The 71,584-nt window shown below is 49.3% G+C and overlaps 2 protein-coding genes and 1 long non-coding RNA gene across 3 annotated transcripts; all 3 read right to left on the reverse strand.

The window, feature by feature from the left end:
• Nucleotides 1–239: 239 nt before the first annotated feature.
• CD9 (CD9 molecule) lies at nt 240–36,034 on the reverse strand. The gene is given in 8 exon segments (NM_001114764.1): nt 240–606; nt 1,824–1,907; nt 2,736–2,825; nt 2,936–3,034; nt 4,533–4,607; nt 5,391–5,488; nt 13,371–13,473; nt 35,828–36,034. Coding segments are annotated over 8 exon segments (681 nt in total). The 5' UTR covers nt 35,894–36,034; the 3' UTR covers nt 240–540.
• On the reverse strand, nt 20,552–35,430 carry LOC132659636 (uncharacterized). Its single transcript, XR_009600296.1, has 2 exons — nt 32,264–35,430; nt 20,552–30,386 (listed from the first exon to the last, which is right to left on the reverse strand). It is a non-coding gene; the product is annotated as an uncharacterized LOC132659636 (long non-coding RNA).
• A 15,431-nt stretch (nt 36,035–51,465) lies between the features above and the next one.
• LOC114113683 (coiled-coil-helix-coiled-coil-helix domain-containing protein 2-like) lies at nt 51,466–52,201 on the reverse strand. The gene has a single exon (XM_042247624.2). The coding sequence runs from the start codon at nt 52,170–52,172 to the stop codon at nt 51,768–51,770; it is 405 nt and encodes a 134-aa protein (XP_042103558.1). The 5' UTR covers nt 52,173–52,201; the 3' UTR covers nt 51,466–51,767.
• Between the last annotated feature and the right edge of the window lie 19,383 nt (nt 52,202–71,584).

Consider the following 71,584-nt stretch of genomic DNA (forward strand, 5'->3'; position numbering starts at 1 on the left):
ACAAAACACAGAGCAAAGAGCAGGTGAAAGACGCCTGAAAAAATAAGCAGCTCTAAAAAATTAAGAGGCAAAACTCCAAAACCAGTTTGGAATGTTGTCATCATCTTTTATTATGTATCAAATTGTCTTTAACATTAAGTTACAACCTGATTAAACTTGATAGACATTTTTATCTATTTAAAGACACACACACACAAATCTCGCTATGTACAATATCTTTTGTCTAGAGTCTAGCAAACATAGTACCTTTCATTGCAGGATTTCTGCTTAATATAATAAGCAAAAACAAATGACCAAAAAATATATATATTTATATAAAACCAAAGCAAACCCAAATCCCCAAGTCCCTTAACTACAAACATCAATGTTGAAGAAAGCATTAAAAACACAAACATAGAATAACTTTCTTTGTTTAGAAATGCAGAATGAATACTAGAGTTAGTGGCAAAGGAAAAAAAAAACCCATAAAAACAGAACCCCGCGAAAATAACCAGCGGTCTTCATGGGTGAACGTTCCTGCTCAGGGCACAAAGCTCGACTCTAGACCATGTCTCGGTTTCTGCGGATGGCACAACACAGGATCATGCTGAAAACCATGCCGAATATCTGGAAGACAGGAAGAGGTGTGAGGGCCCGCCCGACTTTCTGCTGGAAGGTGGAGGGAGAGGGGGAGACGGGAGCCATTATGACGAGGTAGGACAGTGGAGGGGTTCTGGTGGCCCAGTGGTTAAGACGCCACACTTCCACTGCACAAGCCAGCTCCTGTGAACTCTCAGTGTGAGACACGCCCAGAGCTAAATTTAATGGTCAAATTCCAACTATTCCAATACCCTCATGAGACTTTCACTTTCCTCTTTTTGCCTGTCTGTGTTTCATATTCTAGTTTTATTAAAAAAAAAAAATTCTTAAAAAAAAAAAATTTTTACCCACACGTGACCTGCGGGATCTTAGTTCCCCAACCAGGGAATGAATCTGTGACCCCTGCAGTGGAAGTGTGGAGGAGTCTTAACCACTAGACCACCAGGAAGTCCTTATATTTTTGTGCTTTTTATTGAAAGTGGCTTCAAGGCTTTCCTAGATTCAGATGAGGGGTGCCAATTACCACTAAGAGAGGAAGTGGTTCTCTCTCTTGGAGAGCCTTTCCAATGGGCAGAGGGGAGGGCTGTGTTCCCTACTGAATCTCATCACTCCCTCGTGGGGGCTCCCCTGGGGAACCTGATGGCCCCTGACGACTTCTGGGGATTGACTGGCAAGAGAGAGATGGTTGGAAACTTTCGGTCCCATTCTCGTTGTTCACCTTTGGGTGTCTTTCTGGCCATAGCAGGAGATGAGACAGTTCATATCCATGTTGCTTTTACTGAAACTGCTTTCAGAGGACAAAGAAAAGCAGCTGCTTTTTGTGAAAACATGTCCTGAAGATTATCTGGGTATCACTAGCAGGATGTCTGGGTGACCTACATCCTTGCTGCTCCAAGTGTGGCCCGTGGACCAAACACAGTGGAATTACCTTGCACTTATTCCTGAAACCTTTCAGGTAGTGGGAATGGATTCTGGAGAAGCACTGAGTTCAAGTCTCAGATGCTTCACTCCTGACCTCAGAGACTCTGATCAATGTACTTAACCTCTCTCTTTCTCTCTGGAATCTGTAAAATGGGAATATGAATAGTTTCCACCTCATGGGTATGGCAAGAGTTAGATATGTTGATAAATTCATGGATTAGTGAAAACAGTGCCTGGTCAGAGTAACAGCTTCATAATGGTCAGAGTAAGAGCTTCATAAATTGTAATTACCAAGGTTTTTTCCCAAAGCCCCTGACACTCACCATCACCACGGCAATCCCAATACCCACAGCGCCGATGATGTGGAATTTGCTTCGGAAGATCTCGTCGATGGCTTCAGGGCAGGACTTAGTGGGGAAACCAAGACCCAGATCAACACAGCCCTACTCCAGGCTCACCCCCTCCCTCCATGGCACTCATCCGACCCCTGGGGTGCTGTGGTTCCAAAGCGAGGGCTGGGGACTGGCTGATGGATGGAAAGGAGAACCAGGAAAGGGTCCCCCAAGTTTGGGCAAGAAACCACGGAAGGAAGAGGGGTGAGCCCCTGCTTCGGGATCTGTGTCTTATCTGGCCATAGCGTTTTTATTATTGTTGGTCGCAAAGTTGTGTCCGACTCTTTTGTGACCGCAGGGACTGTAGCCCGCCAGGCTCCTCTGTCCATGAAATTTTCCAGACAATACTGGAATGGGTTGCCATTTCCTTCTCCAGGGGATGTTCCCGACCCAGGGATTGAACCTGTGTCTCCTGGATTGGCAGGCAGATTCTTTACCATTGAGCCATCAGGGAAGCCTGGCCATAGAGTTACTTCCTATTACTATTATGGAAGTTTGTACATGTGCTCCAGCTCACACGCACAAGCTGCTCACAAGTCTAGAAGGCAAGAGTTCAGACCTGGGAGCACCCGCTATGCAAGACGGCTGGATGGAGGCCCAGTGGCTGTAGGCAGCTAGAATGCTTTGCTACTTCTCCGGTCTCTGATTGCTGCCCTGGAGGAATCAGAGACCCAGGGCAGGGGAGAAAGGAGACAGCCACCCTGGGTGCTTCCCATGGGGAAGAGGTGTTTAGGAAGCACCACAGTGGTGTCCTCACAGATCAAGGGAGCTGAAGGCATCTCCGCTTTGGTGGGATTTACCCAGAGCAGCTGGGCAAGGCACAAGGTCTTGTGTTAAGCTTACCTTCGATTTCAAGCCCTCAACTAAAGTCTTTTCGGGGCAGGTGTCGGTGAAAAATTGTTCTACCACCCCGGTCATACCACAGCAGTCCAGCTGCAGAGAGAAGGACAGGGTTGGGGGTTAGAGAGACAGGATAACCAGGACTGAAGCAGAGATGCACCCGAGTTCAGGAAAAAGTCAGTGGGGAGGGGACGCTGATGTACCGCGGTGTGGATGGCCTTCAGTGTCTCCCGCTGGGGCTCGTCCTTGTTCTTCAGCTTGTTGTAGGTGTCCTCGTAAAACTTCTGGACTTCCTTGATCACCTGGGAAACACAGACAAGAGATGAGCAGGGATGGATTCTTTATGAACAAATGTCACCTGTTCCATTTGCTCACATGCAGCCACAAATTCCCCTGCTCTGAAATGTCACAGGGCAGACGCACCACTGGGCTAGGACAGCCCCCTCAGGGTCTCTGGGGTCCCCCATCTCCTCCCACATCCTCTAGGAACCCCTCCGGCCATCTCCACTTCTGCTTGTACCTTTGGTTGGCCCCTGTAGCCCCACCTGGCTCTTTCCCTTCTACCGAGAAAAAGAAAATTAAATTGCCTCAATATAAGGAATGAAAAGCAAAAATCCTACTCCTGATCCAGCTAGTTCTTTTTCCTTCTAGCTTCCATCTTTTCCCTTCACTATGAGACTGTGTGACTTTTGGTAAATTACCAAACCTCTCTGCACATGAGTTTCTGCATATGTAGAATGGAGATCGTAATGGTCCTGACCTCAGAGGTTATCTTGAAGAGTTACTGGCGATATTGCATTAAGCCTGTAGCACAGTGTCTGGTGCAGAGTACATATGGGATAAGAACTGGCTATTATATTATAACATGAAGGAGACACTCTTATCCTCCTGCACCTGGGCACATCTCCATGTAACAAATGCTTGTCCCCTGCTCCCCACCCCCCAAACCAGAACTGATCAACAACCAGCATTTCCCATAGCAGCTTTCATAATTAGCCTTTCCTACTTCCATGGCTGCGGCCTTTATCATCTGGATAATTAAATCTTTTTCTCCCCCACTTCCCCACTTCCCATCCCCACATCCACTGTCTCTCTTCTTTCGCCCCTCCTGCTAAATATGACACGACATCCCTCCCTAAAACACTGCTATGATGGAGCCCCACCCTGGCCCCCCACCCAGCCCACACCCAGCTGTGCTTAGACCCTTTCTTTGCCAGGAATCCCCTGCCTCCACCAACTTTCCTCCTGATATCCCCTCTCTCCATCAAGGTTTTGGTCAATGTCTCCCTCTCCATGAAGCCAGAGGAGACACCCCTCGCCTACCTACGCCAGCTTTTCAAATCCCATGGGGTTTCTGGATATAAATGACTTTTGTAACACCAGTCAGTCCTTATCCCACATGGAGCGGCAAAGTTCCTTGAAACGCGGAGCACAGCTCATCTATCTCTGGACCCCGCAGAGAGTGTGGCATAGCCCTTGGCTGCTGGTGGCATGTGTTTATAAACTAGGGGAGGGGAACTAGGCCACACAAAGCATTATTTTCCTAAGCTGTGTACCAGAGAAGTTGGGGGAGTGCGGTAGAGGTGTGAGAGGCAGACACCAACTCTACCATACTGCCTGACCTTTTCTCTATGACAGCGCCTGGGAGGCTGGTGCTCACTCCCATCCCCTGCCCTGGGGAGCTCCTGTTAGAGGCACGTTTGATGGCTGAAGGGTGACCCAAGTGACCAGCCAGGATACCTTTCTGCCGCCATCACCCCTACGCCCCCGACTCCTAAGAGGTCTTATGGGAAAACCTACCTCCTCCTTGTGCGAATATCCCCAGATGGCTGCAGCTACCTCAATGGCAAATATCACCAAGAGGAAGCTGAAGAACTGTAAGAGAAAAAGGGCTGGGGTTAGACGCAGGCCCAGCCAGCTGGCCGAAACAGGCAGAGGGCATTTTGGAGACCAGGCTTCTGGGGACCTGGCATCGGGGGCTAGAAGGGATGCCTGGAAGGGGCAGGAGGAGGTTCAGAGCTTCCAGCGCTTGGCCAAGGCCAGAAGTGGGGAAAAGCCTCAGGGAGAAGACATCAGAGACTCCAGACTAGTATTTGTTTGTTTGCTTGTTTTTCTCACAAAGCAAGAGACTTGATTGGGAAGGGGCGCCGTTGGGGAGAGCAGGAGAATAAGGGAATGCAGGACTGCTCTGCCACGTGGCTTGAAGTCTTTGCTTTTAAGGTGACGGGATTAGTTTCCGGGTCAGAACTGGTATTTCTAAAGGTGTTAATGAAGAGGTGGTGATTAAAAAAAAAAAACCTCACACGCTCACAAAACCCAGAGATGTGAGGAAAGAAAGAAGTGAATACACTCTGGAGTTGGAGGAGAACTGTCACACAAACTTTGAAACAAGAAGAGGAGGTGAAGGCACCTGTGGATTCAGGGGAAAAAGGCAAACGTGGGCCTAGAAAAAGGGATAAACAAAGTCCTGGCATTTAGTTGCCCAAGGGAAGTGACAAGACAGTGGCTTCAGGAAGGAAGAGGTGCTAGCGTGTTACCACAGAGGGGAGGAGACACGTGGGGATAGGGCCCTGGGGACCCGTCCCACCCCCTGGTCTACAGGATCCTGGGACGGGGACCTGAGAGGCCAGGGGCGGTGGGCACACAGGGGACACTCACCAATCCCAGCATGCACTGGGACTCCTGCACGGCTCCGCAGCAGCCCAGGAAGCCCACCAGCATCATGAGTGCACCGGCTCCGATCAGAATATAGACTCCTGGGGGGACGGGGCAGGGTTGGGGGGGGCCCAATTGCTTCTTGATGCTCCCGCTTCCTCTCCCACATCCTCACTGGCCTGCATCCAAGCCCCATCTCCCAGTCAGCCTCCTCCACCTCTGTGGGCAAGTCTTCTGCCTTTGTGACCTGCCCATCAAACCCCCACTCCCACTTGACCCTCAGCCCTCCAGCAAGGTGCCCACTGCTCCCCCGACCCAGGGCAGGGAACATCCACGGGACCCCCATGTTTTACTCAGGACAGACTGGTCCAGTTGATCAGCTGTTTCCAGTTGGGATGGATCCACTCCTGCTAAATTAGACCCTCCAAACTAGGGGGACTAACTTCCCAGGGACTCTGACAAGCATCCTGCTGACCTCTCTACCTGACAGAGAGGCAAACAACCATGCTCTGGGCGGGCAGCTCGACCAGGTTCCCAGAGGGGATGCCTGATGGCTGGTGGGAGCCAGGCACGTGCAGTTAACAACATCCAAGGGCAAGAGAACCCTGCTTCAGTCCCAGCTCTGCTTCTAACTGCTGTGTGATCTTGGGTAAGACACTTTCCCTCCCTGAGTCTCAATTTCCTTACAAGTAAAATGAGAAGTTGGTTGCTGCTGCTGCTGCTGCTAAGTCGCTTCAGTTGTGTCCGACTCTGCGACCCCATAGATGGCAGCCTACCAGGCTCCCCCGTCCCTGGGATTCTCCAGGCAAGAACATTGGAGAGGGTTGCCATTTCCTTCTCCAATGCATGAAAGTGAAAGGTGAAAGTGAAGTTGCTCAGTCATGGCCGACTCTTAGCGACCCCATGAACTGCAGCCTACCAGGCTCCTCCATCCATGGGATTTTCCAGGCAAGAGTACTGGAGTGGGGTGCCATCGCCTTTTCCGGTTGGTTGCTAGGAAATTTCAAAAGATGCCTTCTAGCACACCAATGGGATCCTACAGCTGCAATTCAGTCACCCCAGTTTAAGGATCCAAAGGATCCTCCTTGGTAAAGGGAGGTTGAATGACATGGTTTGTAAACACTCAGTTGGGTGTCTGATGGAGAAAGGTGGTTGAGAGGCTGTGAGTTCTACAACTCTGGCCTGGAACAGGGAACATAGGCTTGGCCCTAGTCATTCCACACTCCCCCCAGGGAATGCCCAGAGAGGCCCAGCATGCAGTTATCTTCTTGCACAGCTGTCTTGCAATGACTATCCTCTTAACCCAGCTCGCTCCTCCATCCCCCATGGCAAAAATGTCCCAGGCCTCCCCGGCTTGCAGGCATGTTCTGTCCACTCCTGGGAGGGGCGACTGTCACATGTGAGAAGACCAGCTCTGAAGACCAAATGCCTGGGTTTTAAAACCAGCTCTATGACCCAGGGAAACCCACTTCACTGTCAGTGCAACAGCTTTCCATCTGCAATCCAGGGGTGAGAAAAATGCCCGCCTCCAGGACTGCCTTGAGGATCAGGGGATGTGTTCCAAGTGCACACGAGTGCTAGCTCCTGTTGATTTTTCTAACTCAAACTTTAAAAATCAGTATCTTTTTATTAAGGTATGGATGATGTACAATCAGGGCTTCCCTGGTGGCTCAGACAGTAAAGAATCTGCCTGCAATGCAAGAGACCTGGGTTCAATCCCTGGGTCAGGAGGATCCCCTGGAGAAGGGAATGGCAACCCACTCCAGTATTCTTGCCTGGAGAATCCCCATGGACAGAGGAGCCTGGCGGGCTACAGTCCACGCGGTTGCAAAAGGGTCAGACACAACCCAGTGACTAAACAACAGCAACGCAAGAGGTACAATCAACAACTGTCAATCTTAACAATAGGAAGGACGGACGACAATTGTGAATAATCATGACTGTGAGGGTGATTTTCACAAGCGTCCCTGCTGTCCTCTCCCTGGGACCAGGGAGACTGCCCCGAAGCAGGGATGCACCCCACAATACACAACAGGATGCGGGGATGAAAACCCTCTCCCGCCGGCAGGTGTCACAGTGATTTCACTGCCCCCATCTGTGCCCTCCGCTCAGCCGGAACCGTGCAGCCAGCAAACCACGCGGCAGGCCCGCAGCTGAGGCTCACCGGCAGCACAGCGCGGAGTGCACACAAGGGAGCGTTTGTCCTCGGCTCGTCCCCCCACATCTGTTGTGATGTCAGGTCACGTGGGCTGGCTGGCAAACCCTGATGAATATGGGTATTGTTCCCATGCACGTCCAGCCAGACTGGGCAAGGGGACAAATGCAGCTTGTCCTCGAGTCAAGTCCACCCTTCTAGTCCTCCACTCCGTGGGCCCACAGGACGGACCGCCCCGCCCACACACAGGGGCCGCGGGAGAAATGGCAGTGCTTTTGGGCCTGGACTCCAAGGTGTGGACCCCAGCAAGCGGGGGCAGTAAACTGGGCCCCTGTTTCTCCCCATCAGGGTATGACAATGAAGGATGAGGTCACCCCTTTGAGTCCCACTGCAGGAGCTGAATAAATAGGGCATATTGAGAGTTCAAACCAGTCCATCCTAAAGGAAATCAACCCTGAATATTCATTGGAAGGACTGATGCTGAAGTTGAAGCTCCAGTACTTTGGCCACCTGATGAAAAGAGTAGATTCGTTGGAAAAGATCCTGATCCTGGGAAAGATTGAAGGCCCGAGGAGAAGGATGAGATGGTTGGATGGCATCATCGACTCATTGGACATGAATTTGAGCAAACTCTTGGAGAACAGAGGAGCCTGGCATGCTGGAGTTCACTGAGTTGCAAAAAGTGACTTAGCGACTGAACAACAAAAATTAAGAGATCAAAAGGATTTACAAGCCCATAAAATAGGAGTCGAGTGGGGATGATCAGACAATTTTCTTTCTGTCCAGCTCCCAGTCCACAAGCCCGGGTGACCCTGGCAGAAGATGGGGTGCTGGATCGGTGGCCTCAGTGAGCCACTAAAGGCAAAATCATTTTCCATGCAGAGAGAACATTTCCCTAATGGGCCTGACAGTTAATATTAAATATTCATTCCTGGGCTCAGCAAAGATTTTAGGACCAAGAGTCTCGGTTTTCAATCTCGCTCAGACAGTTTGCAGAACTCAGGTGTCTCAGCTTTACCCTCTCCGGGTGGGGATGAAGAGGAGCAATTCCCTGGTAGCTATCTATGGGGGTTTTGGCAACGGCCATCAGGCCACAGAGGCTCAGTGGAGGCTCACATCTTTTGGTTCTTCTGCATTGGCAGGAGGATTCTTTACCACTAGCACCACCTGGGAGGGCTTCCCCAGTGGCTCAGTGGTAAGGAATCCACCTGCAATGCTGGAGACCCAGGTTCGATCCCTGGGTCAGGAAGATGCCCTGGAGGAGGACATGGCAACCCACTCCAGTATTCTTGCCTGGAAAATCCGATGAAGAGAGGAGCCTGGCAGGTTACAGTCCATGGGGTCGCAAAGGGCACAACTGAGCACACACAACATCAAGCCACAGGGCGGCTCGGCTGTGAGCAGCAAGCTCTGAAGCCCTTGATCCACTTCAGGCCGAGGATGCTGCTCCAAAAGGCCATCTGGGGCTTCCCCTTTGGACAGGCTCCTTCTAGTCTGCACCCAGAGCTTGTTAGCAGAGGCTGCTGGTGATGAATGACAAAGCATTCCCCTTTATAAAGCAAGTGGATGTTAGCCTTCGGTCTGACTCATGGAAAAAGTTATTCGTCACGGAGCCTTCTCTAGGATTACTGTGTTCATTTGCTTAAGGGCTGTTTATTCTGCTTGTTTCAGGCTGACATAGACCTAGTACAAAAAAAAAAAATTAAAAAATAAAAATAAAGCTTCTCATGAAGCAGTAGCATCTGCCAGGGTGTCCTTTAGACAAGAACCTTCTCTTTTCACCTGTTTACTGGGGCTCTCGGCCTAGGGAAGGGAGGGGACAATCAGCCTCCTGTCATCACTCCAACCCCATCATGAAAACAGCGCTCAGCACACCTGTTTGTGTGCAGGACAACACTGGGCAGAGCCTCTGGCCTCCACCTGCTGAGAACACTTTGTGTGTGTGTGTGTGTGAGCATGCTCGAGTGTGCATGTGTTTGTTCAGTCGTATGTGACTCTTTGTGACCCCATGGACTGTAGCCCACCAGGCTCCTCTGTCCATGGGATTTCCCACGGCAAGAATACTGGAGTGTGTTGCCATTCCCGTCTCCAGGGGATTGTCCCCATCCAGGGATCGAACCTAGGTCTCCTGCATTGCAGGTGGATTCTTTACCAACTGAGCTACCAGGGAAGCCCGAGGACACTTTATCATCTCCAATAATTCAAGCGGGGGTTCCAAGGAACCCTAATTCGGCTCCCCAGTGGCTCTCCCTTCATCCCTCTCCATCCCACCAACGGGCCCCATTCATGAGGCCACAGTGAACTCCGGCTGTCAAGCAGGAAGCTCTCTGCCTGGAGAGGTGTGTGCATAGGCCCTGCCAGTGTCAGGATGGGGAAACCAGGTCCAGAGTGACAAAACAAACCACCCCAGACCACGAACTGGACTGGGGAAGCCAGCTCAGCCCATCTTGGGGACAGTCCTTGTGGGGTGGACATGCCGAGCCTCTGGTTAGACCTCCCCAGATGCCCTCATTCGGTGATTCTGGTTCTGCAAGGGACACCAAGGAGTTAAGAAGGGCAGCTGGCCTGGGACCAAGAAAAAGCCACTGCCAAATTTGTCTGCAGCGGGGATTACAGGTCCTGCTGACAGGCTGATCTCCAGGGCCTGCACTGGAGATCAGGCCCATATAAGGCCGTCAGTTATTCTGGATCCACTAGAGACTGCTCTGAATGTGGCAAAGTCTCTTCTCTTGCTTCTCAGCCTCCTTCTGCATTCTTTCTCAACTTTGAACACTGTGACTCTGCTGGAGAAAAGACATCCCTGGGTCCCTCAGGTTTCCTGAAGGGTGAGTTCCGTGGCCAGGCCAGCCTGAGGGTTGCCCTGCAGATAGTCTGTGCCCCAGTGCAAGGACAGTCACCCCATGATGTCAGGAAGAGTGGCTGGGAGGGGCTGGTGCTCTAGGCTGGAAGAAGGGCTGTGGCTCAAGGCAAAGGCTGACGTCACAGCCCGAGGGGGAAGGGAACACAGAGAATGGAGCCTCCTTGGCCATTTGCCCGGAGATGACAATTGTTCAGTTGCCCATAGCGCTCAGTGAAGTACAGGGCCCGGGCAGACCCGGGTGGTCAGTTGCTGACTGTGTTCTATGTGATGTCACTTGTATCCCCTCCAGGTTCCAGGCTTCTGCCAGCAGAATGAAGTCTTCACACTGAGCCCTTGCCCAGAAGAGAATCCAGCGCAGAAAGTTTGTATTTGTCCACCAGAGCTCAGGGAACAGTGGCCGCTGGCCCCTGAGTGAGAACAACTGTGTCTTTCTGGGATGCGCCTTTAGACCAGCTCCTGGTCATTTCAGCTAGGACCACGGGCCATTAGAAGGGCCCTGCAATAACCTGGGGAATCTAAGTCCCAGGAGGTACCCAGAGACAGGCCTGGCCCCTCCAGCTGTATGCTTGGCACTGTCCTACCACCTGCCTGACTTTTCCACCTGGCATCTGCTGGGCTGCTAATGCTGGGGTCTGTCTCCTGAGCACAGTTTGCGGTGAACTCAAAAGGCCCAGAGGGGGACTTCTCTGGCGGTCCAGTGGTTAGGACTCTATACTTTCACTGAGGAGGGCCCCAGTTCATTTCTGGGTTGGGGAACAAAGATCCTGCAAGCCTTGCAGGCAGGAAAAAAATATCAACTTAAAAAGAAAAAATAATTAAAAAGTTAAAAAAAAAAGAGCAGATTTATGTATGTATGTAACTGATATACATATATCACTTTGCTATACCCCTGAAACTAATCAATTCTTCAGCACTCAGCTTTCTTTATTGTCCAACTCTCACATCCATACATGACCACTGGAAAACCCACAGCCTTGACTAGACGGACCTTTGTTGGCAAAGTAATGTCTCTGCTTTTTAAGCACTGAAGAATTGATGCTTTTGAACTGTGGTGTTGGAGAAGACCCTTGAGAGTCCGTTGGACTGCAAGGAGATCCAGCCAGTCCATCCTAAAGGAGATCAGTCCTGGGTATTCATTAGAAAGGCTGATGTTGAAGCTGAAACTCCAATACTTCGGCCACCTGATGTGAAGAGCCAACTCATTGGAAAAGACCCTGATGCTGGGAAAGATTGAGGGCAGGAGGAGACGGGGACGACAGAGGATGAGATGGTTGGATGGCATCACTGACTCGATGGACATGGGTTTGGGTGGACTCCGGGAGTTGGTGATGGACAGGGAGGCCTGGCGTGCTGCGGTTCATGGGGTCGCAAAGAGTGGGACACGACTGAGTGACTGAACTGAAACTAACACAACGCTGTAAATCAACTATACAACGCCCTCTCCCAAAAAATACACACAGAACAAGCCAGAGTCCTAGATTACAAGACAGAAACAATTGTTGGGCATGATGGTGTGAGCCAGGCACCTGCAGAGCATGGGGGTGGGGTTGGGGGGCAGGGGGCCCTCTGGGTCATTGCCAACTGATTGCAAATGTCTGTCCCAAGACCCACTCTCCCTGCCAGAGAGTCCCCAGCTCCCTGTTGTGACATGACGTGGACAGCTCAAGACCTGCCCTCACCCCTGCCCCCACCCTGCAGCCCCTCTGCCCCAGCTCAAGGGGTGGCATTCCAGGCCTGCCACAGCTACCAAAAAACTTAACCAAAAAACCCCGCTGTTGCTAAAACAAGTCAGGGTGCTATGGAAATCTGCTTTCAAAAACTCTGTGTGTGTAGTTTTTTTAAAAAACACATGTTGTGCTTTTTCTTCTCTTATTTTCTTTCTGACAATAGGGAGGCACGCCCTAAAAAACCCAACAAGAAAGGAGGGAAACCGGGCACCTGCTGGGCCATCAGACCAAGGCTGGCGCTGGAGGCGGGTGGGGGTCATGGGCCTCCGGCCACAGTGTTCTTCCCGAAGGTCCGGGTGATAACACTCTTTAGACTGCTTGCTCTGTCTTTTTATTTTAAAAATAACTTCTTTGGTGGGTGGAAAGGAAGTGACCAAACTTACACTTTGAGACTGATGACATGACAGTATCCTCCTAAAATAGGGGGCTGCTTTTGTTTCTCGTAAATGAAGTGTTTGTTTCCTATCCCCCAGCCAGGCGAGGGGAAAGCTTCAGGTTCTATGAGGCAACTCAGAAACCGGGGAACTGCCGTGGACAGGCCAGGGCTCTCCCGCTCCTGTGAGAGATGCTTATGCAGCAAACTGCCAGTGAAAGTGGCGGAACGGTGCCAGAGAAAGATGCCAAAGGACCTATGTGCAGAGAGAAACCTGCTACATCTATTCATGTTCCAACTGGACGCCTTTGCCCTGAAGCAAAAGCACTTTAGAAAAGTAAGACTTAACATGCATAGCCTGTGCCCCAGTGCAGGGGGTCGGAAAAGCTGGTGCCTCTTCTAGTCTCTCACATTAATCTGACAGTTATCCAGGAGGCAGGACCTTGGGCCTCTTGAGTCCCGGTCTGAACCATGGGGAGATGTTCCCTCTGGTCCTCCTGGCACCATGGGTCCCCAGGACCAAGTTTTCTAAATTAAGGAGATGAATGAACCTTCTCAGACATGAAATTCAGAGAGAAATCCAGGGATAAGAACAGAAGCTCTGTAGCCCTCTGGGAGTGGCAGCAGCTTTGGCAGAGCCAATTTCACATCAGAGAACGGTCCAAGTGCCAGGCTCGGTCAGCTTGGAAAAAGAAACCACATCAGTCAAATGCAAATTCATGGGCGCAGCTACACAAAAGCAGGGCTGGAAGTGGACCCGACTGGCAATGCAGGCTGGAGCCAAAGTCCTCCCCTGTCCAAGTCCCTGGATCAACACGGACTCTCTCTCTGAAGCTGGATGGAGGGAACAGCAAGGTCCCCCACTCACCTGTGTAGAAGCTGGAATCATTAGCTTCTTGCTCGAAGATGCTCTTGGTCTGCGAGTCGAATCGGAGCCAGAGTCCAACGGAAAGGACCGCGATCCCAGCAAGCTGCAAGACACACAGGACGTCGGTGTGAGCCTGGCTGCAGGGGTCATGGTGGTATCCCAGGGGAGCCGCCCTTGGCCTCTGCTCCTCGCCAGGCACCTGGCAGCAGCAGCAGCCAGGCTGGGGTGGGGACAGGGGATCATGTCATTTGCTAAAAATAACAACCAGTGGGGAATAAACAATTATCTACCAGCAGTCCAGGCATGGTTATTGTGTGGAGAGAATATTATACAGCAGTGAACCCGAACCAGCTGTGATACTACGAGTGCATCCCACCGTATTAAACAAAAGAAGCAGGGACTTCCCTGGCAGTCCAATGGTCCCAATGCAGGGGACACAGGTTTGATGTCTTGTCGGGGAACTAAGATCCCATGTGCCTCTGGGCAACTAAGCGCACGCACCGCAACTACAGAGCCTACCAATGACAAAGAGCCTCTGAGCTCTGGACCCCAAGTGGGACAACAAAGATCCCACATCCTGCAACTAAGACCTGACACAGCCAACAATAAATACATAAATATTAAAAACCAAAAACACAGAAGCAGCAAAAAGCACCAAATACACACAATAGGATTCCATACAGTTAAAAACGACTATTTAGGGAGGTGGGGGTGGGGGGGGTTCGGGATTGGGAACACGTGTACACCCGTGGCGGATTCATGTTGATGTGTGGCAAAACCAATACAATATTGTAAAGTAAAAAAAAATAATAATAATAATTTAAAAAGAGAAAAAAAATGACTATTTAGGGGTGCGCGTAACTCAGAAAAAGAAGAAAGTGACGATTGTAAAGTCAAGTGAGTGGTGGTCAACAGGGAGCGGGGGTTTCTGATGAGGGAACAGCAGTGGAGGGGGTGGGGTGGATGGGTCTAAAGCTCTGGTGATGTTCTAGCTTTGACTTGAGTGGTGGCGGTCCAGATATTCACCTTGCAATTACGCTTTACTCTGTTTTCTGCACTCTTCTGTATACATACCATACAATAAAAAAAATAAAGACAAAAAAAATCACCCAAAGAGCAGGCACATCCCTGGCTCTTCAGGCCGCTGTGACTCCTGAGCCATGTCGCCCAGCCCTCTGCCATATCTGGTCCCTCCCTGTTCACACAGGGAAGCCTCACAACCTGACCCACCCAACTCTAGGGTTTGCTGGACACATCATTATGAATGATCCTCATAAACATTAGACAAGAAGCCTTCAAGAGATCATTTGATCCTACAGTTTAGTGAAAAGCTCCCTGCAGTAGGAAATGGCAACCCACTCAGGTGTTCTTGCCTGGAAAATTCCATGGACAGAGGAGCCTGGTGGGCTACAGTCCATGGGGTCACAAAGAGGTGGACATGAGTAAGCATGTACATGCCCTTTTCAGAGGTGGGCAAGTTGAGATACTAGACTTGAAAGGGCAGATTTCCTCAATAAGGAAAGCCTGAGGCATCAATCCTGGCCTCAGGCACTGCTGAACTCGGTGCCAGGAGGTGGCTCCCTGCCCAGCCCCCCAGCCGACTGAGCTCCCCTCCCCACTGCTGGCCTGTACCAGGGCTTGCCTGGGTGACTCACAGGCTGTGGGTGGTGGCCGGCTGGATGAGGGCGTGTGGGCTTGGGGCCAACACCCAGCCCCAGGTTTTACTGGCCCACCCTCTTCAACAGAGACAGGCGCCCTGTGTCAGAGCCCTACTCAGGGAGCTGGGTTCTCTGCTCCAGGGGCCAGCACAGCCTGTGGTGTAGACAGGCTTCTTTTCTCTCTCTGCTTCTCTCCTTTTCAACATGACTTGGTAGCATTTCGGTATGTTCAGTGGAGCATGGAGATGGCTATAGTAGGAGGGGTGACCCAAGACTTCAGACTGTAGTAGAAAACCTTGTCTATACTCAGAGCGGGGTCCACAGTGAGGGTCTGGAATTCCTTAGAATTCTATCTCTTTGGTTCTCCCATCTGGCAAATAGGAGTAGTGAGCCCAGATCCTCTGACTCAGTCTGGGTTCTCCCAACTCTCAGGACTGCCCACAACAGGGGCCCAGATAGAAAATGTCCATGTGCAGGGGACTAAGGCCCAAGACCCTGGCCTACCTATTTAGGGATCTTGGAGTTATAAGAAAGAAGGTAAGACTTCCCTCTTCTCCACTCCCAACACAAGGAGGCCCAATCAGGCCACTGGAAAATGGAAGGCCACTGGCTTCTTTGGGACGTGAAAGCATTAACCTGAAAAGCCTGGAGGCTGGAGCTTTGAGTGCATTTGCAGGTAGTCCTAGACAGTGGTGAGCACCGAGAACAAACCCTGACCTTCGTATCTCCTCTTGCCCTCATCCTGGCAGGGATATTGCTGAGGACACCTGGGCCTGAGAGGCCTGTCCTTTCCCATCCTTTCTGCTCTAGGCTGCCTGTTCTTATTCAAGAATTATCTTCCAGTCATTCTCCCTGTGGATAAATTTACTCATCTACCCCTTCCTTATTCTGCCGGGAAAATTTTTAAATGAGTCAGCACAAACACACACAAAATAAAAACAATCCCATTTGAAAGAACTAAGCTGCAGAAGATGGTGATGGCTACACTCTGTCCAGAAGCTTCACAGGGCAGGAGCTGGGCCTCTTGGGGAATGAGTCCATGCGTGGGTAATGACACACAAACGAAACTCCCATTCTGTAATTTCAAGGACACGCGCACAGGCGGCAAGATGAGAACTGGACCCAGAAGGTCCCAGCCTGGCCAAGGACAAGCCCAGACACAAGGAGACAGTCTGGGGTCCCACCGTATTTGGACCTCACCCCAAACCTAACATCAAGAGGGAGGAAAAGAGACTGGTTCTACAGAAGTGGAAAAAGCAGTAATAGATCTCAGTTTCTGATGCCTAAAAACTCACCATGAGCGAGGAAGAAGGCTCAGCCTTCCAGGAGGCAAGGAAGTCAGGGGCAGGACTGAGACGCTCAGTTTCCACTCTCTGTTTAAATGGCTGAGTATTATTCCATTGTATGTATGTTCACCAAAATCACAGACAAATGAGCCCTGCTGTCTGCTTTGATTGAATTGCTGAGCTAACTGGCATGAGGGGATGCTGCCAACAACCGCTTTGCTTTCTGTAGTGCTTTTGGAGAAACAGCTTGAACTGGCTGGAGGTCACAGGGCCATCCATGATGGGCTTCCCTGGAGGCTCAGTTGGTAAAGAATCCGGCTGCAATGTGGGAGACCTGGGTTTGATCCCTGGGTTGGGAAGATTTCCTGGAGGAGGGCACGGCAATCCACTCCAGTATTCTTGCCTGGAGAATCTCCATAGACAGAGGAGCCTGGCAGGCTACAGTCCATGGGGTCACGAAGAGTCGGACATGACTGAGCAACTAAGCACAGCACAGGGCCATGATACCACTTAATAGTAGCCTCCCTGCGTGTGCAGATACTGCTATCCAGAGAGCTCAGAGCACTTCTCAAGAGGGCCCACTTTCTGCTGTGCACAGAGGGTTCCCTAGCCCCCGACCTGGCTTTCACCCCTAGCTATCTGAGTCCTAGGAGAAACCAAACGGGAATGACCAGCAAGAACCAAAAAGAGGTTTACGTTTAAAAAAGTGTCACCCCAAGGTTCACAGCAGCACTATTTACAATAGCTAAGACAACTAAGTGTCCAGCAACAGATGAGTGGATAAAGAAGATGTGGTACGCATAGACAATGGAATATTACTCAGGCACAAAAAAGAATGGAACAATGCTATTTGCAGCAACATGGATGGATCTAGAAATTATCAAGCTAGGTGAGTAAGTCAGAAAGAGAAAGACAAACACCACATGATGTGCAATCTAAAAAAAGATACAAATTAGGAGTTTGGGATTAACATTTACACAGTACTATATATATAAAATACATAAACAACAGATCTTACTGAATAGCACAGGGAACTATATTCAATATCCTGTAATAAACCATAATGGAAAAGAATATGAAAAAGAATAGGTATACATCTGTATCACTGAGTCCCTTTGCTATGCAGCAGAAACTGACACATTGTAAATCAATAATACTTCAATTAAAAGGGCATCAGCCAGTTATGGAAGGACTCCATAAAATAAGGACATAGGGGTCTGAGGTGGGGGTGGGGCAAGAAACTGACGGTTTCCTCCTGGGTTAATGCGCTGCACATGGCGGGAATGTCAATCACGCCGATGCTACGGCTGCCGTCTTGCCTCTCACCCGTCACGGGAGGACTCGAGCGCATGGATGCTGGATGCTGACAATGCCCTGCTCACAGCGTCTTGGAAAGAGAGCAGCAGCCTGCCTGCCATCACCAAACCTGTCTGGCGGGGATCAAAGTATAAAGTACAGCCCTTCCACTCCCAGCCCCAGGCCCCAGTCACCTCTAACAAAAGCCTACAGGACAGACTCTCCCTTTAGGCCAGAAACAGTCCTACACATTTGATAGACTGGGGCAAGAGTATAATTTTTCCCATCACTTTATTGGCGATTTCTTTATTTCTTCAAGAATGTTCACTATCTTCTTAGAGGATGGGCCAGGAGAGAAACACTGGACAAACTTAACAAAATACTTGACCAGAACGTCTCAAAACTGTCAGGGTCATGAAAAAGGAGGACAAAGAGGACAGACAGACACTGTCCCAGACCAGAGGAGACAGGGGAGACTGTACACCCGCCACCTGGCATCTCGGGTGGGATCCTGGAGCAGAGGTGAGAGGACTGGAAAACAGGTGAAATCCGAGGAAGCCTCGCTTAATTAAGGGTAATATAGCAATGCTGGCTTCTGTGCTGTGACAACTGTACCCTGGGAATATGCACTGTGAACAAGAAAGAAGATGGGCTTGGTGGGGAGTACAAGGGAACTTTCTGTAATATCTTTGCAACTTTTCTGTAGATTAAAAGCTGTTGTAAAACCGTGTGTGTGTGTGTGTGTGTGTGTGTGTGTGTGTGTGTGTGGTGGGGCCTCTCTTTCAAAACTTCCTGTCTCCTTCAAGAACCTGTTCCATTAATCCACCCCTTTCCTGCCTCTGCTGCCTGTCTCAGCCGCTGTTTCACTTTCTGCCAACACACAGAGGAAGGTTTGTCTGTCCTAAAAAAACCCATCAGAAAACAAGCCCTCTCTTCCTCCAGCCGCATTGCTCCTTCTGGCTGCTCTGTGCTTTAACCCCTGAGTTTGTAGCTAAGCCACCTCCGAGTCCTCACTCAGTTAGGAGTCCCTGTAAGGTCCCCTGCCCTCCTCTGACCCCTGTCCTTCATGCAGGATGGTGGCTGTTGAAAGGATCAGATGGCTTGGGTCATCATCAAGTGTGAAGGCTTCTACTCCATCCTCACACGTTTTGATCTCCGAGCAGTGACACTGTGGAACCCTGCTGCTGCCTCCTCTTCTGTTCCTTAGATGGAATCGCTCAAGCAAGCCCTTCCTCCTGGACAGCTGCCCTGGTCATCCAGGCCAGCTGCTTCCCCACCAAGATGTTCGCCTCAGGAAATGTGACCCCTATTCCACACTGGTCTTCCCAGCATCCTCGCCCCCTCCCTTTCTGTCCACACTTTCCTGGAGGGCAGGGTGACTTCTTACCCCTGCCCCATCCACACTTAGGACCAAACAGTCCTTGGTAAATCATTATTCAGTGAGTGAGGGCTGAGCACCAAAGAATTGATGCTTTCAAACTGTGGTGATAGAGAAGACTCTTGAGAGTCCCTTGGACAGCAAAGAGATCAAACCAGTCAGTCATAAAGCAAATTAACCTTGACTACTCATTGGAAGGACTGATGCTGAAGCTGAAGGTCCAATACCTTGGCCGCTTGACGCCAAGAGCCTACTCACTGGAAAAGACCTTGATGCTGGAAAAGCTTGAAGGCAGGAGGAGAAGGGGGTGACAGAGGATGAGATGGTTGGATGGCATCACTGACTCAATGGACATGAGTTTGAGCAAACTTTGGGAGATGGTGAAGGACAGGGAAGCCTGGTGTGCTGCAGTTCACGGGGTCCCAAAGAGTTGGACATGACTTGGTGACTGAACGACAAGTGAAGGACGACGTCAGTGAAAGAGAATCTCTGGGACTTTCCTGGTGGTCCAGTGGCTAGGACTCTGAGCTCCCAATGCAGGGGCCTGGGGTTCAATCCCTGGTCAGGGAACTAGATCCCACATACCACAACTAAGATCAGAGACCTCGTGTGCCGCAAATAAGACCTGGCTTGGCTAAATAAATAAATAGAAGAAATGAACAAATAAATATTAAAAAGAGAGAGAATCTCTGAGGCCCACCAGAATTTCCTCCCCTGGGTTCTCTTCCCTTGGACAAGCTTCCTTTCCCACTGGCTTGTCAGCCGGACTCATCTCACAGCAAGAGTCAGAAACTACAAAGAGCAACTACTTGCCCAGAAGAAACACCAAGAAAGAGTCATAAGGGTATACAATGAGATTTAGGAGCATATCTACATCAGGTCTTTTGAAAAATGAGAGTTTTTATAAGAAGGCCATGCCCCGCGGTCCTCAGCATCCAGGGAGGTCCAGCTAGACACTCCGATCCTTGCCGAGCACACAGGTGCCCCGGTCTCTGGGGGTGTGTGCCAGCTCTCCCCTCAGGGACATGAAAGCCACACCCCACCTCAGGCCCAGGCCCTTGGCGAGTGTCGAAAGCACCAGGCATCCAAGACGCCCACGCGGCGATGGGGATCTCAGTGAGTCACCCCCAAAGGGACAGTGCCAGACCCCCAAATCTCCAGATCCAAGCAGGGAACTGAAAACAAATCCAAACACAGCGTTGCTCAGAGGCTCCTGGCTGCCCTGGACCTGCTGCCAAGTCTGCAAGACTGCTTGCTTCCAGTCAGAGCCTGAGGAGGGGTGGGCGATCAGGGGCCCAATCCACCAACAGGAACACCTGAAGTCTGAGAGATGGGATGTGAGGAGAAGAGAAGCTGGCTGACTGAAGAGGAGATTTCATGCGTGTGTGTATGCGCGTGCATGTGCGTAAATGCGTGTATGCAGCCTTGCACCCCATCCCTCAGGTAGAAAGAACCATGTCTCCCCATGGGACAACCCCCCACTCCGGCCAACACACTGGGTGGTCTCAGCACCTTCTCTCCACATGGTCCCCTCTGTTTTCTGTAATATGAGCTGACCAGTCACACATTAAAAAAAAATTTTATTTGGCTGCACCGGGTCTTAAGCTGCGGCACGAGGGCCCTTCGATCTTCTTGGCGGCATGCAAGATCTTTAGTTACGGCCCGAGGAATCTAGTTCCCTGACCAGGGATGGTACCTGGTCCCCCGCTGCCTTGGGAGTGCAAGATCTTAGCTCCTGGACCACCAGGGAAGCCCCTGGTCACATGGGAGCTCTTTTTTAAAGGGCAAAATACTCATGACCCTTTCTCCACCCAGCAGTCCTAGCCCGAGGGGTGCAGGGCAGATCATTCTTCAGGAGCCATATCTCTGGGAAGACCGCAGACGGCAGGGATCCCACCTGCCATCCTGGGAGTGGCTGGAGGTGACAGTGGTGACGAGCAGGTGGGGGAGAAGGCAGGGCTTTCTTTCCTTCATCCCACCATCCTATGAAGCCCTGGCTATCTGGTGACTTTGGTGAGCCTGTGGTCCCTAAGGGATGCGGCAGACTTTTCAGTGAGGGGACAGGTGGTGGGACAGAAAAGGGCAAGAAGCAGGGCCCTGGCTCTGTCCCTGTCACTTGCAGGCCACTGCCAGCCACGGGGAGACGTCAGAGGCACCTGGTGGAGCTCTAAGCAAGCCCCTGCCACAGCTCCACCCCGGGGCGTCTGGGTGCTGCCAGGACAATGCACACCTCTGCTGAGAAGGGCTGCACGCGTGACGGCGTGGCCTCGGGGTCTGATTCTGGTGCTGCCTCCAAGGAGCTGTGTGACTTTCAGCACTTTCCTTAGCGTCTCTGAACCTCAGAGCTCCCATGTGTAAAAAAGGAGTTTGATACCGTCTTGCCTTTGACCCAGGTTGAAGGTGACGATTAAATGCAGTGATGCATGTCAAACACTCTGAAAACTGAGTTCTAGAGCTAGCTAGACTCTGCGGGGAAAACAACGATGACAACAATAATAAATGTCCATCGACAGAAGAATGGATAAAGATGTAGTGCCTATATACAGAACGGAACATTACTCAGTCATTAAAAGGATGAAACGCCATTTGCAACATGCAGCAACATGGATGGACCTGGAGACTGTCATACTGAGGGAAGTAAGTCAGACAGAGAAGGAGAAATAGCATACAAATGATTACAGAACAGAAAGAGACTCACAGACTTAGATAATGAACTTATGGTTGCCGGAGTGGGGGGGAAGGATGGGGAGAAGGGAGAGTTAGGGAGTTTAGGATGGACATGTACACACTGCTTATTTAAAATGGATCACCAGCAAGGACCTACTGAATAGCACAGGGAACTCTGCCCAAAGTTATGTGGCAGCCTGGATGGGATGGGAGTCTGGGAGAGAATGGATACATGCATATGTATGGCTGAGTCCTTTGGCTATTCACCTGAAACCATCCCAATGCTGTTAATTGGCTATATATACCCCAATACAAAATAAGGAGTTTTTCTTTGTTTAAATAAACCTTGAAAATGACACGAAGACAATAGTGGGGAAATGTATGACCTCAGTGGTGTGTCCTTCCCTGATCTGAGAAGGTGGCTGGGTGGGCACAGGGCAACTGAGGACGGGGCGGGGTCTGTCTCCTGTGAGTCTGAGTGTGGTGGGTGGGGACTCCACAGGGACCAGCTGGAATAGGCCGGAGAGAGGTGGGATGGGGAGGGTTAGGGAGAGGGTTGGCTGAGAGTGGAGGCCTTTGTCCTTCCTGGGATCCAGGCTGCTTCTGTCAAGAGTGAAGTCACTCTGCAGAAGGCAGTTATTAAAGGGGCAGAGAGGAAGGGGATTTGACCTCTTGACTTTCCTCCTTGGATAAGATCTGTATCAGCCCTGGAATTTTTTAGTTAACTTACTGGGCTTGGGAGACCTTGGCATAGCTGCCCGAGGCGCCCAGGGAGCCACAAGAGGCTAACAAGAGGATGCAAGCGGCCCCACCGCCCATGCCTGATGGAAGCCCTGGGAGTGCAGATAAGTGGCTCGGTGTTCACGATGCCTTTAAAAACCAGTCGGGCCACCTAGGCCTGTGGGCTCCGGCCTCACCCATCTCCACGGCAACCCGGGCTCAGGGCGGCTTGCCAAGCCTCGATGGGCTGGATGGGCTGATTCATGGTCAGAAGTCTGGGCTGGGCGCTGCCGGCAGGAGCAAACAGGAGCAAACAGCAGCTGGATCCCCACCTCCTCTCTCACCCTCTCCTGGTGCCCACTTCCCCTCGAGCTGCTATCTCTGGAAGGACGAAGCCTTTTGGCATCAGCAGAGATCCTGGGGTTCTGCCTTCTCCAGGTCTGCCAGACAAGATAACAAGAGCAGAAACCAAATTCCACCCTGATTAAAAAAAAAAAAAAACTGCCATAACTCGCTTTCTGCAACATTCACAAGTAAACTGTTAGTTATGGCAGAATGGAAAGAGGCCAACCAGGGCCTGTTACCAACTTTAGTTTTATTAGAGATGATGGACAAGAACCAGAGACCACAGTCCTGGGGAATGACCGATCCCCCTCTCTCCTTCCTCGTGCGTATGATCATCCCAGGGGCCATCTTGTTCCCTTGGGGCTTCTGCTGAGCTATGGATCTACAGAAACCAGTACCTCAAAGGCCACTGGGAGACTTCTTTCCAGGCCAGCAGTTCTCAATGTGTGGTCCTCAAATCAGCGATAGTGACAACAGCATCACCTGGGAACTTGTTGGGTGTGCAAACTTGCTGTACCCACCCGGGACTTATTTGATTAGAAACCCAAGTAAGGTGGGCTTCCCCGATGGCTCAAGTGGTAGAGAGTCCACCTGCAATGCAGGAGACGCAGGTTCAGTCCCTGAGTTGGAAAGATCCCCTGGAGAAGGGAACGGCAACCTACTCCAGTATTCTTGCCTGGAGAATTCCATGGACAGAAGAGCCTGGCGGGCCACAGTCCACAGTCCATGGAGTTGCAAAGTCGACATGACTGAGCGACTACGCGCAACAACTAAGGTGAAACCCAGCAAACTGTGCTCTCTTTTTGGCCACACCATGTGGCACCTGGGATCTTCGTTCCCAGCAGTGGAAGCACAGTCTTAACCACTGGAACCAGCGAAGTTCCACCAAGCTATGTTTTAACAAGCACCCCCAGATGATTCTGCTGTGCTCTCGAGTTTGAGAACCACTGCTCTGAGACTTTTATTTAAACATCGAACAACTGGAGAACATGGTTAAGCTCTCTGGGGTGGGGGGCTTCTGAACGCAGAGACCAGCTTTCGAAATGCTAGTGCCAAAAGGCACGAAGTCACAGAATGGGGGCCTGAGCCTCCCCTGGGCGCACGGCTACACGGCTGGCACTGGAAAGCCAGGGGTCCCGAGCCCGAGGATCACCTTGGCGGCCACATGGTGATAGGCTAAGGGGGAGGATGTAGGACAGGTAAGGCAGGAAGGAAGAGGTAAGAAAGATAGATACTGGCTGGACAACACTCTTGAACCCACTGAGCAGGGAGGAAGTCATAGTAAACGCTCAAGTCAGTACCTGCATTTGGCTTCCCCACATGCCTCCACCCACAGACTCACCTGGTGAACCCTCCTCCCTGAGAGGCCAAAACGAACTGGGCAGCCTTGGCAGAAACATCCCTAATGTCTGCAGCCTGTGATCTCCCAGGACAGGCTGTGCTGTGTATGGAAGGGGTTGTTCTTTGCTGTTTAGTCGGCGACACCGTGGACTGTAGCCCGCCAGGCTCCTTTGTCCATAGAATCCTCCAAGAATACTGGAGTGGGTTGACATTCCTTTCTCCAGGGGATATTCCCGACCCAGGGATTGAACCCACGGCTCCTGCACTGGCAGGTGGATTCTTCACCACTGGGCCACCAGGAAGCCCCGTATGGAAGTGAACTCTTCCTCAGATTTTCTTCCGGGACAGATTTCACAAGAGGGGCCCCTGCCAACCAGGCCTCCTGATGTGCCCCCAACTGGTACCTCCCTCCCCTGCCTTTTCCAAACTGGGGAAATCTCTGAAATGGGCATTTTGTAGTCAGATGGAAAGATAATTTCTCTATTTCACCTTCTGAAAGGGATGAAGCCTATGGTAAAATTTCAGCTTTGAGCGATGCCCTGGGATGCGGGTTGGCAGAACTGAAGGAATAAGACGCTGTTGAACGTGAAAGCTCAGGGCAGCCTCAACCTCTGAAAACTTCTAAGGAGAGGCAGCTTAGGTAATAGCAACTATAGAGGGCTGCAGAAGCTGAGCTCTGGCTAAGATGTCACAATAGGAGTTTTACATTAAATATCCTGTTACTGCTCTCAATGACCTTGAATTATTGTAGGAAAGTTGCCACATTACCTTCATTCCCCAGTTAAGGGAAGTGAGACCTAGAGTCACCCACTGGCTGTCCCTCCCCCCAGGGATCTGCATTTCTAACAAGTTATTTCCTCCCTTCCCCCAGTAATCTCTTGGGTTACAAAAGCCCCCTGTGGCTCAGCTCTGTGTTGCTCTTTTACACAATGTGGCACCTTGAGGTGCTGTCAACAGCAACAAAACCAAAATCCAACTATCCCCTGCCCCGCTTCCCCCAAGCCAGGACCTGGGCAGGCAGACTTCTGCTTCCTGTGGCCAAGTGTGTGTGTGTATACGCGCCTGTGTGCGCTCAGTCATGTCTGGCTCTTTGTGACCCCATGGACTGCAGCGCACCAGGATCCTCTGTCCATGGGATTTACCAGGCAAGCATACTGGAGTGGGGTGCCGTTTTCTCCTCCAGGTGATCTTCCTGACCCAGGGATCGAACCTGGGAAGCCCTTCTTATGGTTATTTCACGCCCTTAACATGCTTCCCTGATGGCTCAGACGGTAAAGAATTTGCCAGCAATGCGGAAGACTCAGGTTTGATCCCTGGGTCAGGAAGATCCCCTGGAGAATGGAATGGCAACCCATTCCAGTATTCTTGCCTGGAGAATCCCATGAACAGAGGAACCTGGCGGGCTACAGTCCATGGGGTCACAAAGAGTCAGACACGACTTAATGACTAACACACACACTCCGAAGATCATGGCACCTACCCCACCACCTAGATAATTCCGCTTTAAAAACAAAAAATCAAAATTAAAATGTAAGTCTAAAGAAGTAACCTTCCCCAAGGTTCCTGAGCACAGCCTCAGCCTGTCTGTGGACCCTTGGCCTCCCTTTCCTGGGAGGTTAAAACACCTGAGGGCCTCCCAGGTGGAGGAGGGGAGGTGGCTTAATAGCTACAGCCCGTGGCTGCCACAGTCTTGCTCCATCTCGGTGTCTTCTGGGCAATTGGGTTCAGACTGCTAACAGGAGAACAGTCCCTGGAGGGGCACAGTGAGTGGATTTCTAGGGGAGAAGAGGAACAATGTAGGACTAGAGTCCTACAGTTGGGTCCTGCTGCTCCTGGGCCAGGAAGATCCCCTGGAGAAGGAGATGAATATCCATTCCAGTGTTCTTGCCTGGAGAAGCCCATGGACAGAGGAGCCTGGCAGGCTACAGTCCATGGAGTCGCAAAGGATCGGACTGAGCACGCATGCACACCCTTTTGAAGCTGAGGATGCGGATGGGACTGCCTTATACCCTTCGAGGTAGTTCCCATCATCCCAGCTTGAGATGAGGAAGAAGGCTCAGAGTGGTAAAGTAACTTGCCCATCGTCGCAGAGCAGACACGCAGGGCCTTGGCGGACAGCTCTCTCCCTGTCGTATGCACAGCATGTGCTAGGCACAGGTCAGCTATGTGACTGCCTGTCTCATCCTTGGTGGAACGGAGGGAGCTTGGTCCCCTCTCTGGGGTGTGGTGGAGAATGAAGGACCTATAAAAGGTTTTTCTTAGCACATCTTTATGGGAATTCGGCAGTGACTATGTCTGAACAAGTTCGAGACTTGAGAAATCCTCCCTTCTGAGGACTGAGCCAGCACTTTTAAAAAACCAGAGCCCTGGGACTTTCCTGGTGGTCCAGTGGCTAAGACTCCATGTTCCCAGTGCAGGGGGCCCAGGTTCAATCCCTGGTCAGGGAACTAGATCCCACATGCTGCAACTAGGAGCTGACAGGCCAAACTAAAAGATCTCATACGTCACAGTTAAAACCTGGTGCGGCCATGTGAATGAAAAGAGCAGCAACAACAGAAAATCAGAGCCCTTATTCTGTCTAAGAGGAGAAAAGTTTCAGTTCTACGAGGTGCTGATGTTAAGTGGTTTAGGGCTGAGGGAATGGGAGGGAGGCCTCTGCCCAAGGTAACTTCCCTTCTAAACAAGAAATCTCATTTCAAGTTTCCACTGCCTGTTCGCCAGACTTGTAGCAGACGTCAGCCAGCCCATAAATCCATTTTTTGCTGAAAGCAGGCATTCTGATCTTAACCAAAATCATCTGATGTAGGAGATTGTTTTGGGGCTGTTTGGCTTTAAATTCCAAAATACCATTGTGTTTTCCATTGTGTACGCCTCACTAAGATGCCTGGTGATCACACACACACACACACACACACACACACACACACACACATTCTTGTTGACATACTTTAGCCATGAGGACCAGGTTCTCATTTCACCTGTAGAACCAGTTACCACTTGCTTGCACAACCCTGAGTGGTGGGAGATGTGCCTGTCCTATTCGTCTGCCAAGATGCCCCCTTCATTTTAGTCCCAACAATCAGACAAGCTGTCTGCCATGTTCCTAGTCCCACCCGAAGCACCTCACCGGAATCATTACACTTTCTCAATGAACTCCCCAGGTAAGTAATATTAACTTCCAGTTTTCAGATGAGAAACTTCAGGCACAGAAGTTCAGTAGCTTGTTTTGGGATCACATAGGTATCAGAGTTACAACATGGACCCAGTACAGTCTGACGACACAGCCTAAATTCTCATGTTGCTAAGTCTTGTTGATCCGTTTTGTTCAGAAGTTTTCAGTTTTCTCTTTTCTCTTTGTCTTTTGTCTTTTCTCCTTCCTAGTCACGTCTGATTCTATTTCAAAAGTGGCATCTTCTCACCGTAAAGGCCCCAAGAGAGATCCCGTGTATGAACACAGAGTCTAGCTTCTCAAGACAGGAAGGGACCTGCCACCCCACCTGGCCTGTAGCTGCCATGGGAGCCTGGCCTCTCTCTAGGGCGGCTGCCCTGTGGGTGGAGGCTTGATTCCTCTTCCTGACCTCTGGCAGGAAAGCTCTGTCTACGCTCTTGCTGAACTGGCTAGAAACTGAGTGTGGCCCCAGTCCTGCTCTGGGAAACAGATTCTCCAGAGTGACCTAGTACACTTCCTTCTTGTCCTAGCTTTCCCACCGTTGCAAGCCTGGCAGGCAGACACTGCTGCAGCTGCCCGCCGTCCTTATACCCCTTACAGGCATGGCCCCACGGTGGGACCCAGAGCCTCTGCCCTTTCCCCACAGCCCATCCTGCCAGCAGACGCCTGTGTTACAGCCCTGGGCATGGGACCCTGGGAGGCATCTGTGACATGAGGGTCATGTCACAGCTCCCTATCCTAAGGGTTCCTCTTCAGCACTGGAAGAGCATCTAAACACCTAGTTGAAATGAGTTTTCTGGTCTCTTAAGGGTTACCTGTCTTGGGGAATCAGGGTTACAATGTGATTGAAGTGGGGGAAAGTAGACTGGTAGAAAGGAGGCTTTAAAAAGTTTGAGCACAATAGTAAAACAGGATGAAATCCACAGCCCCACATCAGAAGAAAGAAGGCGCTTATAGTGCATCAGGGTGAGCAGGAGGAAGAGCCTTAGGGGGACAGTTTCCTGTCCCTGGAGGGCACATTCTGCTGGGGTGGCTTCCCACCCATCAGCGGGAGACATGGATATGAGGAGTGCAAGCAAACGGGCACACTGCAATTGTTCATCTAGAAGGGAAGAATTGTTCTCGATTGGGACCTGTAAACAACTACATCTTAGTCCTTTCAAGCTGTTATAACAAAGTACCATGGACCTGTGGAAAAGTCCAAGATCAAGGAACTGTCCTCATGAGCTCATCACTCCAAAGACCATGCCTCCAAATACCACTGCATTAGACTTTAGGATTTAACATAGGAACACTATGAGACAGTCTATAGCAAACTATCTTTTTAAACAAATGCTTTGGCTGTGCCCCCATGGCATGTGGAATCTTTGTTCCCCAACCTGGGATCAAACCCATGCCCCCTGCAGTGGAACTGAGGAGTCTTAACCACTGGACAGCTGGAGAAGTCCCTATGGCAAACAATCTCTTAACAACACCAAACCTCCCAAAGAAGACATCCTGCTGGCCATCAGGCACATGAGAAGATGCTCATAGTCACTAACTGTTGCTGCTGCTGCTGCTAAGTCACTTCAGTAGTGTCCGACTCTGTGCAACCCCATAGTCGGCAGCCCACCAGGCTTCCCCGTCCCTGGGATTCGCCAGGCAAGAACTCTGGAGTGGGTTGCCCTTTCCTTCTCCAATGCATGAAAAGTTGCTCAGTCGTGTCCGACTCTAGGCTCCTCTGTCCGTGGGATTTTCCAGGCAAGAGTACTGGAGAGGGTGCCATTGCCTTCTCCGCCCTAATTGTTAGGGAAATGCAAATCAAAACCACAGTGAGATATATTACACCTGTCAGAAAGGCTATTATCCAAAGGTCAACAAGTAACAGGTAACAGTTGACGAGGATGTGGAGAAAGGGATCCTTGTGTAGTCTTGGTGGGCATGTAAACTGGTGCAGCCAGTATTGAGGTTCCTCAGAAGATTAAAAATGGAAGTGATCCAGCAATTTCACTTGCAGTTACATATCCAAGGAACATGAAAATACTAATGTGAAAAGTTACATGCACCCTGATGTTCACTGCAGCACTATTTACTATTGTAAACAGCTATTGCCAAGATATGGTAGCAATGTAAATGTAAATGGATAAAGAAGACGTGGTGTGTGCATATTATATATATATACACACATATTTACACACACACATATACATATACACAACAGAATATTATTCAGCCATAAAGAAAAGACAGAAATTGTGCCATTTGTGACAACACGGATGGAAGTGGAAGGTATTATGTTAGGTGAAATCTGAAAAACAACCAAAATGAACAAATCAAACCCACAGACACAGAGAACAGATGGGTGGCTGCCAGAGGGGAAGAAGGCGGGGGGATGGGGCGTGAAATAGGTGGAGGAGATCCAGAGGTACAAAATCTTCAGTTATAAAACAAATAAGTCATTTATTATGTGTAATGTATAGCATGGCAACTATAGTCAGTGATACTATTTTGCAAATTTGAAAGTCGCTCTTGTTTCAAGAAAAAGACACATGCACCCTGATGTTCACTGCGGCACTATTTACAGTAGCCGAGGTATGGAAACAACCTAACTGTAAATGGATAAAAAGATGTGGTATATATTGAAACAAAAAGAATGCTATGATGTTGGTGACAGATGGTACCTAGACTTACTCTGGTGCTCATTTTTCAGGGTTTACAAATGTCAAATCATTATGATTTTGGAGGAAGGTCCTACTGATTTTCATGAGGTCTCCTCCCCGCCCCCCAAAATTCAGACCTGCCAGTCAAGGATGACAGCATGCAGTACTTAAAAACTATCCAGAAGTCAGTGTTTTTTTGGTGGTAGGGAAGAATTACTGGATGGATGTAATTAAAATAATCTCATCTGGACACAGGATGTTGCTTTCCACAGCTGCCTGCCATCGTCTGACGGAAAACGAACATGTCCCTGGACCAGTGTTACTTTTTCCACGGAACGAAGCAGGCAAGTATCTGCAGTTAGACTTGGAAAACAGAAATTCAAAAAAAAAAAGTATTGTTTAGCACTTTTGATCTCCTGAATTCCCTTCGTTGCAAAGGATGATCTCTGGGTGAACCCGGGTCTGACATTCTCTTCCCCAGATTTTCAAGTTCCCAAACGATGAAATCAGTGCTCTCCTGTAGGTTAGAGGGAATGATGGTTTCTGTAAGACTCTGGTTGCAAATCTGGGGGCGGCGGGAACACAGAATATAAACACGCAGCTTTGAGAAACTTCTCCACGCTCCTCTGCCCAAACTACCCGCCAAGGAGGCTACAGGACCACGGAAGCCATGGTGACCTGTGACTTCAGGTCCCACACTGCAGACAGAGGGACCCAAGAAAGCCAGTCAAGGCTTGTGTTCTTCAGTAGAAAAGGTGCTTGTGTTAAGTCCCAGGGGTATTAAGGCCCAGACAGTGCAACGGATCCCAAAAGGCGAGCCTCCTTGCAAAATGGAACTGAACAGGAAAACAAGACACATCAAACACGGACACACAGTTCTGCGTGTAAGAGGGAAGATTCGCCTTGGACACAAAAAGGAAAAGCGTGAGAACACTGATGGGTGAGGTCTAAAACCGCAGAAGGCTTCATTTAGCAGAGTAAGCATTCAGATGAGGACAGCCCTCCGAAGGGCTGTTTATCAAAATGGTTCTGCACCAGCAGTGGTTTCGTTTGAGCACAAAGAGGAAGGTCTGGAATGGTGCTGTAGGCCACTTTGAAAAGAGAGTAGAGTGTGTGTGCCTGTGTAGGAATCCTGCTCCCCCCACTCCCGCCCCCAGGGCTCCCATCAGGAGTCAGACCTGTTGTTGATAAGCACTGGAGGGCAAAGTGGAGGGGGTAAAAGCCATCAGGAGCCAGGCAGGGAGAAGTCCTATTTTCCTGAGCAGAGGCAGACACCTGGCCTCCCCTCCCCTCTCCCCTAACCTGCCAGGCTCTGTGCAAACACAGCCGGCTCTTGCCGGGCTCCGGCTGTCCGGTTGCCAAAGGGTGGAAGCCATTTCATGCAAGAGCCCAGCAGCCTGCCGAGCCCAGCACTGAGCAAACAGCCTCTGGGGGGAAGCCGCAGGTTAGGTAGGAGGGGCATCAGCCAGCGCCACCCCTGTTGGTCCATCCCCGACCCAGACCCCGAATCCCAGCGCCTCTGCAGTTTGATTTCCAGAGGTGGGGCCACTCATGACATGGAGTCAGTGTCCTGAAGTGGGGATCGCAGAGGTGGGTGGAGGAACGAGGCTGGCTGTGACGCAGGAGGAGAAGCCCGGACGTGTGTGGACGAGGGGTGTGCACCTGGCTACCTCTCTGGTTTCATTCCACACTTCTCAGGCAGTGGCTCCCACCCTCCCTACGTCCTTTCCCCTCAGGGATGATAAGAGCCACCCAGGACTAAGCTCCTGGGCCAAGTGCATCACAAGCACATGCTCGTGTAACCCACAGCCACCCCGGGGCAGGGGGGGCAGGCACCAGCTCCTTGTGATGATGCAGAAATCGAACCCAGAGCTGCTGGTGCTCTGACCATTGGGCAGCACTTCCATGAAACGCTCACCCAGGGGGAGACCTCACCCAGGAGGACTGGAGGTAACTCCAGGGTTAACAGGAAAGAGAGGCAAGGCTCAGGTCCCAGAAATAAAGGTCAAATGAAGCCACTCTGTGAGCCAAGCCTGGGTACCCACTATACCCTTCCATTTCCGGACTCCTATTCTGGGTCGTGTGGGAATGTCCTTCGCTGTAGGTCACGGGGGTGGGGCTGGTTTCTTAGGCTGACCTTTTGGGACCATTTGCTCCAACTCACTGGTCTTACAGATGAGGAATCTGAACTATGGAGTTCAAAAGTGACCTGCTTGGTTACTGTATAGCACAGGGAACTATAGTCACTATCTTCTAATAACTTATAATGGAAAATAACTTCAAAAATAATAAATGTGTATGTGTATAACTGAATCATCTTGCTGTGTGCCTGAAACATTGTAAGTCAACTATATTTCAATAAAATGTATATATTAAGAAGAAAAAAAAAGTGACCTGCTCGGGACTTCGCTAGTGGTCCAGTGGTTAAGACAATGCTCCCAATGCAGGGGGCATGGGTTCGAGCCCTGGTCGAGGAACTAGATTCCACATGCCGCAGCTAAATAAAACACACACACACACACACAAACAAAAGTGACATGCTCAAAGTGGGCTGAGGGCAGAGCTGACTAACACCCAGGTCCCTGATCTCTGGTTTCCACGAAGCCTGTCTTAGGCCCAGGAGATACTGTTTCTCTGGAAAGAGAAATTCCCCGCTCTTCCCATCAGTGAGGGAGGGGACAGGGATGAGGTGGGGGGACACAGTGAGCAAAGGGGCAGAGGGAGGTGAGGGTAGAATGGGAAAGCCTGGCCTGGCCCAGCTCTGGTTCCCCACTAAACAGCTGAGGCTGCCACTCTGGCATCACAACAGGTTTCCCCTCTCAATCTTTTCTGGAGGGTGGGTGGGCAAGCAGGTCAAAGGAAACCCAGAAACAATTAAAACAGAACTGTGAAGTTAAGAGTTCTGGGGCCACTGGAAGGACAGAGTGACTGCTGACTGGGCTGCAGGCACCAGGGGTCTTACTTTGGGGAGTGAGGGGCAGGTGGTGCAGGCTGTGCTGTCACTGAGGGTCCCTCAGGAATGAGAGTGGGGGCCAGGGAAGAGGTACATCCTCCCTCCTTGATTGCCCTTGCCATCAAGGTGGGCCTCTCCTCTCTGGATCCCTGCAGGACCACCCGTCTCAGCATCCCCTGGCCATGAGGTATGGGTGACTCCTACCCTCCCAACTCCTGCTCTTTAAGGCCACATCAGGTTCCAAACACTAAATTTATAAATTCTGAGTCTCAAGACAGAAAGGGAAGTGACGACATAACGATCCAAGCAAGGAGTTCCCTCAGGTCACAGCTTCCCTTAAAAATCACTTTTTGAGGGCTTGTTGCCACCCTCTTGTCATTCTCATCCAACTGGGTATGGTGGCTAGAGGTGACAGAAAGTGCACTGGGTACACTGCAGCCCATCAGACTTGTTTTCAAACTTATCTCTGTTGCTCTCCAGCCATCTGACCCTGGCTAAGTTACAGAACCTCTCTGGGAACTGGTTTCCTGGTCATTGGTAAAAACGGGGGTAATGCTTTCTGCTCTGACCGTATTGTGGAACTTGGAAAAGGACTTTGCAGGCTGTACCGTGCTGCACAAGGGATCACAGTGTTCCTTTACTCCATCACCTCCTAGGAGATGAGGGCTTCATCTCTATAGGGACCTTAATACAGGAGTACTGAACAATGGGCTTCCCTGGGGGCTCAGTGGTAACGAATCTTCCTGCCAATGCAGGGGATGTGGGTTTGATCACTGGGTCGGGAAGATCCCCCGGAGAAGGAAATGGCAATCCACTCTAGTATTCTTGTCAGGGAAATCCCACACACAGAGGAGCCTGGTGGGCTACAGTCCACGGGGTCATAAAAGAGCTGGACACAACTTAGCGACGACACAACAACAGCGACAACAATAGCTGATTCAGATTCATGCAGCTATTGCTTACCCCCCACACCACCCGTTGCCAGGCCCCCTTGTTGGTTTTGCGATGGAGAAGTAAGAGGACAGGACCTAAAGGATCTAGGGGCTGAGGTATTGGCTTGGTTCCCGTGATGCTGATCGGATCAGCCCAGTTCCGGTTCCCACTTCTTTACTGTGAAGAAGTTGGACAGGATGACCTCGAAAGTCATTCCTAATTCTACACCCAAAATGAGTCATCTCTGTTTCAGGTGACACTGCCCATCAGCAGCACTGATGCCCAGGTTGGGGCAGCTCTGGACATGGGTGGGGTGGCAGGCTGGAGGCTGCCGGAGAGGTCTGGGAGTCGCCCACCAGGCTCTGCCAGGCTCTTCTGTCCATGGCATTCTCTAGGCAATAATACTGGAATGGCTTCCTGTGCCCTCCTCCTCCAGGGGATTTTCCCGACCCAGGGGTTGAACCCATGTCTCTTGGTGGGTTCTTTACCACTAGCGCCACCTGGGAAGCCAAGGAGTCACCAGGGGACTAGCAGGGGAAAGAAGGTGCTAGGGAGGGGCTAGAGGAAAACTCCTTAAAGGACTAGGGTGGGGAAAGGCGGGGCTAGCCCGCCTTCCACATTCTTTTCTGGTGTCTCGGTGGGGGTGAGGAGGAAGCCAGGTTGGCAGCTAGCTGGGTGGCTGCTGGGACTGATGGGAATGGAGGGTCTCCCTAGAGCAGGCCCTGGACTGGGCAAGGCACGTCTATGCTCCACCTTCACTAGGGCAGGTGTTTGGTGTGATGACTTGAACAAGGGCAGGTCCATCTCATACCCTGTCAGCTCCAGGGAGAGGAGCAAATCTTGTGAGACTTTCCCCTGGGGCTCATGGGGAAACAGATCCGAGTGAATAAGTAGTTTTGTTACAAGCCTCCTGTGGCATGCCCCTGCTTCTATAGCCATCTCTCTCTGGAGAGCGGCACAGGGTCTGCCTTTCCAAATGCCTTCCTAATGGCAAAGGGGAAAAACCGTCCACCTGTGAGCGGGGGAAGTGACCCTGGAACTAGGACACCAAGTCCCCTACCCCTTGCCTCTGTCTCTGGGGGGCCCCTTAATCCCCCTAGGGAGGGCTCCGAGGGGCCTCTCCCCTTCCCCGCTGCCCGCCTCAGGCTGCCGTAGGCTGAGAAGCTGCCAGTAGCCGGCAGCGGGAGTCCTGGAACTCCCAGGCCTGCGTCCTCCCCAGGTGACAGTCCGCTCCCGGTGGCCCCACCCGGCTTCTGGGTGGGCTGGCGGGGGAGGAGGTGGGGTGGCCACCTGATCCCTCCCGGAAATGGAGAAACACGGGACTCATCCCACGCGGGCGCCGATAAGCATCGGCCCCAACTCTCCCCAACTGCCTCGGAGTTCTCTCCAGTCCAGATACTTATCGCCCTTTGGGGAAAAAAAAAATCAAGACAAGCTAGTCTTTCAGGTAGTTTCGAGGGAGCTCGGACTTTCTCACGCCGGCTCAGAATCAGTCTGAGAGGTCGGGGATGCAGGAGGGACCCCGACTTTCATTCACGAATGGGGTCCCGGGATGCCGACATCCGCGGTTGGGGCGTCCCTTCCCCTCCCGTGCAAACGTGCCAACAGCTCTTGGCTGAGCGTCCCTGGCGAGTCATTAGTCCCTTTTTGCGTCCGCATCCTTCCCCTCCTCGCGGCCCCGGATACTCGGGGGACCCCGCCCGGGTCACGAGCCGCACAGTCCGCCACAGCCTCCCACGATCAGGGCCTTAAGTCCCCAGCAGAGGGGTGCTCTGATTCTTCCTCCTGCACTCTGAGGGGCTCGGGGTGGGAGCATACACCAACTCCAACCGCAGCTCATCAGGGCTCTTCAGCCGCCCGCCTCGCTTCGGACGCGCCCCGGATCAACCCGCCCGCCCCGCCCGTCTCGACTCGGGCCGAGGAGTTAGCTGGCGGCCGCAGAGCCCTCTCCTCCCCGCCAGGAGTCTTCCCCGCGCAGGCGGGGCGAGTGCCCGGCAAAACCGATCGCGGACTGAGTGCGCCGGGCGGACAGGTGGACCCCGAGAGGCGCGCGCGGCCGTCCACTCACTCACCCAGAAGATGAAGTTAAATCCGAAGAGCAGGTATTTGATGCACTTGGTGCCTCCTTTGACCGGCATGATGCGAGCTAGAGTGGCCTGGGTTGGACAGATGTGAAACGGGGCCGCGTGAGGCCGGGACGGGCGGGACCGGGCTGTGGACTGAGGTGCGCGCGGCTGCTGGCTGGCCTCGGGGCTGCACTTTTAAAAAGTGCCACTCCTCGGGCGCGCGACGCCGCGGTGCGCATGTGCCGGGTCCCGGCCCCGCCCCGCCCACGCCCCGCAGGCCCCGCCCCCGGCCCACCTGCCACGCCCCGCCCAGGTCCGGGGGCCCGCGGCTCGTCCCGCCTCTGTCTCAGTGCTCCCCACCTAGTTGGCCGGACCTGACTTCCCGCCTTGCCTTCCCTTTTCTCCCAACCGTCCTGGAGTCTTTCTAGGCCGTCATCCTTGGCCGATTTCATCCTGGAATTATGTGAAGGCCTCACTCCTCTCGGTTCTCTCCTGGATTCTGCCCCTCCCGAGCCCTCTGCCCTAGGGAGAACTTCCCCGGTGGGTGGTGAGGGCAGAGGCCCCTTACCCAAGGTGGCGCGCAGAATGAGGGCTCTTCTTGCTTGGGGCCCGATTTGAAGAGAAACTGCCCTGTTTCTGTCTCCCTGGGGTGGCTCCTTGTACACTTTAACTCTGAAGCACACTCTTCACTCGGCACATGGAGGCTTGCCTTCCGGATGGGAGGATTCGTAGGGGCTTATGGAAGTAATCCTGAAATACCATCAATGAATAGTGATAGGTCTGAGAGCTGGACAATGTGGGGTTGCTTCCTGGATCTGTGGTTTAGATGCCCCAGAGAAGAAAAAGGCTGTAGCCTGGCTTCTGTTCTTGCCTCTTCTCCTCATCACCCTCCTTCTTGCCCTTGCCACTGCCCACTGTCACATCTTTGAGCTCCTGTGCCAGAGTTCTTAGGGTGTTTCTCCTCTGCTCCAAAATGTCCAGCAAATGACAAATGTTGGTTAGGATGTGGAGAAAAGGGAACCCTCCTCGATTGTTGGGCTGTGCTTAGTCACTCAGTTGTATCCAACTCTTTGCGACCCCATAGACTGCAGCCCACCAGGCGCCTCTGTCCATGGGATTATCCGGGCAAGAATACTGGCATGGGTTGCCATGCTCTCCTCCAGGGGATCTTCCCAACCCTGGGATTGAACCCAGGTGTCCCGCATTGCAGGCAGATTCTTTACCATCTGAGCCACCGGGGAAGCCCCCAAAACTGTTGAGAGGGAATACAAATTGATACAACCATTATGGAAAGCAGTATGGAGGTTCTTTAAAAAATTAAAAATAGAACTACGCAGCAATTCCACTCCTGGGTATTTGTCCAAAGAAAATGAAAACACTATTTGGAAATATATTTGCACCCCTATGTTCATTGTAACATTATTTCTAGCAGCCAAGATATGGAAACAACAGAAGTGTCCATCAATAGATGAATAGATAAAGAAAAAAAAATATATATGATGAAATATTACCCATAAAAAGAAGGAAAACTTGCAACCACATAGATGAACCTAGAGGGTATTTTGCTAAGTGAAATAAATCAGAGAGAGAAAGACAAATGGAATCCAAAAAAAAAAAAAAGTATAACTAACCAGAAACAGATACAGAGATACCAACAGTTGGTTGCCAAGTGGAGGTGGGTAGGGGGAGGAGAGAAATAGGTGAGGGAGATTAGGAGGTACAAACTTTCAGTTGCAAAATAAATGAGTCATGGGTATGAAATGTACAATGTAGGGAATATAGTCAATAATTATGTGATATCTTTGGACAGCGACAGATAATAACTAGACTTACTGTGGTGATCATTTCAAAATGTATAGAAATGTCGAATCACTATGTTATGTATGTATCAGGAACTGACACAATGTTGTAGGTCAATTATACTTCAAAAACAAGCAAACAAGCTCAGAGATAGAGATTAGATTCGTGGTTACCAGAGGTGGAGGTGGGGAGATAGGAGAAGGGGAATTGGATGAAGGCAATCAAAAGGTACAAACTTCCAGTTGTAAGATAAATAAGTACTAGGGATTTAATGTACAATACGATAAATATAATCAATAGTGCTGTAAGTTATGAGGAAAACTGTTAAGAAAACAAATCCTAAGAGTTCTCAGGACAATGAAAAACACGTAAATATTTTTCTGTTTCTTTCATATATGTATATGAAACATGGATATTCACTAAACTTACTGTGGTAATCATTTCATGATGTACATGAGTCAAATCATTATGTCATACACCTTAAACATATACAGTGCTGTCCGTCAATTATATCTCTGTCAACTAAAAAAGATGCACAACGTGAGAGTTGTGAGTTAAGTTTTATTTGGGGCAAAATGAGGACTGCAGCCCAGGAGGCAGCACCGCAGATAGCTCTGAGAGACTGCTCCAAAAGGGCAGTGGGAGGACGGTCAATATACAAGATTTTGGTGAATGGGGAGTTTGATACCATCAAGCACTCATTTTATGAAAGGTTTTCTGCTAGTCACGAGGATTTGATGTCATCATGAAGGGATTTAGTGCTTTTCTAGATAGAAGATGGCAAGGATTGGAATCATAAAATTTGTTCCTGAAAATATCCAACTGTATGAAAACCAGTTCCACCAGGTTCCTTGGAGCACAGAGTGCCTCACTCTCCACCCTGAACCCCCTCCAGGTGTTTACGGTCAGCAGCTGCAGCAGTGCAGGGCTCAGTCTCTGCAGAGGCAGATGGCAAACGCCCTTGCTGTTCAGTCACTGGCAATGCTCTTGGAAAGTGCCAGTTTGCAGTTGACATCTCAAAGAAACAGGAAGAAAAAAATACTTTCCGCAGCTCTCCTACATTCAATGACTTAAGTCAAAATTCCTTATTTTGCCCTCCACAGCACCCCAGCCCTGCAAGTGGCATGTGGTGTGTTCCCTCTGGCTGGCTAACCATCCCCTCTTCACTTGTAAAAATTCCATGCCTCCTTAAACATTCCTTTCCTGGTTCTCACCAAAGGATAAGGAGATTTCCTCTACTTTTAAAAACCCCAAACCCTTTCCCATTTTTTTTTTTCAAAATGAAGTTTCCTTTTTTTTTTAATGACAAAAGCAAAACCTCCTTGATTACCAAAACATCAGAAAATACCAATAGGCAAAAAGAACCTAACTCAAAATAACACCTACCCGAAACAGCTTGTATTACCCAATTTGAAATTATATTTTGCTCTGTTTATTACCACTGTTACATTTGTCTCATCAATTTGTTCATTCAGGGCAAATGTGGTTTCAGTGTCCAGGCACATGAGGGTATATTCTTAGAGCAGGAGGGGACTGAGCCTGTTACATGACCGCAAGGAGTGAGGCTTGAAGGCCAGGGGAGCTCAAAGCAAACTTTTGACCCAAACAGGGAAGCAGGCTGCATTGAAAAGTGGTTGTAATCAAGGGAGGATTGGGCAAAGTTAGGGTAGGGGCTGTCTGGAGTCTGGGCTGGAACTCACAGTAGTGGGGAGGTGTGTGGGGAAGTGAGGTGGGCATCTGGCTAGAGGTGCCTCCTGGCACTGGACTCTGCCCTCAGGGGTGAGGGATCACTGGTGGATTTAAGCAAGGGGAACCTGTTTTGCGTAGTTGGGTGGTGGGGGAGCAGGAGGGGCAGGCAGAAGGCTGCTTGACTCTAAGGACCATTGTCTGTGTCTCCAGAACTTGGCTCAGAGCGCTGGAGGCTTAGACTGTGGCTCAGACAGTAAAGAATCTGCCTGCAAAGCAGGAGACCTGGGCTTGATCCCTGGGTCAGGAAGATCCCCTGGAGAAGGGAAAGGCAACCCACTCCAGTGTTCTTGCCTGGAGCATCACATGGACAGAGGAGCCTGACGGGCTGCCATCCAGAGTCGAAAAGAGTCAGACACAACTGAGCGACTAATACTGAGAGGCGAGAACATCTGTGGTTGGGGAGTGAGGCAGCTAGAGATGGAGGTGATCTGGAGACCCACAGAGGTACATCAGGAGGATGTGGGTTCAGGTCAGAGACCCAGGGATGAACTGAGGTGGGACAACAGAGCGGAGGCTGGAGAGAAGGCGGCAAACAGGGAGAGGGGATGAGTGTGTGAGGGGGCTGCCAGGGGAGGTCAGAGTCAGGGCAGCTCATTCACTTCTTTTTCGGGTGTTTCTGGGGAGCCTGCTGTGTGTCCTGGACACAGGGGATCCTGAGAGGACAACGCCCTCTGTCTCACCTGGAAGAATCCCAGTGCAGGCCAGACTAAGCCCCAGGAGTCTTTGCTCAGGGTGTAACTGAGCAGGACCCTATGGGGTCTTCCCCAGGACAGGCCTCCTCCATATCCTCTGATTTAGCTCCTCTCTGAAGTACCCTGTTGTTGCTGTTTAGTTACTAAATCTTTGTGACCTCATGGAGTGTAGCCTGCCAGGCTCCTCTGTCCATGGAATTCTCCAGGCAAGCATCCTGGAGTGGATTGCCATTTCCTTCTCCAGGGGATCTTCCTGACCCAGGGATCGAACCTACGTCTCCTGCTTGGCCAGCGGATACTTTACCACCGAGCCAATTGCGAAGCCCTCTAAAGTACCTACGTGACAGTATCTGAAGCACATTTTCCGAGTTGTTTCAGAGATGTGAAAACTCCTTATCGAAAGGAAGATGTTAACTATCTGATGACCAGGAGCACACAGCCCCAGGCCTCCTGAAGCCTAAGGACTGATAACGTTCACCCCTGTGCCACTACCTGCTGCCTCACCATCAGCCCATCAGAGAATTGTGTACAAGCTGATCACAAACCCTGTGACACTTCCCACCTCCCTCACCTGGTTTGTAAAAATGCTTTACCTAAACCCTTTGGAGAGTCTGGGGTTTTTCAGGGTACACGGCACCCATCTCCTTGCATGGCCCTACAATAAATCTTTCTTTGCTCCAGACTCTGACGTTTCAGTTTATTTGGCCTCCCTGTGTGCCAGGTGCACGAACTTGTGCTAGTAGAGGGGAGATTTGGCCTAGGAACTCATAGGGGCTGGGATGTGTCCCCAGGTCTGCCAGGGAAGGAAGAGGCTTCCAACCTCTGGGGGGGACACGGCAGCCAACTTTGGAAGGCGGGCCAGTAGACAAGGGGTGGGGTGGGAGGACGAGGGGGGTGGTGGAGTGGCGGAGGGGGAGAAATTCCAGGTAGAGGGAACCACATGCAAAGGCACAGGGCAGGAAACCACAGGTTGCTGCTGGGGAATCACCACAGTGGTTGAGACAGGGAAGGAAGGAGGAGGGGAAGGAGAAGCAGAGAAAACAGAATTTCCTTAATGTTGCCAGGAGTGGCCACGCATAGGAGTTTTCCCTCTGTTGCTGCCCCGCACCCACTGGGGCTGAGGACTGTTTGGTCCACGTGTAGGGCAGGCTTGAAGGGAGGCAGGAAACCAGACAAGGTCTCACATCATCAGCCAGAGTCCACCTGTCTTTCGAGAACAGCTCTAAGGAGAGGAAAGATTTTATCTTTTTAATATACCCCTCACCCTGTCCTGGACTTTCCTGGTGGCCCAGCAGTCAAGAATCTGCTTGCAATGCAGGAAACTTGGGTCTGATCCCTGCATTGGGAAGATCCCCTGGAGAAGGAGATGGCAACCTACTCCAGTATTCTTGCCTGGAGAATCCCATGGGCAGAGGAGCCTGGTAAGCTACAGTCCGTGAGGTTGCAAAACAGTCGGACATGACTTAACCACTAAAGGACAACTCCCTGAACCACTCTCCCTCCTTTGCTCACAAGCCCAGATGGGAGGAGCTCAGGAAACATTTAGTTTCTAACCGAAACTCCTTCTTAGGGTGATTCTGAACCCTGACTGTTTTATTCACCTGCCACAGGAGTGCCCAGGAAATGTTGGCAACAGTTACTATTACTGTTATTATTTGTACTATTACTGTTATCATTTGCCCTCAAGAAACCGTGGGAGGGGCCATGGTGAAACATCAAATTACTTAAAATCAAGGGGGTCCTTAGAATGTGAATGAGGTGATCCGAGTTCTGTTCTTGGTCTGACTCTTCAGATTATATCCAATGAACCACCTCAGGATCCTCACCCGCACAATAACGCTTTTTAATGTCTTTTTTTTTTTTTTAATTGTGGTGAAAGTCACATAACATGTGCTCAGTCACTCAGTTACATTCAACTCTTTTGCAGCCCCATGGAGAATAACCCTCCAAGCTCCTCTGTCTATGGGACTTTCCAGGCGAGAATACTGGAATAGGTTGCCATTTCCTCTTCCAGAGGTCACATAATATAAAACACAGCATTTTAATCATATTTCACTGTACAGTTCAGTGGCACTAAGTACATTCACACAGTTATGCAGCTCTTACTGTCATCCGTCTCCCAAATCTTTCAGCTTCCTAAACCTGAAACTCTGTCCGCAAGAAATGCTAAGGCCCCATCCCCATCCCCACCACCCCCAGCCCCTGGCATCTACCAATGTACTTTCTGACTCTATGCATTTGACTGTTCTAGGTACCTCATAAGGATCCTAGGATCCTCATGGTGGATTCACTCCAGTATTCTTGCCTGGAAAATCCCATGGACAGAGGAGCCTGACGGACTACAGCCCATGGGATTGAAAAGAGATGGAACAACTTAGTGACTGAAGAAGAACAACAACAAAGTATATTGAAGTGCATTTTTAGGATTAAGTTAATATATGTCCTATAAACAGATTATATCTTCTTTTTTCTCCTCCTCCTGCTATATGTGGAGAAGGCAATGGCAACCCACTCCAGTACTCTTGCCTGGAAAATCCCATGGATGGAGGAGCTTGGTGGGCTGCAGTCCATGGGGTCATTAAGAGTCGGACACGACTGAGCGGCTTCACTTTCACTTTTCCCTTTCAGGCATTAGAGAAGGAAATGGCAACCCACTCCAGTGTTCTTGCCTGGAGAATCCCAGGGATGGGGGAGCCTGGTGAGCTGCCGTCTATGGGGTCGCACAGAGTTGGACACGACTGAAGCGACTTAGCAGCAGCAGCGGTGCTATACGTAGGCTCTCACCAGCCATCCACTTCATACATAGTAGCTGTACCGTGACTTTTCGAGTTAGGAGATGGCAGGTCTCCTCCATTCACGGGTTCGATTCCTGGATGGGAAAGATCCCCTGGAGGAGGGCATGGCTACTCACTCTAGTATTTTTGCCTGGAGAATCCCATGGACAGAGGAGCCTGGCGGGCTACAGTCCACGGTGTGGAACAGAGGAACAGAGTCCGACGTTTCTGAGCGCGCACCTTTAGCCTTTATCTCCATTCCCGATGGCACGAGTCCCTGTTCCAGCATGTGTTTGTGACGGGTGTTTTGTCCTACAGGCAACCGGGAAATGGAGTGATGGAAAAAACATGGTTTGCTTTAACTGGAAGGGGAAAATCTGGGTAAGCCCCTGAGTCAGAGATCACATGGAGGCAGCGAGGTCTTCCAGGCTCTGTGGTGAAGGGTGAAGGAGTGGGAAGACTTCCTCCCCTCCCTCAGAGAATCCTGTTTCTGGAAAAACCCTGCTCCTGGGGCTGAGGGTCCACTTTGGCTCTTGTGCCCCACCTGCTGGTAAGACATGGACACAGGGCTGGGGCGACGAAGACGGGCCACGCCCATCTGCGTGGGGTGTTTTCAAGGCCCATTAAGACCTCCCAGCCGTCACACCAGTGGCCGTTTCTCCTTGCTGCGACCCTGCTGACCAGCCCTTCCCTCTAGACACCTCCCCCTCACTGTCCCAGGTGCTGCGCCATCTTGGTTCACTCTTTTCCCTTCTAGAAACGTCTTCACTGCTCCTTGGGCTTCCCCAGTGGGTCCGTGGTGAAGAATCTGCCTGCAGTGCAGGAGACACTGGAGACCTGGGTTGGATCCCTGGGTTGGGAAGATGCCCTGGAGTAGAAAATGGCAACCCACTCCGGTATTCTTGCCTGGAAAATCCCATGGGTAGAGGAGCCTGTGAGGTTACAGTCCATGGGTCACAAAAGAGTGGAACACAGTTGATTACCACACACACGTGTGTGTCCATGCTTTGGTGGTGAACTCCTTTAAACACACTTGCATTTGGTTGATTTCTGTGTTCTCCAAGCATCCAGTTCCTCGATGGCCTGGAGGAACCCTCTGCAAACATGTGGAAAAGCTGCAAGGGGGTGAGTCTTCCTCCTGGCCTGTGTTCTCTACTCCACTCTCTCCCTGGACTCGCATCGCCCCCTTTCTCTCTCTCCATTTTTCTTTTGAGTTGACCTCTCCTGAAGTTCATCATGATATTCCTGGGCCTGTTGGCCATTTCTAATCTAATGTCCCCCTAGATACCCCCTATTTCAAATCCTAAAAGATGGTGCTGGGAAAGTGCTGCACTCAATATGCCAGCAAATTTGGAAAACTCAGCAGTGGCCACAGGACTGGAAAAGGTCAGTTTTCATTCCAACAGAAAAGAAAGGCAATGCCAAAGAATGCTCAAACTACCACACAATTGCCCTCATCTCACACACTAGTAAAGTAATGCTCAAAATTCTCCAAGCCAGGCTTCAACAATATGTGAACTGTGAATCTCCAGATGTTCAAGCTAGTTTTAGAAAAGGCAGAGGAACCAGAGATCATCCGCTGGATCATCAAAAAAGCAAGAGAGTTCCAGAAAAACATCTATTTCTGCTTTATTGACTATGCCAAAGCCTTGACTGTGTGGATCACAATAAACTGTGGAAAATTCTGAAAGAGATGGGCATACCAGACCACCTGACCTGCCTCTTGAGAAACCTGTATGCAGGTCAGGAAGCAACAGTTAGAACTGGACATGGAACAACAGACTGGTTCCAAAGAGGGAAAGGAGTATGTCAAGGCTGTATATTGTCACCCTACTTATTTAACTTCTATGCAGAGTACATCATGAGAAACACTGGGCTGGAAGAAGCACAAGCGGGAATCAAGATTGCCAGGAGAAATATCAATAACCTCAGATATGCAGGTGACACCACCCTTATAGCAGAAAGTGAAGAACTAAAGAGCCTCTTGATGAAAGTGAAAAAGGAGAGCAAAAAAGTTGGCTTAAAGCTCAACATTCAGAAAACTAAGATCATGGCATCTGGTCCCATCATTTCATGGGCAATAGATGGAGAAACAGTGGAAACAGTGGTAGACTTTATTTTTGGGGGCTCCAAAATCACTGCAGATGGTGATTGCAGCCATGAAATTAAAAGCAGCTTACTCCTTGGAAGAAAAATTATGACCAACCTAGACAGCATATTAAAAAGCAGACACATTACTTTGCTAACAAAGGTCCTGCTAGTCCAGGCTATGGTTTTTCCAATAGTCATGTATGGATGTGAAAGTTGGACTATAAAGAAGGCTGAGTGCTGAAGAATTGATGCTTTTGAACTGTGGTGTTGGAGAAGACTTTTGAGAGTCTCTTGGACTGCAAGGAGATCCAAACAGTCCATCATAAAGGAGATCAGTTCTGGGTGTTCATTGGAAGGAGTGATGCTGAGGCTGAAACTCCAATACTTTGGCCACCTGATGCAAAGAGCTGACTCATTTGAAAAGACTCTAATGCCTGGAAAGATTGAAGGCAGGAGGAGAAGAGGACAACAGAAGATGAGATGGATTGTTGGGTGGCATCACCGACTAGATGGACATGAGTTTGAGTAAACTCTGGGAGTTGGTGATGGACAGGGGGGCCTGGTGTGCTGCAGTCCATGGGGTCACAAAGAGTTGGACACAACTGGGGGACTGAACTGAGCTGAGATATTCCCACCTCCTAACCCTCCAAATCTGTGAAGACATCACCTTTCACATCAAAAGGGATTTTGCACATATGATTATGTTAGGATCTTGAGGTGAGGAGGTTACCCTGGAGTGTGCTTGTGGACCCAGTGGACTCCCAGGAGTCCTTAGAGGAAGAGGCAGGAGGCTCAGAATCAGAGAAGAAGGCAAGCAGAGATGGGAGGGACATGGGGCCACAAGCCAAGGAATGCAGGCAACAATGGAAATTGGAAACAGCAACCAAGATTCTCCCCTAGAGCTGCCAGAGGCAACAAGTAGAGCCTCACTGTCCCATTTTAGGCTTCTGACCTGCAGAATTCTAAAGTGATATGTGCTATTAAAAAAAAAAAAAGTTTGTTTGTTTGGCTGTGCTGTGTCTTAGTTGTGTACACAAGATCTTTGTTGTGGCATGCAGGATCTTTTTTACTTGAGTCATGCAAACTCTTAGCTGTGGCTTGTAGGATCTAGTTCCCTGACCAGAGTTAGAAACCGAGCCCTCCTGTGTTGAGAGCATGGAGTCTTAGCCAGTGGGCCATCAGGGAAGTCCCAATATGTGCTCTTTTAAGCCAGTATATCTGCAGTACTTAGTCACAGAAGCAAAAAGACTTGTCTCAAAATAAACATTAAAATCAGACTTTGTAATCTCTGAGGGCCTCCCTGTACAAGAGGCTGACTTCCTTTCTCCTTGTCCCTCTCCCCTGATCCCCGTTCTCCCCCCAGTCAGCTCCAGTCCTTGCCCCCCAACCCAAGACTGCTGTGTTCTGACTGGTGCCACACCTGCTCACTGATGCCGCTCCTGGGTTCTTTGTCTGTGGGTTTAGACACATGTGGGCAGATGAAACATAATTAAGATGAACCTGAACGTAAGAAGCTGTGGCCCCCTGGGGCCTGTGGGGGAGAGATGAGAGGGGACATCACCTTGGAGTGTCGCTTGCAGAAAGATGGAATCTGGACCTCATGGTGTCCCCCAAGAGGTCACTGTAACCTGGTCTGTGTCGATGTCCAGCACCCATTCCCTCTTCTGGCATCTTATCTGCTTTAGCCTTTTTGTACTATTATACTTTTTTTTTTGTCTTTTTTCCTTCTCTCTCTCTCTCTCTTTTTTTTTTTTGCAAATTTACTTTAATACACAGATACAAAAGCAACAAATACAGATTCACAGCATTTATAAGAAATCAAGTAGCATTGTAAATAAATTTTTTAAACAAAATTTCAGAGAAAGTACATATTTGCACAAGTGGGCTTGTACAACACACATCAGCCGTCAACAGCTATGTCCTCAGTCGGGAAGCTGTCACCTGACCTAGACAGATAACAGCGTCTTGATGTTGATGAGTTAGAATTGAAGGAAAAAGTGAAAACAAAAGTATTAGCTGCCCAGTTGTGTCTGGCTCTCTGTGACTCCATATTCCGTAGCCCGCCAGGCTCCTCTGTCCGTGAGATTTCCCAGGCAAGAATCCTGGAATGGGTAGCCATTTTCTTTCCCAGGTCTCTCTTTCTTAATAACTCTTCTATTTTTTTTTTTAACTCTTCTATTTTGGAATAATTTTAGGTTTATACAGAAAAGTTGCAAAGATAGTACAACTTCCCACAAATGTTCACATCCTTTTAAAAATTTATTTATTTATACACTTGTGGCTGCCCTGGGCCTTTGTTGCTGCCCTTGGGCTTTCTCTTGTTGCAGTGACCGGGCGTCACTCTCTAGGTGCGGTGCACAGGCTTCCCATCGCAGCGGCGTCTCTTGTTGTGGAGCGTGGGCTCTAGGGTGTGTAGGCTTCAGTAGCCGTAGCTTGCAAGCTCTAGAGCACAGCACAGGCTCAGTAGTTACAGCACTTGGGCTTAGTTGCTCTGCAGCATGTGGGATCTTCCTGGATGAGGGATCAAACCTGTGTCCTCTACATTGGCAGGTGGATTCCCAAGTACTGGACCACCAGGAAAGCCATAATGTTCACATTTTTTTTTAAAAAAAAATCATGATTTGTCAAAACTAAGAAGTTAATATTGATATGGCACTAGTAACTAAACTGCATATTTTATTCAGATTTCACCCATTTTTCCACTAACATTCTTTTTCTTTCCCAGAGTCCAAGGGATTTGGACCCCACAGGGATTTAACACTTTGCATTCCTTTTAATTCTATGAGTGAACTGGGCTCCCTCCCACCTTTCTACCTTTGACCCTGTCATTTACTTTGTTTACAGTAACTTTCCCTTCCCAGTTCCCACAGAAGTCCTATTCATCCTGCTACAACCCCTCTTGCAGGCAGGGATGCTGTCGGGAGGCTGGTAGGAGACGGTTAGGAGATCTGGCTGTAATATTAAATGGGGAGAATTTCCACTGCCCCTTCCATACTCAGGATCTCATTTGACTCTCATTTGGTTTTTTATTTATTTGTTTTTAATTGAAGGATAATTGCTTTATAGTATTGCATTTGTTTCTACCAAACATCAACATGAATCAGCCATAGGTTTACTCATGTCTGCTTCCACTTGAACATCCCTCCCACCTCCCTCTAGGCTGTTATCCAGCCCCAGTTTGAGTTCCCTGAGTCATACAGCAAACTCCCATTGGCTATCTGTTTTACATATGGTAATGTAAGCGTCCATGTTACTTTCTCCATACCTGCTACCCTCTCCTTCTCCCCTGCTACCCCAGCTGTTCTCCTTTGGTTTTGATGTAAGAAAGAAAGAAAGTGAAGTTGCTCAGTCATATCTGACTCTTTGTGACCCTGTGGACTGTAGCCCCCTGGGCTTCTCCATCCATGGGATTTTCCAGGCAAGAATACTGGAGTGGATTGCTATTTCCTTCTCCGGGGGATCTTCCTGACCCAGGGATTGAACCCAGGTCTCCCACATTGCAGGCAGACGCTTTACCCTCTGAGCTACCAGGGAAGCCTTTGTTTTGATGTAACCTTTATGCAAATCCAAGCTAGTGTGTCTTATTGCTCACTCCCTGCTCCCCCCTACTCAAGAGCCTGCATCTACAGGTGAGCTTTTCAGGATCGCACAGGTGGCTGGAATCAGAGCTCAAACAGAGCGCAGGTCTCTGACCTCTGGGAGTTTCATTGGTTCCTCTGTCGTGTGTGATGATCCACCCCCACGTTCCTGCGCTGTCTGGTCTGGGGGTGCTTTGGTGTAACACTTGGCTTGGTTTGGTGGGTGGAGGGTTTCCTGTGGTTTCACAGCAGCTGCATATTTAGATAAAACTGCATTATCCTTGGCCTCAGGGACTTTCTTCAGGCTGTTCCAGCTTACGCTGTCACTGGTGTCCCCCCAACCCTTCCACCCACCTCTGCCAAGCAGTCCAGGAAACCCCCCCAGAATGCCAGAACCTTGGACCCCCTAACTCTACCCACCTCCACCCTCCCATCGTCCTCTGTGCCCCCCAGTCCCCTGCTTTTCTGTCTTCCTTTCACCCTCCTTCCTCTCCTTCCTTCCTTCCTTTCTCTCCTGCGCTGCATGGCATGTGGGGATCTTACTTCCCCGACCAGGGACTGAACCCAGACCCCCTGCAATGGAAGCCCAGTCTTAACCACTGGACCACCAGGGAAGTCCTTAACCATGTTTTCATAATCTGTACAAAAGGAACAAAATACTCACTTCCAGGATCACTGTGGGACCCTATGGGAAACATCTCTGCACAGTGAACAACCACTAAATACTGCCTCCCTTCCCTGGACTGAGGACTGCTGGCCGGCCACTCTTGGGTTCCTTAATGGCTCGGTGGGGAGGAGGTTTGGAGGCGGGCCCTCGGCTCTGCTACTCTGGGGGAGGGGGTGGTCAGGCCAGCCTGGGGGGTGAGCCCACAGCAACTGCCCCGAGCCTTTGCCCGGCTGCGGGACAGGCTTTGCCTCGGTCCTCCCCTGCCCAGACTCTGGGCTTCTCTGGGCTGGGAAGAGGAGAGCAGTCTCCTCTTTGAGGGCAGCGTCATCCTCTCTCAAGGCTGAGACTGACACCCGGAGACCCTCCCCACTTTTCTGGCCTCACTGCGCCCGGTGGCGCCAACACTCTCCTCGGCTCACCCTGTCCCACAGATGTGGCGCCAACACTCTCCTCAGCTCACCCTGTCCCACAGATGTGGCGCCAACACTCTCCTCGGCTCACACTGTCCCACAGATGTGGCGCCAACACTCTCCTCGGCTCACCCTGTCCCACAGATGCTAACTCTTCTGCTCGGCTAGAAATACCGTCTTATTTTTAGCGCTGGCCCTGGTCCATCCCACTGCACCCCTCCCTGCCTGGGCTTGTCCAGATCTGCAACTCCTTTTCCCCAGTCCTGAGAACCGCAGGAATGTTCCCCCGGCACTGCACTTCCACGGGCCCTGCTCGAACTTCTCTCTCTCTCTGCCCCATTTGCTTGCACACAGTCTATTTCTGCCACACTCTGCTAAGTGTCTCCCAACGCCGCCTCCTCTCCTGTTCCCCTCCCCCGCCGCGCCCTCCAGAAGAGAGGAACAGCCCTAGGAAACCCTCACAGCTGGAAGGGACAAGGGAAGAGGGCAACTGAGTTTATGCAGCCTACACACACACCCACCACACCACACACACACCACACATACACACACCACACACACACCACATATACACACATCACACACACACACCACACACACACACCACACACACACACCACATATACACACACCACATATACACACACCACACACACATACACCACATATACACACACCACACACACACCACACACACCACACACACCCCCCCCACACACACCACACACACACACACCACATATACACACACCGCAAACACACCACATATACACACACCGCACACACACACACCACATATACACACACCACACACACACCACATATACACACACCACACATACACACCACATATACACACACCGCACACACACACACACATATACACACACCACATATACACACACCACACACACACCACATATACACACACCACACACACACACCACATATACACACACCACACACACACACACCACACACACACACACCACACACACACACCACACACACACACACCACATATACACACACCACATATACACACACCACACACACACCACATATACACACACCACACACACACACACCACATATACACACACCACACACACACACACCACATATAGACACACCACACACACACACACCACACACACACACACCACATATACACACACCACACACACACACACATACATACTATGTTCTGCTTTCCATGGCATGAGGTTGGCTGTGGCTGGATCAGCTCGGTTTTCTGAGGCAGTTAACCAAGAGTCTACAACACTTTTCCCCTCGATTTAAATTCAAGATGAACAAACAAGCACTCCCTTTGGAGACAAAGAGTTGAGGGCTGACATTGATGCAGAACAGCAAGCTTCTGAACCGAGGCGGGCGGTGGGTGTTTCCCTGAGCCTGGCAGAGGACGCTTTTCATCTTGAGGCTGAGTTTCAAGCTTTTTTTTTCTCTTCTAAATTGTTATTTATTTATTTGGCTGTGCCAGGTCTTAGTTGCGGCAGGCAGGATCTAGTTCTCTGACCATGAAAGGAACCCAGGTCCCCTGCACTGGGAGCTCAGAGTCTTAGCCACTGGACCACCAGGGAAGTTCCTCTAAGCGTCATTAGCATGTCTAATGTAATTATTACCATTCCTCTAAGCACCGTCAGCAGAGCCCTGGCCCCACTTCTGATTCTAGACAGGGAACTCCTTGAAGACATGGCACATTTTGTTCTCAACCTTTAACATCTCCAGTACCTCAGGGTAAAACCCCAGTTCCTCAGGGCCTGCGATATACAATGCCATGCCCATACCACATGGCGTGTCTGGTCCCCTTTCTCCCTTCCCCAAAACATATGCCCCAGACTCTAGGATGCTTCTTCTTTTTTTTTTAGAAAGAAAATCATTTTATTCTAATCAATTCACAAACAATAACATGAGAAAAGCACACTTAAGAGGCCACAACCGCCTCTTCTGCCCAATCCCAAACTCAATACCATCTCAATGAACTTCTATATAGTGACAATGCCCTCTTCCACTACAGTTGTGAAGCATAAAACCTATTAATGATTAAGGAGAGGTTTAACGGGTGGTCTTACACTTCACATCTTCGCTACTGATTATACTTTAAATGCTAAATCAACATGGTCACGAGAGGTGATTTTTCATGTCTTCAATTGGGACTTCTTGATTAAGCTAATCCGTTGGCCAGTCTGCACTGTTTCAGCACCTCGCTGAAACCCTCGTGAAGTTTAAGGTCACCCTGGCTCCGGGCACACTCCAAAAAGTGTTTCACCTCATAGAAGCAGGGGCCATTCTGCAGCAGTTGCGCCAGCTGGGTTCCCTGAGGCTCCTGGTAAGCGATGTCAGGACTTGAGGGTTCAGCACTGCTTCCTCTGCTGAAGCCCCCAGTGATGGCGTGTCCCAGAGCGTGGCCGACTGCAGAACCCACAGCCACGCCGGCAGCAGCGGTTGCCATCTGGGCCATCAGACCTGGCTGCTGGGGAGCAGCAGCAGGGGAGCCGATGGCAGCCGGTGGAGTGCGGCTGGCAGGAGGGGCCACGCAGGAAGTGCGGCATCGGCTTCCACGAGGCATCTTGACTGCACTGCTAAGCGACGTCGACCTAGGATGCTTCTTGAAACTGTCAGGCACACTGCGCCTCCTGCCTTGGTCTTGCTGTTCCCTCAGCCTCGATCCCCTCCCTGAGGATACTTCCTTCTCTGAGCCTTGCTCTAAAGGACCTTTATCGGCTTCTCCCCTCGACGTGTGGTCCAGCCCAGCCCATGCATCCTTGTCAGCTGTCCTGTGTTGTCCCCTCATTGCGTTTCTCAGCAGCTGATGTGGGGTTATGTTGATTTTTCTGGTCTCTGTCTCCATCTACTTGAATGTGAACTTCACGGGGACCATGGCTGGTCCTTCTGTTTGCCACTACATTTCCAGGGCCTAGATCATGCCCATGTGGGTGTTAATACTTATTTGCTGAAATGGAAACTAAGGCTCAGTACATATGGATGAGTGAGTGACCTACATCAGAAGCCTCTCAGGACAGCTGGGCCCTTGGATGAAAGACTGTCCAGGGAGGGAGAGTGGGGGGAGCACATGGTCCCCCCCTGGCCCCTGGAGGGTGGGTGGCCGCCTGCTAGCCAGGCAGGACACATAGAGTAGGGAGGGCTGGTGTGTGGAGCTGGGGCACTCGCCTGGAGGTCGTGCTGGGCGTGTCCAGATGTGAGGAGTCCCTGGTCAGCAGCCAGCCATTGCTGCCCTTCCCTTCCTGTCCAATGAGTCAGCCTGCTGGGAAACACACTAGGGAAGTGGCCCTGTCAGGAGTACAAGGGGGCCAGGGGTCAACAAAATAAGAACCTGCTCACCCACCTCGCCCTCTGCCGGTAAGAAGGAGCCGGCCCACCCTCACCTCCATCTCAGACTGCTGGCCCCAGAAAGTGAGAGAACCCATGCCTGGTGTCTAAGCCCCCAGCCTGTGGGCCTGTGTGACGAACCCAGGAAACAAAGGCGGGACCTCCTGACAGCTGATGCTCCTCTCCTGGTCCCTTGATTTCTGGGGCTCAGGCTGGAAGGGGAGGGAGAGCTGCCTATGAGAACTCTGCCGCTTCAGGCTTTCTTCATCTATTGTCCTGTTTCCCCTCTCCATCCCCTTCTCCCCATCTCATCACAGGGATTGCTTCCTGTTCCAGTATTTATCACCTGCACTAGACTGTAGGTCCTTTGTGCTCACTTGATTCTGTGTCCTCAGTGCTTGGCACCCTGGAGGTGCTCAGCACACGTTGGTAAATGAGTGAATATATGAAGGAAAGAATGAATTTCGTCCCCTTGGGCTGATTAAGAGGCTCTGACAAAAGTCTGTGCTTATAATTTCAAATTGTGGTGCCTAAGAAGACTCTTGAGAGTCCCTCAGACTACAAGGAGATCAAACCAGTCAATCCTAAAAGAAATCAGTCCTGAATATTCACTGGAAGGACTGATGCTGAAGCTGAAGCTCCAATACTTTGGCCACCTGATGAGTAGAATTGAATCATCGAGAAAGACCCTGATGCTGGGAAAGACTAAAGGCAAAAGGAGAAGTGGGCGGCAGAGGATGAGATGGTTAGATAGCATCACCAACTGAATAGACATGAATCTGAGCAAATCCGGGAGAGATTGAAGGACAGGGAAGCCTGGTGTGCTGCAGTCCATGGGGTCTCAAAGAATCAGACAGGACTTAACGACTGAACAACAGCAAATAATAATAAGCAGGGGCAGCAGAGTCCCCCTCAAGACCCCCCAGTAGAGAGTCATGTGGAATACTCTGGAGAAAGCCCTGCAGAGGCTACCCGAATAGCCCTGGAGCCCTGGGGGCAGGGCAGGGAGCCCAGTGGATAACAGGTTCACACAACTCACACCTAGCACTTGTCCAGCAATAGAAAGGCCAAGAAGAAAGTCTTCTCTTAGTCTGTGAGTCTGAACCTGGAACTGGATTGGGAGAGTAAAACGTGGGGGGATACTGGAGTACGTGTCCCTCTTTCTCTTACCTCTGCCCACCCTGCTTCTCTGTTGTGGACCCAAAACAGGGTAGGGAATGAGAAGGAAACAAGTCTCCTCCTCATCACTCATAGGTTCAGTAACTTTTGAAGGGGCGACCTTGTGCCTGATAGTGCGATTGGGTCAAGGATGGAGAGATGAGTAAACTCAGTCCCCAGGCAGCTCACAGCTGGACAGGGAGATGGACAAGTAAACAGTCCTAGGACAAGGTCACAGTGGCTCTGATGGGCTCTGTGTAGTGCTGTGCAAAGAGAGGAGATACTCTGAGTGAGGGACTTGGTCCAGTCTGCATGGAGGAGGGGCCACCAGAAAAAGGCCTCCATGATTGCTGCATAGCAAGGTGTAAAATCTGTATATTTCCAATTCAAGTTCAGGACTATCAAGTTAAAAAAAAAGTATTTATTTTTTATTTTAAATTAAATGTTTTTATTGAAGTATAGTTGCTTTATGATGTTATGTTAGTTTAGGATTGTGAAGTTTTTACTCAGCTTCCTCTGTCTTGAAAATACTCAAGTATCCTTGGAGATTATGGTTTTTTGTTTGTTTTGATTTTTGGTTGCACTGAGAGGCTTGTGGGATCTTAGTTCGCTGACCAGGGATCCAACCCATGACCCCTGCATTGGAAGTGCAGAGTCCTTGCCACTGGACTGCCAAGGAATTCCAAGACTGTGGTTTAGATACTGATAGGGAGAAATTGTTATCTGATGGAGGAGGTTCAGAGAATCAGAGACAAACCGCTGGACTCAGATGAGGTCAGTGACTGTTTAATTCATTTTTACACATGTGCACAGAAGCTCCAATGCTTTGGCCACCTGATTTGAAGAGCCGACTCATTGGGAAAGACCCTGATGCTGGGAGAGATTGAAAGCAGGAGGAGAAGGGGGCGACAGAAGATGAAATGGTTGAATGGCATCACCGCCTCAATGGACATGAGTTTGAGCAAGCTCTGGGAGATAATGAAGGACAGGGAAGCCTGGTGTGCTGCAGTCCATGGGGTGACAAAGAGTCAGATGCAACTCAGTGACTGAACAGCAACAGTAAGCCTACCTAGCCTCCTTTGGATAAAATGGTATCTTGAATTTCCTTCAAGATTCTCCCTCCCCACCCTCTGCCCTTTTGCTTTGGGTGAGATTGCCCCATCTCTATAACTCAGCCCCACTGACCAAAGCTCCATTGGCTCACCAAAACCACAGCAATGAGTCTGGGGCAGTGGGGTTGGGCTTCAAGTAGAGCAGAGAGACTTCAGCAGGGGGGAGACACAGGGTTTCTTCCCTGATGGGCTTGAACCTGGATGCATTAAACACTGGGACCACTGTCACGCCTTGTTATCATCACAGGTGGCCTGAGAGGACGGCAGCTGAGAAATGGAGAGAAACCAGGCCTTTGAGGAGCATAAGCCCCCGGGCAGCCTGCACCGGAAGGCAGCCCAGCCAGACTCCTGGATTTCACTTAAGCGAGCTCCCATTTGGTTTCGGTTTCTCCTTTATTTATTTAGGTTTTGGTCACTTGCAGCTGAGAAAGTCCTACATGAAGCAATGGTCACCGTCAAATTCTGTCTCATCTTCTAGCTTTCCTGGGGGATGGCGCCTCAGGTAGAAAGCATGATGGTATTCAACCAGAGCATTGTGAGTAAAACCCCTGTTTGTAAAACAAACTTTAGTTATCCTTATATTTTACTCTCCTTGAGGGCAGAAGCTGAGATGGTTTTGTTTATTTTGTAGAACCACAGAGACTTGCCAAAGTCCCTCAAAGAGACTGACCGTTCTTTGTGCTTATTCTCTCCATACGGTTAAGGAAGACAGAGGCTCAGAGACGAAGCTTCCAGCCCAGGCAGACGTGGATGCAGGAGTCTAGTGTCCGGGCTCAGTTGAGGCCAGCGGTGAAGCCTCTTGGCTCTAAGATGAGGAATAAGTACTGGCCTGGGACCAGCTCTGTCACGGACCTGCTGGTGACTTGAGGTCAGTTCAGCCCTTGGGTCTCAGTTTCCACATCATTCAAATGGGGCCGCAACCTTCACCTGCAGGAACCAGCATGTTCTGTGTACAAGTTTGCTCAAGAGCACACAGAGTCTCCCAGCACCCTTGCTGCTTCTTAGGGAGTCAGAAAGCTTGGGGGCTGGAGGGCTCCCCCAGCCCCTTCATGTACCTGGAACCTTTGATTCCCAGGGTGTGAAGTGTTGCAGGCACACCGTAACTGGCCCAGCGCAGATCTCTGTCCCCACCTCCCACTCCACTCTGGTCTGAACAGCAAGTGCCCCTCAGTGTTGCTCATGGACAGGCACGGCCCAGAAACGCCAAGGGGTGAGCTCAGGGCCCTGCTGGCCTGGCCACTCTGAGGTGGCCTTGCTGCTGTAGACTGGCTGCTGGGGGCGCTGGAGGCCCAGGTTCCCTGCCGTTTCTTTGATGGTAGTACCGTGATGGGTCCTAGGGGAGGGGGGACCTGAAGGGAAGGCACAATCGCTGTGTGTTTTACTGGACCTGCGCCCTGAGTGGCTCTTCCGGCCATTGTGCTCAGGATGCTTTTGTAGCCTTTTTGTAGACGCAGCAACACCCTGTATGTACTTCCCCGCATTCCAAGGAGGCCCACAGTGTGGTCACTTATGAGAGGTCTCCCAGACCCTCCTTCCTCCCCCTCCTCTGGACTCCATCCTCTTCATGGTGCTGTAGCCACACATTCCAGGAAACAAACTCACTCAGAAGGACAATGCAGATAGTGAAGTGCAGCTTATTACATCAGCGGGCCCAAGGCAGGGTCTCCTCTTAGCCAAGGACCCCAATCAGCATTTGTGAAAACGTTATATACCCTAAGTGTACGTGCCCAAACCCACCTCCCCAAATTCCCTGAAACTAGTCTGAACAAAGGAAGAGAAAGATACAATCAAAGTTAACCTGTGATTCATATGCCTTAAGCCTAGGTAGTTAACAGTGGACAATTATCAGTAGGCCTGGGGTCATACCCCAATAAGCATAATAGAACTATTTGATTCCATAGATAATTAGGGTACTCTTTTAGGCAATGGAGAGTCTAGGTATGAGCCCTGGGGTACTTCCATCTGGGGGGTCTGGTTTTTCAGTTGGTCTGTCGTTTCCATAGATACTGGGCATATAGCTCAAAGTCCACAGTCCGGCCCAAGATGGAGTCCTGCTTTCAAGATGGAGCCTGTTCTGTCTGTTTCCTCCTTCAATGGAAGAGGCTTCCAGCCACGCAGCTCTCCCCATGACTGGCAGCCATGCTCCAGAAGTCCTTAGATCTTGGCCACACAGCAGATCAACAGCACAGGGAATGTTTTTTGACTTAGATACTGCTTAAGAGCTTTATACACTAACCAACAGTTTCATGAAATAGATGCCCTAGTTATCAGCTCAGTTCAGTTGCTCAGTGGTGTCCAACTGTTTGCGACCTCATGAACTGCAGCATGCCAGGCCTCCCTGTTCATCACCAACTCCTGGAGTTTACTCAAACTCATGTCCTTTGAGTTGGTGATGCCATCCAACCATCCCATCCTTTGTCATTCTTCTCCTCCTGCCTTCAATTTTTCCCAGCATCCGGGTCTTTGCAAATGAGTCAGTTCTTTGCATCAGGTGGCCAAAGTATTGGACTTTCAGCTTCAGCATCAGTCCTTCCAGTGAATATTCAGGACTGATGTCCTTTAGGATGGATTGTTTGGATCTCCTTGCAATCCAAGGGACGCTTAAGAGCCTTCTCCAATACCACAGTTCAAAAGCATCAATTCTTCTTCGGCACTCAGCTTTCTTTATCAGCCCTTCTCATAAATATGAAGGAAACAGAGCATAGAGGGGTTCAGTAACCAGCCCCCCACCCCCACCCCAGGACACAGCAGCGGTGAGTGGCAGAGCCAGTTCTCAGAGTTCATGCATCTGAGGCAAGAGCCTGTGTTCTCAGCTGCCCATTGCCCTGTCCTCTAGTTAAGTCTGGTAGTTTGTGATTCAGAGGTGAGTGAAGATGAAACAGAGTTCATGAGTCATTTTTTATAATAAACTTTTAGTTTTGGATTCGCAGAATTACTGCGAATACTACAGAGATAGTACAGAGAATTCCGATATAATCAACACCCAGTTTCCCTGATTATTGACACCTTATGTTAATGTGATATACACGTTGCTATTGATGAAGCCATATAAGTACATTGTCAGCTCTATCCCAGGCAAGAATATTGGAGTGGGTTGCCATTTCCTTCTCGGATAGTTTATTCAGAGTTCTTTATTTTTATTGTTATTTTTTAAACTTTACTTTTTTCATGCGATCATTTTTTTCTACCAAATAATCTGCATTTTACTTTTTCAGTTTAATTTAATTTTTTATTTTATTTTTGGCCACACAGGATGTGGGAGCTTAGTATGGAAGGGAAGATGCTAGAGGGGCAGGTGTGAGGGCTCAAGTGGTGTCCCGGAGGAGACTATGGGACACCTAACTGTCCTTCGCTTGGTGTGCTTCAGTATCAGTTCAGTCGCTCAGTCGTGTCTGACTCTTTGCGACCCCATGAATCGCAGCACGCCAGGCCTCCCTGTCCATCACCAACTCCCAGAGTTCACTCAGACTCACGTCCATCGAGTCCGTGATGCCATCCAGCCATCTCATCCTGGGTCGTCCCCTTCTCCTCCTGCCCCCAATCCCTCCCAGCATCAGAGTCTTTTCCAATGAGTCAACTCTTCCCATGAGGTGGCCAAAGTACTGGAGCTTCAGCTTTAGCATCAGTCCTTCCAAAGAAATCCCAGGGCTGATCTCCTTCAGAATGGACTGGTTGGATCTCCTTGCAGTCCAAGGGACTCTCAAGAGTCTTCTCCAACACCACAGTTCAACAGCATCAATTCTTCAGCGCTCAGCCTTCTTCACAGTCCAACTCTCACATCCATACATAACCACTGGAAATACCATAGCCTTGACTAGACGGACCTTAGTCCCCAAAGTAATGTCTCTGCTTTTGAATATACTATCTAGGTTGGTCATAACTTTTCTTCCAAGGAGTAAGCATCTTTTAATTTCATGGCTGCAGTCACCATCTGCATTTTGGAGCCCAGAAAAATAAAGTCTGACACTGTTTCCACTGTTTCCCCATCCATTTCCCATGAAGTGATGGGACCAGATGCCATGATCTTAGTTTTCTGACTGTTGAGCTTTAAGCCAACTTTATCTACTTATTTATTTTTGGCCGTATCTTGTGGCACTTGGCATCTTAGTTCCTTGACCAGTGATCAAACCTGCATCCCCTGAACTGGAAGCTTGGAATTTTAATCACTGGACTGCAGGGAAGTCCTAAGACCTCTTTTTTTTTTTTTTTTTAATCTAATGTTCCTTTTCTGTTACAGGATCTCATCTTGGACCCCACATTACATTTAGTCATCCTGTCTCCTTTGGCTTTGAGAATGTTAATGTCCTCAGTAGGGAGGCCAGAGGTCCCCAAGCGGCAGGAGGAAATAAAACTGCAAGTGGTAGACATTTTTTTTTTTTCCTTTTCTAATCCTGTGTTGTCATGGAACACCTGGTTTCACCTGAATTTAGCTTTATCTCAAATCTTCAGCTAACCACTGTGTTTTTCTTATGGATATGTTTTCTTAAGCTATGTTAATGAACTATGTATTAGCCAGGAAATCTGCCTTTCTTCAAGATTCAAGTCAATTGTTTTATGGCCTGGGGATGACTCACCTGGTGTCAGTTGTGGGTGAGGGGCCTGATGCAATTCTCAGTTTTGAGACATTTCCTTTCTCTAATTAGCAGCTTGCTAATAGGCAACCCACTGCAGTATTCTTGCCTGGAGAATCCCATGAAATGTAACCTGTCAGGCTCCTCTGTCTACGGGGTTGCAAGAGTTGGACACAACTTAGCGACTCAACCACCAATAGATATATAACTCCTTGCTAAAACCTAGCAAGAGGGCACTCTTTCTGTCCCTTTCTGATGTCTATGTCAGAAACTTCCCCTATCTCCTTTATACTTTAATAAACCTTTATTACCCAAAACACTCTGAGAGATCAAGCCTCATCACTGGCCCTGGATTGAATTCCTCTCCTCCGGAGGCCATGAATCCCGGCATTGTTCACAGTTTGTTCAGTCAGTTCAGTCCTGTCTGACTCTTTGCGACCGCATGAACAGCAGCACATCAGGCTTCCCTGTATATCACCAACACCCGGAGCTTGCTCAAGTTCATGTCTGTTGAGTCGGTGATGCCATCCAACCATCTCATCCTCTGTTGTCCCCTTCTTCTCTTGACTTCAATCTTTACCAGCAGCAGGGTCTTTTCAGATGAGTCAGTTCTTCCCATCAGGTGGCCAAAGTATTGGAGTTTCAACTTCAGCATCAGTCCGTCCAATGAATATTCAAGACTGATTTCCTTTAGGATTGACTGATTGGATCTCCTTGCAGTCCAAGGGACTCTCAAGAGTCTTCCCCAACACCACAGTTCAAAAGCATCAATTCTTCAGTGCTCAGCTTTCTTTGTGGTCCAACTCTCACATCCATACATGACTACTGGAAAAACCATAGCTTTGACTAGACAGACTTATGTTGGCGAAGTAATGTCTCTGCTTTTTAATATGCTGTCTAGGTTGGTCATAACTTTTCTGCCAAGGAATAAGCGTCTTTTAATTTCATGGCTGCAGTTACCATTAGCAGTGATTTTGAAGCCCCCCAATAGGAAAAGGAACACATCAAAGCTGTTTATTGTCACCCTGCTTATTTAACTTCTATGCAGAGTACATCATGAGAAACACTGGGCTGGAAGAAGCACAAGCGGGAATCAAGATTGCTGGGAGAAATATCAATAACTTCAGATATGCAGATGACACCATCCTTATGGCAGAAAGTGAAGAAGAACTAAAGAGCTTATTGATGAAAGTGAAAGAGGAGAGTGAAAAAGCTGGCTTAAAGCTCAACATTCAGAAAACTAAGATCATGGCATCTGGTCCCATCACTTCATGGCAAATAGATGGGGAAACAGTGGAAACAGTGGCCAGCGTTATTTTTCTGGGCTCCAAAATCACTGCAGATGGTGATTGCAGCCATGAAATTAAAAGACGCTTACTCCTTGGAAGGAAGAGTTATGACCAACCTAAACATCATATGAAAAAGCAGAGACATTACCTTGCCAACAAAGGTCCATCTAGTCAAGGCTATGGTTTTTCCTGTGGTCATGTATGGATGTGAGAGCTGGACTATAAAGAAAGCTAAGCCCTGAAGAATTGATGCTTTTGAAGGTGTTGGAGAAGACTCTTTTTTTTTTTTTTTTTTAATTAATCATTTATTTGGCTGCACCAGATCTTATTTGCAGCATGTGGGATCTAGTTCCCTGACCAGGGATTGAACTCGGGGCCCCTGCTTTGGGAGCAGAGAGTCTTAGCCACTGGACCACCAGGGAAGGCCCATGGAGAAGACTCTTGAGAGTCCCTTGGACTGCAAGGAGATCCAACCAGTCCATCCTAAAGGAGATCAGTCCTGGGTGTTCATTGGAAGGACTGTTGTTGAAGTTGAAACTCTAATACTTTGGCCACCTGATGGAAAGAGCTGACTCATTTGAAAAGATCCTGATGCTGAGAAAGATTGAGGGCAGGAGGAGAAGCGGATGACAGAGGATGAGATGGTTGGATGGCATCACCAACTCAATGGACAGGGGTTTGGGTGAACTTTGGGAGTTGGTGATGGACAGGGAGGCCTGGTGTGCTGTGGTTCATGGGGTTGCAAAGAGTCAGGACATGACTGAGCAAATGACTGAACTGAAAATACAGTTTCTCACTGTTTCCATTGTTTCCCCATCTATTTGCCATGAAGTGATAAGATGGGATGCCATGATCTTAGTTTCCTGAATGTTGAGTTTTAAACCAACTTTTCAGTCTCCTTTTTCACTTTCACCAAGAGGCTCTTTAGTTCCTCTTTGCTCTCTGCTTAAGTGTGGTATCATCTGCATATCTGAGGTTATTGATATTTCTCCCGGAAATCTTGATTCCAGCTTGTGCTTCATCTAGCCTGGCATTTCGCATGATGTACTCTGCATAATTAATGTACTCTATACTTTGCCGACTAAGGTCCGTCTAGTCAAGGCTACGGTTTTTCCTGTGGTCGTGTATGGATGTGAGAGTTGGACTGTGAAGAAGGCTGTGCACTGAAGAATTGATGCTTTTGAACTGCGGTGTTGGAGAAGACTCTTGAGAGTCCCTTGGACTGCAAGGAGATCCAACCAGTCCATTCTGAAGGAGATCAGCCCTCGGATTTCTTTGGAAGGACTGATGCTAAAGCTGAAGCTCCAGTACTTTGGACACCTCATGGGAAGAGTTGACTCATTGGAAAAGACTCTGATGCTGGGAGGGATTGGGGGCAGGAGGAGAAGGGGACGACCGTGGATGAGATGGCTGGGTGGCATCACGTACTCGATGGATGTGAGTCTGAGTGAACTCTGGGAGTTGGTGATGGACAGGGAGGCCTGGCGTTCTGCGATTCATGGGGTCTCAAAGAGTCGGACACGACTGAGCAACTGAGCTGAATTGAACAACTGTTTTCATTCTACCTTCCTGGGGCATGGGTGCTGTTCCTGCCTTGATTTTACAGATGGAGAGACAGAGCTTTCCAGAAGTTAAATAACACACCCAAGGTCACACACCAGGGACCCCTGTGTGACCTTCTGTGTGTGGGGGATTGGCCCCCACAGTGGGGTCAATCCTGGTCAGAGGTGGGCACCTTTTTCTGGAAAAAGTAACTATTTTAGGCTTTGTGGGTGACATAGAGTCTTCTGTCCTCCTCCTTCTTGTCTCTTCCATCCTTACAGATGTACAAACCTTTCTCAGCTGGTGAGCTGTGCACAGACAGGCCACTGGCTGGACTGGGCCTTCAGGACCTAGTTTACTGACCCCTGCTAACATGTGAACAGAGATGCAAATGGCTGCAGAATGGTACATTTTCAGTTTACAGAGCCAATCGCAGGCCCACTCAGAGACTTCTGGGCCTGGGAGGGAGGCAGGGTGACCTGTCTGTTCCTGGTGGACACCAGGTTTACTGGAGATCCAGCGGGGCGTGGGCACCAGGACCCATGATCAGCTACTTGCCCCCTTTTGTCAGGTTGCCTTGGTGTCTGGTGCTGGGTGGGAGGTGCTGGAGCAGAGGGGGAGAGAAGGCCTGGTGTGGGGGCATGGTGGGATGCTGCTACCAGAGTGAGGAATGCCCCAGCCTGGCAGGAAGCTGGGAAACCTCTTTGTTCCTCAGGGGTCTCTGGCCAGCCCAATCAAAGAGGTTTGGGAAAGGAAGCTCCGGTGTAGACACAGGAGATGCTGTTTGTGTGCGTGGGGCTGGCCTGCACGAGCCCCTGCAGATGCAGTATGGGAAGAGCTGCGGTCCCGGATCTGAGCGGCAAAGAAAGGGTTAAGCCAGGTGCGCAGGTGGGTTCAAGTCCTGACACCAGTGCTGACCCACTCTGTGACCCGTCCGGATCTTCAGCCTCTCAGGCACTCCCTTTCCTCATCTATAAAGTGGAAACAGCAACATCCATTTCAGCAGGCTTACGAGGTAACTATTCATCCAACGCTTCTAATCCAACGGCTGATCTTCACCATTGGCAGATTCCTGATTTTCCAAACTTGCCTACTTGTAATCCCTTGAATCCGTACTCAAAGTACTTTAAGGTCTTTGGAGCATGTGTGCCGAGCGGTGACTAGTGTGAGCTGTCAGAAAGTCACATTCCCAGCTGAATAAGGAGACGCTCAGTCTCCTTGTTTCCCCTCTTCGTGGTCTGCTTCGTGCCACGTCTTTCTCACGTTTGTGCTTTCTGTTGGTGATTTTGTTGTTTAAAATGACCCTCACTTAAAAAAAAAAAAAGGAATAATAAAAGAAACTCCCTAAAGGGCACCTAAGGGCTTCCCAGGTGGCAACAGTGGTAAGGAACCTGCCTGCCAATGCAGGGATGTAAGGAATGCAGGTTCAATCCCTGCGCTGGGAAGATTCCCTGGAGGAGGAAATGGCAACCCACTCTAGTATATTCCTGTCTGGAGAGTCCCCATGGACAGAGGAGCCTGGCGGGCTGCAGTCCATAGTGTCGCACAGTGTCGGACAGACTGAAGCGACTTAGCACGCAGACAGATATTCTTTGACTCAGCCTTGTACAGGCCTCTGCTCTCAAGTTGCCTCCTCAGAGAGGCCCTCCTGACTACCGTCCATAAATCCCACTCGCCCCCATCGCTTGCTTCCGTTATCCTGTGTCCTCTTCCTAGTGCTGTCACCATTTGAGTTAAGCTTGTTCCCCTGTGTCTTCATCAGCTTGGGCTGCTCTAACAAATGCTCACAGACTGGGTAGCTTAAACAACAGACATTTATTTCTCATAGTATTGGAGGCTGGGAGTCCAGGGTCAAGGTGCTGGGAGATTCAGCCTTCTTCCTCAATTCTCATTGGACCCTCACAGGGCCTTCCTGGGAGCAGGCAGGCCAAGAAATCTCCCAACTCCTCCACTTTTTATCAGGGCACTAATCCCATCATGAGGGCCCCACCCTGTGACCCATTCTAGTTCTAATTACCTCTCAAAGGCTCCACCTCCAAACACCATTACCTGGGGTTTTACCAGGTAAAAATAAGGGTTTACCATATGAATGTTGGGGTTTCCCAGGTGGCACAGTGATAAAGAACATGCCTGCCAATGCAGGAGGCTTGGGTTTGATCCCTGGGTTAGGAAGATCCTCCGCAGAAGGAAATGGCAACGCCAAGGTGTTCTTGCCTGGAGAATTGCACGGACAGAGGTGCCTGGACGGTTACAGTCTATGGGGTCGCAAAGAGTTGGACATGACTGAGCACGCACACATATGAATGTTAGGGGGATATAAACACTTGTTCATCAGCTTCCTCCCTCACCAAGTGTAAGCTCTTGGAATGGTCTGTCTGACTCTTAGGGTCTCCATCACCTGCAATAATGCCAGCACACAGTAGGACTCAGCTGAGGCTCCCTGGATGGGGCGTAGAGAGTACTGATGGGTGGGTAGCAATAATAGCAGAACAGAGTAGCCTCTGCCTGGGGTTCAGGGAAGGCAAGGTGGATCTGAGCCTTGGAGGGTGGGATGGAAAGAGCAGGTGGGAGGGAGGGAGCAGGCAGACAGGGGCTGGAGGAAGAGCCAAATCATGGAACTTTGCCTGGTGGTCAGAGGAGTAAGGCAGGGGAAGGAGGGAGAGAGGGTGCGGGCAGCGGGGGAGGGGCAGGAGGCAGGGGTAGTGGTGGGCGGGGCCAGAGGGGTGGGACCTTGAGCACTGCTTTTTCCATGTGACTGGCGCTGAGTCCCGGAGTCTGCTGGGCGCCCGCTGTCTGCTTCCAGGCCTGGTCATTTGTTTACTTGGCCAGTACTTTGGGTTGCCTTGGGCTTTTCTTGCTGAACTCCGGGGCAGGAGTTAAATAAATACTGGCTTCCAGATACGGGAACCAAAATCATGCAGGAAATGAAGTCGGGGAGAGGGCGAGGACCAGTCCTGGGCTTCCCCTGCTAGGGGCCCCCAGGAGTGCATTCACGCCTGCCTGGCTCGTTTATTTCCAGCTCCCATGGAAAGGAAGTGGGGCATCCTGTGTTTCCCAGTGGAAGCTTCTTGGTTTTTCTTTATAGCACCCATTAGTTCGTTCATAGACCTGGAAGAGGTGAAGTGAAAATCACTCAGTCGTGTCCTACTCTTTGCAACCCCAGAGGCTCCTCTGTCCATGGAATTCTCCAGGCAAGAATACTAGAGTGGGGAGCCATTCTGTTCTCCAGGGGATTTTCCCAACCCAGAGATTGAACCCCGGTTTCCTGCATTGCAGGCAGATTCTTTACTATCTGAGCCTCCAGGGAAGCCCTGTTAATCACTACCTGCTACTAACAGCGGAGAAGGCAATGGCACCCCACTCCAGTACTCTTGCCTGGAAAATCCCATGGGCGGAGGAGCCTGTGGGCTGCAGTCCATGGGGTCCCTAAGAGTTAGACACGACTGAGCGACTTTACTTTCACTTTTCACTTTTATGCATTGGAGAAGGAAATGGCAACCCACTCCAGTGTTTTTGCCTGGAGAATCCCAGGGACTGGGGAGCCTGGTGGGCTGCCGTCTATGGGGTCGCACAGAGTCGGACACGACTGAAGCGACTTAGCAGCAGCAGCAGCAGCCACTAACAGGCTAAGGATCTTATGTTCGTAGTAGCCCTGTTCTATGATTCTGCTCTCTGAACATGGTGAGCTGTTAAAAGATTAACAGCTGGCTTTCACAGCCTCCACCAAGGCTGCATTTTCTTGCTACTGATGTGATGTTACTGAAACCAGGTTTGTTTACCTGACTCTCTGCAAACCAAGCACCGAGACATAGGGGTTGATAGCAGAGAAGGAGTTTATTCTCAAGGTAGCCAAGCCAGGAGAATAAGTCTCAGATCCGCCTCCCCAAAGGTGAGCGGCTTGGGATATTTATGGAATAAAGAAGCAGCATGATCTTAGGTGTTGGGGAAAGGGGATTGAAGTTAGGGAAAAGGTAGGGTATTTGGTATTCTGTATAGGCAAATATGGGCTTCCCTGGTGGCTCATTGGTAAAGAAGACACCTGCCCATGCAGGAGACACAGGAGGCAAGGATTTGATCCCTGGATTGGGAAGATCTCGTAGAGGAGGAAATGGCAACCTACTTTAGTGTTCTTGCCTGGAGAATCCCATGAACAGAGGAGCCTGGTGGGCAACACAGTTCATGGGGTCGCAATGAATTGGATGTGACTTAGTGACCGAACAACAAAAAAAAGTAGGTGTATCTGGGTTATGTGCTTCTCCATGGGATGCATGTTCAAAAGGGGAGGTGCTTTAGCATGATCTGAGGGTGGAGTTTTCAGCCTTCTGACATCAATATGTCATTCACTGGACATTTGTGCTAGTCCAGTTTTAGGGTCAGTGGGGTCAGTGGTCCCAACCAGTCTCAGCCGTCTTGAACTGGACAAGAACTGACTCCAAGTTTCTGAAAAACAACCTAAGTTTCCGTTACTATAACAACCCATACGTCAGAGGTACTGTCTAATAGGGGTGGTTAAGGAGTCTAGCGATATAGTTATCTAGGCTATGTGAAACTTGGAGGGTAGGCAATTAAAGAAAGACAATTAAATCGAGCTTAATCAGTAAAGTCAGGTTACAAACGGAAGGATTTTAACAAGCTGTTCCCTTACCTGCTGTTCTGTAAGACAAGCTCAAGAATTTCTGCTAGTCACCAGTTTCTGTTAACCTGTGGTCTCAGTGTCACTGGCTGCAAAATTGGAAAGAGTTGTGCAGCACCTCAGCGCTGCATAGAATTCCCTCTGTACAGATATATATTGATATGTACCTACTACTTTAGCACCAAAGAATTGATGCTTTTGAGCTGTGCTGTTGGAGAAGACTCTTGAGAGTCCCTTGGACTGCAAGGAGATCACACCAGTCAATCCTAAAGGAGATCAACCTGAATATTCATTGGAAAGACTGATGCTGAAGTTGAAACTCTGACACTTTGGCCACCTGGTGAGAAGAACTGACTCATTGGAAAAGACCCTGATTCCGGGAAAGATTGAAGGCAGGAGGAGAAGGGGATGACAGAGGATGAGATGGTTAGATAGCATCACTAACTCAATGAACATGAATTTTAGGAAACTCGGGGAGATTGTGATGGACAGGGCAGCCTATCGTGTGGCAGTGCATGGGGTCACAAAGAGTCGGACAGGACTTAGCAACTGAACAACAATGTACAGCTCCAACTAACACAACATTGTAAAGACAATTATACTCCAATAAAAAATAAAATAAAATGTTGCTAGTACTTAAAAAAAGAGTATGTGCTATGCTCAGTCACTCAGTCATGTCCAACTGTTTGTGACTCAATGGACTGTAGCCCGCCAGGCTCCTCTGTCCGTGGGGATTCCTCAGGCAAGAATACTGGAGTGGGTTGTCATGCCCTCCTCCAGGGGATTTTCCCAACCCAGAGACTGAACTCAGGTCTCCCACATTGCAGGTGAATTCTTTACTGTCTGAGCTACCAGGGAAGCAAGAATACTAGAGTGGGTAGCCTATTTCTTTTCCAGGGGATCTTCCCAACCCAGGAATTGAACCCGGGTCTCCTACATTGCAGGCAGATTCTTTACCAGTTGAGCCACCTGGGAAGCCCAAAAAAGAGTATAGATAATGGCAAAATGCAGAATAATTATGAAATGATGTTTCCAGTATTTGTTACCTCTGCTTTAAATAACATTCATTTAATTATGACTACTTACTAACAGATTCACAAAATTCTTAAAAGTGTAGCAATCGGCTCTTGCGAGCCACGATGAGCTGGTTCCAGTTATCACTGCCTGGGAGTTTGTGCAAGACACAAAATCTTAGGCCCCACTCCAGACCTACTAAATTAGAATATGATTTCTAACACTTTTAACAATGTCCTCAGGTAATTTGTATACATGTTTGAGAAAGGTGACCTTAGAGGTAACCACTGTTTTCTGATTTTGTTTATATCTTTTAGATCTTTTTCACAACACAGATGCATATATTTTAAAAATATCTTATTATTCTTGTTGCTATTTTATTTATTTTTATTTTTTGGCTGTGCCAAGAGTCATGTGAGATCTTAGTTCCCTGACCAGGGACTGAACTCACGCCCCCTGCATTGGAAGCTTGGGGTCTTAACCACTGGGCCAACAGGAAATCCTGGATGCATATATTTTTTAAATGATGTTTTTGTGGTTTTCTCTTTGAACAATTTAAAAAAGATTCTATTTATAAGAGCAGTTTTAGGTCCACAGCAAAATCAAGCAGAAGGTATGGAGTTTTTCTGTATACCTCCTGTCCCCACACATGTACGACCTCCCGCCAATATCAGCGTCCCCAGCAGAAGGTACTTTTGTTACAACTAATGAATATACTTTGACACACCAGTATCACCCAGAGCCCACAATTTACATTAGGGTTCACTTGGTGGTGTACATTCTATGGGTGTCAACAATGTGGAGTCTTAACCACAGGCCTGCCAGGAAAGTCCCTAGATTTTCAAAATATTGATCTTATATTTGGTTACCTTGCCAACATTTCTATTAATTTTTAGTATTTTTGTAGATACTTTTGGGACGATTATATCATATATTATTAATGATAGCTTATTTCTGATCTTTTTGACTCTGTTTTTCTCCCTTGGCTGCACTGATCTTGGTTGCAGCAGGCGTGCAGGATCTAGGTCCCTAATCAGGGATTGAGCCCAGTCCCCCTGCATTGGGAATGTGGAGTCCTACCCATTGGGCCACTGGGCAAGCCCCTGTTTTTAACGTCTTGTTGCATTTTCTGGGATTTCCAATGTGGTTTAAACAGAAGTGGTAGGATTGGGCATCATTGTCTTGTCTTTCGTCTGAAGAGGACTGATGTTACATCCTTACATTTCCTTTAGAATAGGGTTTAAAAAAATTGAAATATAGTTGATCTACAATGCTATATTAGTTTCAAGTGTACAGCATAGTGATTTGGTTTTTAAAAGATTATATTCCACTTAAAGTTATCATAGAATATTGATCATATTTCCTGCGCTCTATATTAGATCTTCTTATCTTGCTTATTTTATGCCTAGTAGTTCATGCCTCTTAATATCCCTCTCCATCTTGCCCTTTCTCCCACTCTTCTCCCCACTCCTTATCACTAGCTTCTTGTGTCTGTGAATCTCTTTCTGTTTTGTTATAGTTAATTTGTTTCATTTTTTAGATTCAAAATATAAGTGAAAACAGGCAGTATTTGTCTCTTTCTGACTTACTTCACTAAGCATAACACCCTTTAGGTCCATCCACCTTGTTGCAAATGGTAACCCATAGGTTTTTATTACTTAATCTTAGTTATATTCAGGTATTTTCTTCTATTCCTGGTTTGCTAAGAGTTTTTATGAATCAGTAAATTTGTCAGGTGAGATGCTCAGAATTTTATCTTTTAATTTGTTAATGTGGCATGTGATAATGGTAGATTTTCTAATGTTAAACCATTCAGATTTCCAGGATAAAATAAAACTTGGTCATGATATATTATCTTTTTTAACATATGGTTGTATTCAGTTGCTAATATTTGGTTAGGACTTTTTACTTTTACTTGTTACTCTATAAGAATTTAGGCTTCAATCAGAGGCCTTTAAATTGGAAAATATTGCCTCATTACAGCTACATTAAGATATGACTAATACGATTGTGAAATGAGATGTTAATAGCCTATGATACAGATGAAAATGTAAAGAAATAGCTCATTTAAAATGTCCAGTAGAAAAGAAACAAAATTGTGAGCTGCTTACTTTGCTTAATAGTGTTTGGGTTTTTACCAGTTTACAAAATGGTTATACCGATATATTTAACACATATAAAATGGTTGTACATATATAATTAACACAGTAAGGATAATTTAGGGGCTTCCCGGCTAGTGCAGTGGTAAAGAATCTGCCTGCCAATGCAGGAGACACGGGTTTGATCCCTGGGTCAGGAAGATCCTCTGGAGGAGGAAATGGCAACCCACTCCAGTATTCTTGCCTGAGAAATCCCATGGACAGAGGAGCCTGGTGAGCTACAGTCCGTGGGGTTGCAGAGTTGGACATGACCGAGTGCACGCACATGTACAGGTGTGTTCATGATTGAGTCCGGCAGGGATTTTTTTCTTATATTGTTCACGTCTGGTTTTGGGATCAAGATTATATTAGATTCATAGTCTCAATTAAGGATAATGTTCTTTGTGCAAGAGTCTGCTGCTGAGTCTCTAATACTTACTCCGGACTTCTTTCTTTAACAGCAGAACTCCAGGTTTTAGCTGGACACACAGTTAAAGATGATATTTTCCAGCCTGTCTCACACTCCTCCACGTGATTAAATTTTGGTGAGCATCTACTCATCAGCACCACAGTAAGTTGACTCTTTATGGACCCAAATCCTGAAATTTATGATTCCTACTTTGAGAAATAGATCCCTGAGGGCTTTTATTTCTAATCGTGACTAGTTTCATTAAAACTAAAAACATGATCTAGTATATAGACTTCATACATATTTATATTTATACATCTGTGTAGAATTAGAAAAATATATTCATTGCTCCTTGATCTATACTTGCAGCTTCTCTAGACACCTTAAGTAGAAAGAATATTGTTGGTCATTAAACCAGCCATTATTTACATGAAAGAATGTCACTTATGAATCATTTTCAGTTTTTAAAAAGATCTTTAAAAACTTTTTATTCAGTTATAAGAAAACTGGCTCCTAAACATATAAACCAATACAATTTTCACATTAAACTGAACATATTCCAAAATTTACATGCATTATAACCAGAACCATGGAGAGAAGCTAACCAAATGCAGAGGGATCCTTTTCAGCTTCTACAAAGAATTATGACCTCTTGTTTTTCTTGAAACCCAACTCTCTTGGTGTGTCTGATTTTCTCCACTTTTGATAGAGAAGTAGCTATAAAGAAATGTTTTGGTACTCTAAAAAAAAACCTGATAAAGTAAATGGAATGATAAATGGCAACT

This window comes from Ovis aries, chromosome 3 (assembly GCF_016772045.2).
Source record: "Ovis aries strain OAR_USU_Benz2616 breed Rambouillet chromosome 3, ARS-UI_Ramb_v3.0, whole genome shotgun sequence".
In the NCBI taxonomy this organism is placed as follows: Eukaryota; Metazoa; Chordata; class Mammalia; order Artiodactyla; family Bovidae; genus Ovis; species Ovis aries.

Excerpts from the sequence above, each read along its gene's own strand:
- LOC114113683 (XM_042247624.2), bottom strand. The coding sequence starts at position 52,172 with ATGCCTCGTGGAAGCCGATGCCGCACTTCCTGCGTGGCCCCTCCTGCC.